Raw genomic sequence first — 72,089 nt, forward strand, 5'->3', positions numbered from 1 at the left:
TTGTTTTTGGCTCTTAATCAAAAAATAGTATTTAAAAGTGAATGCTAATGTTCAATGTTTTGTGCGGTTGTCAATGATATTAAATCTGCACCTCGCTGAATGAGATTTTAAATCGCACAATATGAACGCATGTCTCAGAAACGATTCATAATTACAACCGATATTTGTAGGGGTGCAAATCTGCATCTGACCATATTTATCAGCGTGGCACAGATAACCTGGCCAAAGGAACCAAGCAATGCTAGAAAATTGCAAATGGTCAAATATCCTCTCGACTCGGAAAGGTGATGGCCTTGACCATGGATGCTGAACACATGGAAATGCCATAATTTTGTACAGCAGCTGAAAAGAGCCTATAAGGATAACCAAATGTCCAACAATATGCCGAAATGATCAGTTAGGTTGTTGGTTATGACCAAGCACCGATGGTAGGGTAGGCCAAGCACAGTTTGAGTTGTCGACGTGGAGGGCAGGCTACCAGCACTGGCCTCGTCAGCAGGCTTAGAAGGCTTTTGCTTCTCTCCCATGCGGTAAGGGAGCCTTTGGTAGGTTAGCTTGTGTATCTACAACATCGTATTCAGGTTTTCTTTTCTTCTTGATCTCGCCAATATTTCTGTTGCCGTCATCAGGAATTCCACTGGAGCTCGTTTCACGAGCCCTGTCAAAAAATTTAAACCCCTGGTTCTGTCCATAATCTGGTATGTGATGTTGTTTGTTATGGGTGGTTGTGAAACTTGTGGGGCAACACCAGCTCGCATTACAACTGGGAAGCCATCTTCCAGCTTTGCTGCTGCAGCCAGCCTCTTCCTTTTCATTCTCTCTTCGCTGCGAACCTAGATTAATTATTATGGGCGAAATGAGCGAGAAAAATGATACAAAATATGACGTCAACCTTGCATTCTAATGCAACATCTGTTATTATGTTTCAACTTTTAACTCACACAATTAACAAAGAACAGGGAAGAGGGGAATATTTATAATGATGACCTTTTGCTGGCTGTAGTATAATCTTCTTCGCTCCTTTCATCTATAAATGGCATCTTTGATTCCAACACTATCCATGAAACCTTGAGGCCATAACTCTGCAAGCTGGTGTAAAAAATGACATTTCAATCATGATCACGTATTTGCATGATTTAGTAAGTATTCAGCAGAACATTTTTTGTGTTAAATGTTGTAAGAGATCACACCAAATTTGGAGAGAAATGGATCATTACGAACACCAGCAATGCACGTATGACATTTTACATCAACATCAACATAGTCTTTTAGTCCCAAACAAGTTGGGGTAGGCTAGAGTTTAAACCCAACAAGATGTCACCAAGGAGAGAGAGAGAGAAAGGGGAGGAAAAAGCTTTTGAGAGCACTAAAAGGAAAAAGACCTAATCACGGTTCAGGCACGTGGTTAGCTTCTTTCCAAGCACTTCTATCTAAACACAACTCCATTGAAATATTCCATTCCTTCAAATCCCTTTTGATTGCCTCCTCCCATGTCAAGTTTGGTCGACCTCTACCTTTCTTCACATTATTGTCCCGTCTTATGATGCCTCTATGCCCCGGACCCCGGTGCCTCTGGGGTCTTCGGTGGATGCCCGAACCATCTCAACCAGTGTTAAATAATCTTTTCTTCAATTGGCGCTACTGCTAGCCGATCACGTATGTTATTGTTTCTCACTCGGTCCAATCTTGTGTGCCCACTGCCCACGTATCCAACGCAACATACGCATCTCTACGACACTTAGTTGTTGAATATGTCGTCTCTTAGTAGGCCAACACTCAACCCCATATAACATAGCAGGCCTAATTGTTGTCCTGTAGAACTTGTCTTTCAACTTCTGTGGCACTCTCTTGTCGCATAGAACTCCCGATGCTTGACGCTATTTCATCCACCCTGCTTTGATTCTATGGCTAACATCTTCATTAATATCACCATGTATCTGTAGCATCGATCCTAAATAACAGATGGTGTCCTTTGGTACTACCTGGCCTCCCAAACTTATATCTCCATCCTCACTAATTGTAGTACCAGAGTCACATCTCATATATTCGGTTTTGGTCCTATTAATTCTAAATCCTTTTGATTCTAGGTCTGACGCCATAACTCTAGCTTTCTATTTATTTCTTTCCGGCTTTCATCTACTAGAACTACATCGTCAGCGAAAAGCATACACCAAGGGATATTTTAACTACATACTAAAAGCATCTCTTACTCTTTTATTCAAAACAAGTACTCTGTCGAGTCACAAAACTTGTCGTTTAGGGCAAGATTTGGTCAAACCTAAAAGAATTACTACTACAAGTTTGAAAATGTGTTAGTTATATGGATCGATTTGTATTCAAAATACTTTAAAAAATCTCTTGAATGACTTTAAGAATATATTCTAGAATAAGTTAGTGATCAAAGATGCGCATTGAAGCCATGCAGTCAAATGTGCCAAGTTTGTGTGACTGGGGGGAGGGGACATAACTACTCCAGCGACCAGCCCCAAGTTCACAAATTAAAATTTATAATCCACAAACATAACAAAATTTACATCCAATGAAGCTGGAGATAACACAAAATTTAAATCCAAAGATATACAATACAGCTCATGGTACAGCTGGGAGCATGAAGCATAACGTTTGGTTTTGACTAAGGGTATAAATACAAACCAAAGTGGCAAAGTGTATCCCTATTGAGTTCTCGCCTTATAGCACAACTAATTTGCCAAATCATATTTATTTGATAAATTAAGGAGGAAAAACACAAGTCAGATATCTTTCTGCAAAATAAGTACAAGAGAAAAACCACTGCTGGAAATAATATTGCTACAATTAATGATGATGATATTGCGGAGGCTCATGCTTTGGGATTGGGCTTGGATGTTGATGTGACAGCGGTTACTCCGTCTGACCCCCCCTCGGACGTGGAAGGCGCTGCTGATACTCCGTCTGAGACCATCTCAAGATTTCAGGGGCCATTATTATTAGAGTACAATGGAACAGCGAGGAGGGCTGACGCAGACTCAACTGTTCCACTCAGGCATGAGGTGGTAGCCTCTGATGACAGTTCCAGGCAGAATTTTGGGGATTCATGTGACTCCTCATTGGATCCATTATCTTCTATGGAATCTAGAAGAAGATCATTCATGGCTAAGATAACAATGGCACCTTCACAGCTCCTTGCTGCTCCTGTCCTCCCCAAGCGGTCAAGGGGTGCCACAAAACATGGTACTGCGCTACGACAGAGCCGACGGGTTGCAGGGGCAGGGGTGGAATTTAACATGCAGGATCTGGAGAACAGAGCCACAAAACAAGTAATGCGGACTCTGAGAGTCATCACAGAGAATGCAAGCATCAACCAGCAAGCTGTTAAGGATTATGAGAATCTTTTTCAGCATCCTTTAACTCAAAGTCATGTTGAAGCGTTAGCGGCTCTCTTTGGATGGGAGACTCCGGGGAATCTCTTCCCGTAATGTGTTTTTCTTTCTGGGTTGTAATTTATAATTGTTGTAATGGATCCTAGCAAAATTATATGTTGGAATGTGAGAGGTTTAAATTCAGCTGATCGTCAAAATTCAGTCCGGAATCTAGTTCTGTCCTCTAAAGCTGATGTGGTCTGTCTCCAGGAAACTAAAATGACTGTCATTTCTACAAGAACCATTCTTGCAGCCTTGGGTTCGGATTTTTGCCAGTTCTCCTTTCTACCATCTTGTGGTGCTAGTGGTGTTGTGCTGGTTGCTTGGAAGCGACATCTGGGAGTGACTGGGTTGTCTAGGATTGACAGATACAGCATTTCAATCCAATTCTGCAATGCGCATAATCGCTGTTGGTGGTTAACTTGTGTTTATGGTCCTCAAAGTAACAGTGATAAGATGTTGTTTCTTCAAGAACTGAGAGACGTCAGGGCTGCTTGCACTGGACCCTGGTTGATTGCTGGTGACTTCAATCTCATCTACAGGGCTTCAGATAAAAATAATTCAAATATTAACAGAGCTATGATGGGGAGATTTAGGAAGTTGGTTGAGGACTTGAGTCTCAATGAGGTTCCACTTTTTGGGCGCAAATACACGTGGTCAAATCAGCAAGACAGTCCTGTTCTTGTTAAGCTTGACAGGGTCCTCTGTTCAGTGGAGTGGGAAGACAATTTTCCAAATGTCCTTCAAAGTGCTGCCTCTGAAGGCTCCGACCATTGCCCCTTGCTGCTTGGCATTAGAGATAATAAAATGGGTAAAAGACGTTTCTGTTTTGAAGCTTTTTGGCCCAAATTAGAAGGATTCCAGGATGTCATCCAGGAGGTTTGGGATTCTGTGGCAGCTGTAAACTGCCCTTTCATGACTCTGAATTTGAAACTAAAAGCCACAGCTAGGAAGCTGCAATCTTGGAGTGGGAAGCATGTGGGACATGTGAGGACTCAGTTGGCTTTGGCAAAGGAAATTCTGCATAGACTAGAAATAGCGCAGGACTGCAGAGCTTTATCCTTGGCTGAAATCTGGTTAAGTAATTTGCTGAAAAAGCACTCCCTGTTTTTATCTTCACTTCAACGGACCATTGCTAGATCGAGATCGAGGATCTCTTGGCTTAAAGAGGGGGATGCTAATACCAAACTCTTTCATATGCACTCTCGACATCGAAAAAGGAGGAATTTTGTTGCACAACTGGTGAATGGAGACCAGATTCTCACTAGTCATGATGATAAAGCAGTTTTGGTGGACAATTTCTACGCCATACTTATTGGTGAATGTGGGGATAGGGAGCAGACTATTAATCTGGAGGCGTTGCACATGCCAACTTTCAATCTTGCACACCTTGATGAGCCTGTTACAGAGCTTGAACTTTGGAATACAATTAAGAGTTTACCTAATGACAAGGCCCCAGGTCCCGATGGTTTCACTGGGCGCTTCTATAAATCTTGTTGGAACATTATCAAGATGGATCTTATGGCTGTAGTTGCTGCGGTTTGGAACAGGAAGTTTGACAATTTTTGCTTGCTGAACTCGGCCTACATTACTTTAATCCCAAAGCATGATGGGGCTGTGCATGTCAAAGACTTTAGGCCAATCAGTTTGGTGCATAGTGCTGCAAAGTTGATCACAAAATTATTGGCCAATCGGTTAAGTCAAAAGCTGAATGATATGGTGTCTCCAATCCAGAGTGCCTTCATTAAGGGACGTTTCATTCAGGATAATTTTATGTTGGTCCAACAAACGGCTAGACTTTTCCATCAACAGAAAAGGCCACGTCTTCTCCTCAAGCTTGATATTACTAAAGCTTTTGATTCGGTTTCTTGGCCTTTCCTCATCGAAGTTATGAAGTATCTTGGCTTTGGACAAATTTGGAGGGACATCATTTGTGGGCTTCTTTCCTCCTCTAGCACTCAGGTGCTTTTGAATGGCATTCCAGGAGGACATATTGAATATAGAAGAGGTCTCCGACAAGGGGATCCTCTCTCCCCCATGCTCTTTATTCTAGTTATGGATGTTCTTGGTCTATTGTTTTCTAAAGCTGAACACGCTGGTCTGCTCTTGGATCTTTGCCCCAGAAGACCTCTGCATCGGGTTTCTATGTATGCAGATGATGTGGCACTCTTCTTACACCCTTCGGCAGCGGATATTGCTATAACTCTAGATATTTTACATCTATTTGGGGAAGCTTCAGGTCTCCGCAACAACGAACAAAAGTCTAATGTTTATCCCATTCAGTGTGGGGGTGTGGAGCTGGAAATGGTTCAGGATCTTCTCCCTTGTGGCATCTCGACCTTTCCGTGTAAATACCTGGGGCTGCCTCTGTCCTTGAAAAATCTCACCAAGGTTCAGGTGCAGCCTATTGTGGATAGAATTGCTGATCAGCTGCCAGGCTGGAAAGCAGATTTGATGACAAGAGCAGGCCGTAAAGTGCAAGTTCAGCATGTGCTTACCGGAATGCTTATTTATCTTGCTATGGCAGTAAATATTCCCTCTTGGGCTATTAATGCCATTGATAAAATTAGAAGAAGTTTCCTTTGGAGAGGGCGCAAGGAGGCCAGAGGTGGTCACTGCCTGGTGGCCTGGGGCAGAGTCTGTAGACCCCTACAGCTGGGCGGTCTTGGCATTTCTAGTCTTAAAGAACTTATCTGGGCCCTGCGCATGAGATGGCTTTGGCTCCAAAAGACTGAACCTAACCGACCTTGGTGCAGCCTTCCTATCCAGGTTCCTGATAAAGCAAGGGCTTTCTTCTCGATGGTGTTGACTTCAAAGGTTGGTAATGGGGCTAATACTTTGTTCTGGACTGATAAATGGATTCATGGGCAGAAAATTGCAGATTTGGTTCCTAGATTATTTGATATCATTCCGAAAAAAATCACTAACAGAAGGACGGTTCAGGAAGCATTGACAGATAGAAGATGGATTGCTGATATCACAGGATCACTCTCGGTGGGAGTATTATTGGATTATCTTCATCTTTGGAATTTAATTTCAGATTTTGAGCTGCTGCCAGATATAGAAGATAAACATACTTTTAGTATTGCTGCAAATGGGACTTATTCTGCTAAGGCTGCATATGATGCGTTGTTCATCGGGGCTGTGCATTTCGGTCACTATGAAAGAGTTTGGAAAACTTGGGCCCCCTCTAAATGCCACTTCTTCCTCTGGTTATCGGTGCTAAATAAATGCTGGACAGCAGATAGGTTGGCAAAGAGAGGACTTGATCATCCGGAGAAGTGTCCGCTTTGTGACCAAGAGTCTGAATCTTTGGATCATATTTTGGTTTCTTGTGTTTTTGCAAGAGAATTCTGGTTCCGGCTGATGTGCATTTTCAGACTACAAAATCTGGCTCCTACACCTAGTACGGTGTCTTTTACGGGTTGGTGGGAGATGATAGACAATGGCTCTGGAGATATGATTATGAAGGGTGTCAACTCCCTTATTGCCTTGGGAGCCTGGATTATTTGGAATCATCGGAACCAAATTGTCTTTGATGGAATCTCCCCTAGTGTTTCTGCAGCTCTTTGTCAGGCAAGGGAGGAACAACAGTTGTGGGAAATGGCAGGAGCTAAGGGTCTCTCCTTTCTTGCCGCAACCATCAGGGGCACCTAGCTGCCTGGTTTATCGCTGATGGGCTGGTTTTGTTTTCAGGATCTGTTTGCTCTTGTTTTTGTTTTTTCTCTTCTTTTTTCTTTGGTTTTTTTATCCCCTCCGGGGAGGTCTTTTGTACTATGGTCTATTTTGGACCCTCTTTTCCTCCTACTTAATATAATGATGCGCAGTTCTCCTGCGCTTTCGAGAAAAAAAAACAAAAAATGTTACTGACATTTTCATAAATAAAAATGCACAAGATTTCAACCACAGAAGGTATAGAAGATTAAGTCAACAAGTCAAGGGAAACTGACGGCCTGTTTGGCAGTGTTTCTGATCTTTTTTTTCGAACACGCAGGAGAGCTGCGTATCAATGAATTAAGAAGGGTCTAAAATTAGACCAAATACAAACACAACAGAAAAAAGAAATAAAGAAGAAAAAGGAGAAGAAAGAAAATAAACAAGGCCAACCTGCCCGCACAACCTAGACTCAAAAAACATCCTTCCCTTATGAACCAGTAATATGTATGCAACAATTGGAGGTGATCATTTCTTAAATGATACTGGTAGTTTAGACAAGAAAAAATGCTTCTAATGCAACACTATATATTGTATTTTTTGCTAACATAGATTAAGATGAACAAGTATGCAGACAACATAGAGAAGTACAGGATAGCGAAGAAGTCTGCAAAGCGAGCGGTTAGTAGAGCCCAGGGTCAAGCCTATGACGACCTTTATCAACGGTTGGACATAAAGCAGGGAGAAAAGGGTATCTATAGGATGGCCAAGATTCGTGAAAGGAAGACAACGGATGTCAACCAAGTCAAATACATCAAGGATGAAGCAAACCAACTATTAGTGAAGAATGAAGAGATCAAGAACAGATGGAAGGAGTACTTCAACAAATTATTCAATGGAGGGAATGAGAGTTCTACAATAGAATTGGACAAACCATTCGATGACAACAACAGGGGTTTTGTACGAAGGATACAAGAATATGAAGTTAAGGAGGCGCTAAAAAGGTTGAAGGTAGGAAAGGCGATGGGCCCTGATGGTATCCCTATCGAGGTATGGAGATGCCTTGGAGACATAGCGATAGTATGGCTGACTAAGCTTTTCAACACCATCTTTCGGACAAACAGAATGTCCGACGAGTGGCGGCGGAGTACGTTAGTACCAATCTTCAAGAACAAAGGAGATATTCAAAGTTGTACTAATTACCGTGGAATTAAGCTCATGAGCCATACAATGAAGCTATGGGAGAGAGTCATTGAACACTGGTTGCGGAAGATAACGAGCGTGACCCAAAATCAGTTTGGTTTCATGCCTGAGAGATCAACTAAGGAGGTCATTTTCTTACTAAGACAACTTATGGAGAGATTCAGAGAACAAAAGAAAGACCTCCATATAGTCTTCATAGACTTGGAGAAGGCTTATGACAAAGTACCTAGGAGTGTAATGTGGTGGGCCTTGGAAAAACACAAAGTATCAACAAAGTACATTAATCTTATTAAAGATATGTACACTAATGTTGTGACAAGTGTCCGAACAAGTGATGGAGACACCGATGACTTTCCAATTAATATAGGACTACATCAAGGGTCGGCTTTGAGCCCTTATCGCTTTGGTGATAGATGAGGTCACAAGGGACATACAAGGAGATATACCGTGGTGTATGCTTTTTGCCGATGATGTGGGTACTTATTGAGGAGAGGAGTGGTGTTTCGCAAAAGTTGGAATTGTGGAGGCAGACGCTGGAAGCTAAAGGTTTTAGGCTTAGTAGGTCTAAAATAGAGTATATAAAGTGTGATTTCAGTGCCATGGGGTATGAGGATGGCGATGTTAGTCTTGATGGGCAAGTGGTACCCAAGAAAGACACTTTTCGTTACTTAGGATCAATACTTCAGAACGAGGGAGACATCGATGAGGATGTCAGTCATAGAATTAAAGCTAGATGGTTGAAGTGGCGGCAAGCTGCGGGTGTCTTATGCGACCCCCGAGTGCCACACAAACTAAAAGGCAAATTCTACAGGACAACAATCCAGCCGGCTATGTTGTATGGAGCAGAATGTTGGCCCACTAAAAGACGACATGTCCAACAACTAAGTGTGGCAGAGATGCGTATGTTGCGCTGGATATGTGGCCACACAAGGAGAGATCGAGTCCGGAATGATGATATACGAGAGAGAGTAGGAGTGGCGCCATTTGAGGAGAAGCTTATGCAACTTCGTTTGAGATGGTTTGGACATATCCAACGAAGACCTGAAGAGGCACCAGTGCATATCGGAATAATTAGGCGTCCCGAGAATGTGAAGAGAGGTAGAAGTCGACCAACCTTGACGTGGACAGAGGCTGTGAAGAGGGACCTGAAGGAGTGGAATATTGATAAAGAGCTCGCCGTGGATAGGAAGGGGTGAAAGTGTACCATTCACGTGCCAGAACCCTGATTTGTAGTTTCGTTTTTCCTCCTTAATCGTTTGACCTTCTCTTGTGCCCCTTTAGATCTTGCTGGTTCTTGTGGGTTTTATCTCTTTTTATGTGTTTCCCCGTTTCATCGTTTTTCGGTTCTCCTTTGCTTTTGTCCCCCTTTTCTCTTCTTTGGGGGTTGAGCTCTGAGGCTTTTATAGAGGGTCTCATCTCTAGCCTACCCCAACGTGCTTGGGACAAAAAGGCTTTGTTGTTGTTGTTGTTGATGAACATAGGCCCACATTACAAGTATACCATGTCAGTATCTAAAAACAACTTTATGAATTCAATCAGTAACTTTACAGTAACAATACATTTCCAAGATAAGCTAATTAGCTTCCAGCACTAACCTATAGTGTCCTGCGCTGAACAAGGTGTCCAACTATGCTCATGAGGCGATTCATTAGCTCATGTTCTTGGATCTTTCCCTGATTTGCCTACACCACACGACAGTATTATGGACATTCAGAGTAAAAAACAGTATTATGGACAGGTAAAGTATATACAAAGTACTAGAAAGGATTCTGCATGGTGTGTGTTTGATTAAGAAATCGAAATACTAGCAATTAGTACAAGTGAAAGAAAATCACACTAAAAGAACAGACACTCTGTCAGGGCCTAAGGAGGCCCACGGAGGGGCTGCGACAGCAGCCACCATGGGCCCTCCAAGGGAGATTAGATAAGGATAGTTAGAGATAAGATTAGAAGATTAGTTGAGATTATTTAGGAGATTAGTTGAGATTATCTAGGAAGGTTATCAGTTAGTTTGTTGAGAGTTTTTAGGAGAGTTTTAAGAAGATAAGGATCTCTAGCTATATAGGGACGACCAAGTGGCCTATTTATGTAATCAATGGATGAGAAAATAAAGGAGGCAAGAATTAGAAGGGAGAAACCCTCCTCTTGCTCGGTCGTGGGCAGAGGCCCCCGGCCGGTGTTCCTGTCCATCGATACCCCTCTCCAATCCCTCACCGATCTAGCGACCATAACATCTGGTATCGGATAGCTTGGGTTTCGATCTGATCCTATGGTTTCTGATGCTAATTTCGCGGCGTCATCCTGGCAACCGGCGTCCCCATCTCCTTGGACTGTGCCGCATGTCACCTTTGTCACATCGTCCTGTCAATCGACGTCCCCATCTCCATGGGCTGCGCCGCATGCCACCTTCGTCACGCCATCCTGGCAACCGGCGTCCCTATCTCCATGGGCAACATCGCCTGCCACCACATCTTGGACGCCGGCGTCCCCATCCCTAGGGACAACGTCAAATTTCGTCACATCATCTTCGTTGACGGCGTCTCCGTCCCCATGGGCGACGCCACTAGGGGCAGCCACGGCTCAGCAATCACCAGCTCCATCGATGGGGGACTTCTGGACCAACATAAGGGCTGATCTCGCAAAGATGCAAGCCACGCTCCAGAAGGTTGAGCAAGGGCTGCTGCAAATCAAGGCAGCAGTGCAACATGAGCAGCACCAGCTGGCGTTGTCCGCACGGCTCCAGACGTTGGCGGTTGTGGGCATACAAGCTGCTGCTCGTGGCTTCCTTGCACGACGGAGAGTGCGGGAGATGCGCCGCCAGATGCTCGAGGCAGCCTTGGTGACGGTTGACCTCGGCACACAGAGGCGCGACCTCGCCCTATCGGACGACCATCAACAGCGGCACCGGGCCGCTCTCTCCAAGTGTGAGCATGGTACGTGTCCCGCTGGTGACGAACTTCAACTCTACGACAGCGGCGGTAGGGAAGGCACTCCCCTCGTCATCGGCAAGGGCGTACTATTTAGCGCCACCACATTCCGCTACCGGCCGCCACGAGGGCACCTCCGCTGGTTATTGTTGCGACCTACTCCAGGTGCCCCTTCATGTGCTCCCCTTTCGTCCAGATGGCATCCATGGGATCCAGGTGGCTGCACACGTGCAAGTCCAATGCGTGGAGGGTGTCCGCCTTATCTTATGGGATAAAAAAATCAGATTCAGAATAATAAGATAAGCCGAGATGTAAAAGGCTTATCTTCTAGGTGTCTGGTTTTGGGTCAAGTAGACTCGATTTTTGAGCACCCGTCATGCTACAGCTCGAGGACGAGCTGCTTGTCCAGGAGGGGTGTAGTGTCAGGGCCTAAGGAGGCCCACGGAGGGGCTGCGGCAGCAGCCACCATGGGCCCTCCAAGGGAGATTAGATAAGGATAGTTAGAAATAAGATTAGAAGATTAGTTGAGATTATTTAGGAGATTAGTTGAGATTATCTAGGAAGGTTATCAGTTAGTTTGTTGAGAGTTTTTAGGAGAGTTTTAAGAAGATAAGGATCTCTAGCTAGATAGGGACGACCAAGTGGCCTATTGTAACGCCCTGAATTTGGGGGTAGAATTTTTTCTTCTTTTCTCTCACCAAATTCGGGCGTTACTCTCTTTTCTCTTTCCCCGTTTGCTCCTTCTTCCCAATTTCAAACCAGTATAGCGGCATGTGTCCGTGTCATGTATAAACCAAAACCTAAGTGTCATGGGTGTTGCATCATGCCGAAGCACATTTCTTTGTCTGATGATGAGTGTTCGTCTCGTTCCGTTCTGGATTTCGGTTCGCGATTTAATTCCGTTTAGTGGTCGCGCTCGTCGTGGGTTTTCGATCCGCGAAGTGGCCCGGCCCAGCCCAATCTAGTCTAGCCCAGCCGGCCCGGCCCGCCCCGGCCTGCGCGCCCCTGGCGCCCAAACCCCCCCCCCCCTGCGCCCCATCCCCTCTCTCTCCCTCATTTGGATCTCCCGCGCAACAACCTCTCCTCTCCCTCTTCCACCTCTCTCTCCCCGTAGTGCCCTAGGATTTGGAGACGGCGATCACCGGATTTTGGACCCCGAGGTGAGCTCCCCTCCCCTCCCCTTCTCCTCTCTCTCTCTCTCTCTCTCTCTCCCTCCTCTTCTCCCCCGCGCGCGCACCCTCCCTCTTCCCCCTGCCCGCGCCCGACCCCGTCCCTGCCCGGCGCGGCGGCGCCCCTGCCCGCCCGCTCGGCCCCTCCCGCGGCGGCGCCCCTGCCCGCCCGCTCGGCCCCTCCCGCGGCGGCGCTCGGCTCCCCGCCCCCGGCTCGCCCGCCCGGCCTCCCTCCCGCGGCGGCGCTCGGCTCCCCGTCCCCGGCCTTCCCCCCCCCCCCCCCCCCCGCTCGACCCCTCCCCGGCGCGGCGGCGCCCGCCCCCTGCCCCTCCCCGCGGCGGCGATGCCGCCCGGCCCCGCGTGGCGGCGCCCGCCCTCCCCTGGCCCGCGGCGGCGCTCGCCCGCCCCTGCTCGCCCGCGGAGGCGCCCGCTCGCCCGTGCCCGCCCGGCGGCGCTCCCCGCCCCTCCCCCGCGCGCGGTGGCGATCCCGCCACCCAGCTCGGCCGCCATGGCCGGCTCGGCCGCCCCCGCACCCTGCCCCGTGCCCGCCCGGCCTCGGCCGCCCCTGGCCGGTTCAACCGCCCCCTGGCCGGTTCAACCGCCCTGGCCCCAGTTCGGCCGCCCGTTCCCCCGTCCCGGCCTCGCCCGACCGTATCTTCGCTCGCCCGCGCTCGCGGTGATTATTCGTTAATTAGCGTGTTGCGTCGCGCGCTTCGCCGCGCGACGGATTTGTCTAAATTCAGATTCTATCTTGTGTTGCGTCGTGCGCTTCGTCGCGCGACGATCCATTTTTGTTTCAGGTTGTTTAAGGTGTAACGCCGCGTGTGTATTCACGCGACGTTCCACTTTGGACTCAGTTTAGTCGACGTATGCCGTCGTGCGCTTCGTCGCGCGACGTTTAACGTCTCCTCATAACTAAGGCGAAGTGCCTCATTGCGTGCTCGGTCGCGCGACGAGTCGCTAGCTTTTTAATTTGTTTTAGAGTGCTTTGTCGCGCGTCTCGCCGCGCGACCATTCTTTTTATTTATCTCCACCTGCTTATAATGATTAGGCATGAAACATGACTTTACTTTACGCTAAACATAGTGTCTACATTAAATTTCCTTCCATTAAGCGAGTAGTTAATTTATAATCATGTAACGTGATCGTTTCTCGACTGTCTTGTTCTCCTTCTCTCTTAACTATAACTGCGAGCCCGCGTAGAACGTCTGTTTACTTATTGCATTCTATTGTATGGTGTACTGTTCTTTTGTATTAAATATGTGGATGTATGTATGTTTGCGCTCGCATAGAGAACGATCTGGTTGAAGAGCCCGAGGAACTCGCAGGAGAAGCCCCTGAGCAGCAGTCGGTTGGTGGAGGCAAGTGTCCCTTGACCTATCTATGTCCTATTCATTCTTTAATTCACCTCCCGCTTTACACATTTATGCCTAAGGATTGACTAGCTTTTGTTATCCCTGTCCTTGATTACCTACTTGGGTTGGATTATTACTGTTTAGCTTTATGCTATTGCTCAAACTCTAATCAATGAACATGATGAGATTATCTATGATACGCTGTTTTCCCTTCTCTTATTATGATGTTGTACTTGTGACCTTCAAGGGGGCTCGAGCGGTTTCTCGAGTGCCTCTCCGTAAGGACCTGTTCTATGGATGACCGCCCGGGAAAACAGTGCAACCATGAGGGTAGAATGGGGTGCCCTTAGCTGAATAATTAGAGGATCCGGGGTGTAGTTCACTTAGCCGTCGTGCCGTCAATGAGGCTCGGTGTATGCGGCTCGCTCTGCCAAGGTTGATTTGTCCCTTGGGGAGGAGTGCGGTACATTTAGGAAACCTAACGGGTGGCTACAGCCCCGGGGAATCTTTGTAAAGGCTACGTAGTGATGCCCTGCTGGGTCACCTTGGTAGTGATCAATGGAGAGTCATGATCTCCGGGCAGAATGGGAATCACGGCTTGTGGGTAAAGTGCACAACCTCTGCAGAGTGTTTGAAAACTGATATATCAGCCGTGCTCACGGTTATGAGCGGCCAAGGGAGCTCCAGTGATTAGTGGTACTTGATCAGAGATACTTTGGTACAGGTGGTTATGAGATTGATGGTTTTGGTTATGACTATGGTGCTGGTAAGTGGTATTCTTTCCGTTTGGAAAGGGTACATCGGGTTAATAACTTGGGTTAATGCTAAAACTTGGCTTTCTACTAGTAAATAATAATCTGACCAACTAAAAGCAACTGCTTGACTTATCCCCACATAAAGCTAGTCCACTACAGCCAAACAGGATACTTGCTGAGTATGTTGATGTGTACTCACCCTTGCTCTACACACCAAACCCCCCCCAGGTTGTCAGCATTGCAACCACTGCTCAGGCGAAGATGAAGCTGTGGAAGGAGACTTCCAGGAGTTCCAAGACTACGACGAGTTCTAGGTGTGGGTTAGCGGCAACCCCCAGTCGGCTGCCTGTGAAGGCCGCAGTTATCTACGTTTCTTTTCCGCACTTTGATTTATTGTAAGAACTATATGGACGTCTCAGACGTACAATGTAATCGACTATTATTCCCTTTTAATACTATTTTGAGCACTGTGTGATGATGTCCATATTATGTAACTGATGTGTACGTGAATAACTGATCCTGGCACGTACATGGTTCGCATTCGGTTTGCCTTCTGAAACCGGGTGTGACACCTATTTATGTAATCAATGGATGAGAAATAAAGGAGGCAAGAATTAGAAGGGAAAAACCCTCCTCTTGCTCGGCCGTGGGCAGAGGCCCCCGGCCGGTGTTCCTGTCCATCGATACCCCTCTCCAATCCCTCACCGATCTAGCGACCATAACACACTCATTCAAATAAATCAAGTATACTAAAACTTTAGGGGGGGGGATTGCATAAGCCAAGCATGCATATGTAGTCTGCAAACAAAATTTCCAAAGTTCAGACGAAGTAGTATCTGCACTTGAATCTGAAGTAAATTTGGATGTGGTGCTAGTGTACTACATAGTTCATACCGATAACCTTGCAACCTTTTGCTTTACTTCAGGAGGCAACCGTCTTTTAACTGCTGCCTGGCCATTTGGATCAACCTCATTAATATCAATTGTTGGTGGTCTGTCTGCAAGGAAGATTTCAAGCATTTAAAATTACTTCCACACTTTGTTTGCAAGTCGTCCGACTAATCGCGATTAATCGCGATTAGTCGGGCTGGTCGCCTGTAAGTGGCCGATTAGCCGGACGACGCGATCAGACGTTCTGGTCGTCCAGATCGTCGATTAAGCGTCCAGATCGTCCGATTAGGCGTCCGATTAGTTGATGATTAGTTGATATTTGGTCGTCCAGTGGCGGCTAGGGTTTACTATTGGGCTTCATCCTTTTTTGGCCCATCTACAGTAAGCAATATAAACCGCTTGCCTCCCCTGTCGAAACCCTAGCGCTGCCGTAACCCAAACCCTGCCTGCGCCCCTGCCCATTGTCTGCCCTCTACCGCCGTCATTTGTCCAGTGCATTCACCAGCGGCTGCTCCAGTACACCGGCGCAGGCTCTCCAGGACTCCACCAGCGTTGTCTCCAGACCAGCACCAGTGAGCAGTGACGAAGAGGAACTGATGACTGGTGCTGGTCCCTTCTCCCCCTTTTCTATCTTATTATCAGTATGTCTACACTCTGCGGTCAGTTGTTCTTGACTTCTTGGTTCTTACCATCACAGCACCAGTGCATTCTGCAGTCTCTAGTTACAATTTCAGACTTTCATTTCTACTGCTTCACTGCTTGTAATTTCAGACTCAGTTCAGAGTTTCAGACTTATATAATGCCTAGCCTATTGGCTATTGCAGTATTGCTTGTTATATATAGCTATATACATATATATGTCCAGAAATTGTATAGGACGATTAGGAGACGACCTGAGGTCGACCAGGACCGATTAGGCGTCCTAATCGTCGCCCTAATCGCGATTAGGCGTCTGGTCGGTCCTCTGGGACGACCAGCTGGTCGCCCGACTTGAAATCAGTGCTTCCACAGTAATTTGTCCACAGAAAGACTCTAGCACAGCAGGGGTATACCGAACAACACTCACATTCTGCAGCAATCTTCTGGAGGTCACGAATACCTCGCTCAAGCCTGGTGCCTTTGGGTTTAATACATGAACCTGCCCTACCAACAACTGGGTGCTGAAACAATGGAAAATGTTGAAATGTATTTAAGACTCTCTTGTGCCACAATGAAACCCTTACCATTGTTTGTGTAGAATAGGCCGCACTAGCCATAACCAAGCCAGGATATTCACTTGTTCAATGCTTCTCTTTGTGATATATTCTATTTGATGGATCTTGATTTTCTCCACTTACCTTTCTTTGTTGGAAACCAAGTTGTGCTGAAGTGCCTTTATCCCTGTCAGCTGGATAAGCATAATCAAATGCCTCACTGGTTTTTGACTTATGTGCATAGGAAACAGGTGGTGGTGCAGCCTTTTGCTTTTCCAAGTCTCTTAGCTCCAAAGGAGCATCTGAGACATCCTTAATAACCTTAGCGCGTGCTGCAGCATCACCAACCGAGAATTCAGAAGATTTTCTTCTAGGGGCTCCTCCAGGACCACTGGTTTTATTCTTCACCACTCTATTGTCTTCGTGGTATTGACCATAAGAACCTATGTTGCTACTAGCTAATTGTTTTCCCACCTTCGCAGTACCTCTTGCAGAGGATTTTCCAGGTACATAGCCAATATCAAAATAATCAACTGGAGCAAGATGATTAGTCTCCAGATAAGTACTTGATGCATCCTTTCTTCTCCTTTTCTTTGGAGCGACATTTGCCGATCCGCCAGGTTCATCAGTTCTGACATGATTATAGCAATGCAGGTGTGCAAGCAAGCATGTAATGATGCTATTTTGATCCGTTGCTTTGAATAAATTGATGTAGATGACAAATCCTAACATAAGCACAACAATTATCACTCTCATCTCGTTTTCAATGTTAATAGCTATTCACATGTGCCCATGACATTTTCTGTCAGCTGGCACAGCATGTACTTCCTCCATTCCAAATTATAGAGCATTTTGGCTTTTCAGGATACATCATTTTGTCTATGCACTTAGATATACAGTGTCTAGATGCATAATAAAAACAATGCATCTAGAAAAGTCATAAGATTTTATAATTTGGAATAGAGGGAGTATATATAATAGCTAAAAACAAATATCAATTGTGCTGTCCAGAAAGAAATTAAGAGGTGTTAACAGAAGAGTATGGAGCACAATTTTTGCTGCCGGCATCCCTATTGACTACAAAGTTAATTATTTCGAGAACCTTACATCTGATCCAACTTCCCTTGTTCACAAAATACCCATCGTGCTTAGTTTTCAAATTATCGACTTCAAAATATTCATCCTGCAAAGAGGCAGACATTAAATAAATCGGTAATAAGAAAATCCAATCTCAAATGATAGATTTTAGCATACCTCATGGCAGTCATATGTTTCTTTATAAATATACTCATATACAAGATGGCTAAACTATGCATTGGCATCATGTAGTTTAACATGGTGGAAATATTTACATGAACCTTTCCCAAACATATAGCTCAGGTTGTGAGATATACAGTCATATATTCTATTACAGCTCAAGTGACAATTTCATATCATAATACAAAACTCGACGGGGGTAAGACATCCTCGTGTATTGTATTAAGAAGAGCTCTCACACAGGTCAAGAAAACCCCCAAACCGCTGCCCCACCCATACATAGCGGCACTGTAGCTCATGTGAAAATGGACACGACCGAGCCCAGGCCTTAGACTTGTGCTTTGGCGTGAGACAAACGAGGAGATTTTTTAACGCCAACCTGAAATTCGCTCCACGGGGAGTCCAACTCAGGACATGATGAGTTCAATAGTTTTCAGATCGCCTGATCGGTTCCACTGGGCGATCAGGCGTGGTTAGGCGTCGATCAGGGCGATTAGTCGCCCCTTATCGATCCTAATCGCCCCCTGGTCGTCCTGTGTATTCCAGGACATATATATAGATATATGGTCATATATAACACTATATAAGTATATATAGATATATACTTATATAGTATAGAGACTTGCAGCAGTATAAAACCCTTAAATAGTCCATAACAGCACAACAATATCAATATTCAATTTCAATACTTGGAAGTCCAAAACAGCAGTACATCCAGCTTACTAGACCAGCACAGCAGCAACAAGTTTATATAAGACTATGAAACTGCAAGTTTACAACTTACTAGACCAGTATAGTAGAGAACAAAGAGGAGTGAAGAACAGACAAAAGCAGCACGACGCCCATACCTTCAGAAGAGCTGCTCATCTCCGGAGTGCTGCTGTTGCTGACAGATAGGCGACGGGAGAAGAGTGAAGAACAGGAGAAGAGAATGGAGAACTGGAGGTAGAAGATAGGCTGCTCAGCTGCTGTTAATGACAGTTGACAGATAAGCTGGCGTCCTTTGGACCGGGCGACCTTTGGTCTACCCAGGCCGCATCTGAAGGGACTGGCTGACTGGACATCCTTTGGACTCCCCAAACAGCATTTAAGCCTAAAATGGCTTTTGGACTGCCAGTCTGCCACAACGCTTATCGGCTGATCGCCCAACACGGCGATTAATCGCTATATATCGCGATTAGGCGGTCGATAAGAACGATCAGCTACCCTGATCGAATCGCTACCTCTTATCGAGCACTAACAATCGATCAGACCGACTAATCGCGACTAATCACGATTAGTCGGACAATATGTAATCACTGATGAGTTCTACTCAGACCACCTAACGAACTCAGCTGTAGGCCCTTTTCGCAATGTTGTATCAAAATAAAGAATAGAATTTCCCCTAACAAAAAGCAAAGAGTACAGAAAGGTACAATGAAAGTAAAACATTGGGAAAATATTAATATTATTTGATGTAACCTACATAAATAACTATATCACATATAAAATCAAGTCATTTTAAGGCGTCCAATTTAATAAGCCTAAATATGAGACCATAAAAGATCCAGAAGCAACAAAACCAAACTCGTCTAGAAAAAAATAAATAATAGTTTGAATACAACTAACCAATTCAGCATCATCAACGAAAGAATCCTCAGTGTCATACTGATCATCATCTGGTACATCATTAAGATCCTCTTCGTCACTGCTATGTTTTCCCTGGCATTTTGTACATGGAGTCAAAACATCATCCATGGTGAACATGGGATCAAATGCAACAAGGTGTTTACTACCATGTAAAGGCACTCAATTTTTTCAATGACTGCATTGGATCCTTTGGGTCATTTTCTGCAGGATGTGCCTGATTCAAATGATAAGACAAGCTAGACGTTAAATACAGCACACTTCTTGAATGCCAAGCAATTCAGTGGATTCCAAAATTTTAACATACTTTTCACACTGATGAAATGCTGAATGCTAAGAACATCATGTTCAAGAATGATAAGGTTTTGGCATGAACAGGTACAACAATCCATCACGATGAGGTGTCATTGATTTGGACCTATATGCTTTCAAGGTTTTGGCAGATTACAAGAGGAACTGATACTCGCTGTAGAACATCTCTGGAAGATAGAGCACAGGCACCTACAAAAAAAAGATCAACGTTGTCATCGCCATCCCTATGAACAGGTTCCCTAAAGGTGTAATTTTAGGAGGGATGGACATGTTGCTATTGCTACCTACCAAACACAAACGGCCCTCACGTTCCATCTTCCAGATCTTACCTTCAGTCAGCAGGGAATCCTTCTATTTTCATGAACTCAAAAGGCTAAGCTAGATAGCGCACAGATTACATCGATGCAGCAGGTAACCAAGTAACCAACCAACACGCAACAACCGCAAAATGACTGCTTACAGCACCAGATGGGCCCGCATGTGCAGCGAACTTTGGCTCCGGCGCCACTGGCGGTGCCGTGGCGGTGTGCCCGGCCTCCTTGAGAAGCTTCTTCCACGACACGATTGTGGACTCCCCTGGCCGCAGCTCCACCGTGAACAGCTGCCTCCGGCACGTCGACGCGGCTTCAGGGACCGCAGCGGCGGTGCCAGACGGCTGCAGCGGAGCGAGAGCGGGCGGCGCAGAGGTAACGGCAGATGTTACCGCCGCCGCCGCCGCCGCCGAAATCCTAGCCGCTGCGGAAGCAGCTGGGGCGGCGGAAGACGAAGAGGGCGCCGCCACGGGGTCTTCCATGGATAGTGTTAGAACCCCGTTGAGCGGATGAGTTGAGCGCCGCTCCCGGCGCTCGACTTCCTCTCACGAAGATTTCTGGAGTATAGGTATAGTTGGAGTTCGTACACGACGGCACCCAGCCACTCTCCCAGACGCAGCCGGTTCCAGGTTCTCTTAGGGGGCGTTTGGTTACTTGTATGGGTGAGCCTGGCTCGTATCTAGTGAGCCTGGCTCAGACTGGACTGGCTGAGTGCATGCAGTATAGCGTGTTTGGTTGTGTGTATGTGGCCAGTCTGGTTCACAAGAGATGTTGTTTGGTTGCTTGCATGAGTACATGGTGCATGAGTTAAAAAAATTTAAAAAATCTATTAATAGACACTAATTATATGGTAAATTGCTTAATAGATACTAATTACATGTTAATATACACTAATTATATATTAATCTTAATCACGTAATTTTTTTATTTGAAATATATATAGTATGAGTGGTCTAGTTTCGTTCGCAAAAATGTCAGGAACGCGGATATGAAATCGGTTCGGTGATTAAATCTTTTAATTAGACGATATAATGAAAAAACCAATTAAAAACGTGTCTCGATATGCGTGCACGAGTAAAGAGCTGGCTGAGCGGAGCCTGGCCGCGCGCGTGCGGCCGCGCGATGCGTTTCTGCCGGGCCTGGCTCGCGGCGCTTTAAGTTCCGTGCTAGCCTGTCTCGTGCGATACAACGAACCAAACAAACACTACTTTTTGCATGTGTAGATGTCCTTCTCCCTTCCCACGTCTCCCTTATTTCCATCCCTTTACAATACCTCATGGGCCTGAATCACTTAACTCACTCCTGCCCTATGAACTTGTTGTTGGGCCGTGGTGTTCGCTTGCTTCTTCTTAGCCCACTAGAAGTTTTCGCGTTCTTCCCCTTTTCTGCTACCGCTGTCTTCTCTTCCTCCTCCTCTTGATCAGTTGTTTCAGGGTTGCTTACATTTTCCCTCCCTTTAAAACCAGCTTGTCCCCAAGCTCGAGCAAAAGGAAAACGCTGTCTGATATCTCCTTCGTCCTCCCAAGTGGCCAACGACGGAGGCCAGTTGCTCCATTTGATCAACATCTGCGTTCTCACCTTGCCTGCCTGACGATTCAACCTGCTGTCCAGAATAGCCGTAGGGACCTGGAGATCATGAGTTAAGTCAGGTAGAACAGAACTGACCGGAGTATAGGGTTTCACCGCGCCTTCAGTTGCGACACATGGAAAATTGGATGTATAGAACTCCCAGTTGGTAATTGCAGTTCATATGTGACCGGGTTAATCTGTCTTGTAATGGTATAAGGACCGAAGAATCGAAATGACAATTTCTAGTTTAGTCTTTCAGTGACCGATGATTGACAGTAAGGCTGGAGCTTGAGGAACACGCTGTCACCTACAGCAAACTGACGTTCAGTGCGTCCTTGATCTGCTTGCCTTTTCATACGCTCCTGAGCGTGTTGCAGGTGCATGCGCACTTGTTGTAACATGAGTTGACGGTCCTTCAGATACTGTTGAAGATCCGGAATGGTACACTGAGCAGTCGATACCAGGCCCAATTGTGATGGTGAGTGACCATATAGTACCAGTGAAAGGGAAATAGGGTCAAACCTTTTCCAATATGAATTTCGGTGGTTGAATTGCCCAACACAAATTATTGGACTAACTAGTTTGCTCCAGATTATGAGTTCTACAGGTGCTAAAGGTTCAACACAAACCAATATAAAGTCCAAGAAAGGGTTAAAATAAAAGGAGCAAAGTTAAACCGAAGGCAGCCCTGGTCTGGCGCACCGGACTGTCCGGTGTGCCACCGGACAGTGTTCGGTGCACCAGAGAGGATTCACTTTGAACTTGCCAGCTTCGGGAATTTGGAAGGCCGCTCCGCTATAATTCACCGGACTGTCCGGTGTGACAGCGGAGCAACGGTTACTTCGCGCCAAGGGTCGTCTGCAGAGGACATTAAATGCGCTATAGTGCGCGCCTGCGCGCGCAGAAGTCAGAGCAGGCGCCAGAAGGCGCACCAGACAGTCTACAGGACCTGTCCGGTGCACCACCAGACTGTTCGGTGGCCCCACAAGTCAGAGCTCCAACGGTCGGAACCCATTGGCCTGGTGACGTGGCTGGCGCACCGAACTGTGTCTGGTGCGCCCTTCGACAGAAGCCTTCACCAACGGCCATTTTGGTGGTTGAGGCTATAAATACCCCCAACCACCCCACATTCAAGGCATCCAAGTTTTCAGCCTTCAAACCTCATACAAGAGCTATAACATTCAATACAAGACACAAACAAAGAGATCAAATCCTCTCCCAAGTCCGGAATCACTCCAAACAAATTAGTGACTAGAGAGAGAGACTTTTGTGTTCTTTTGAGCTCTTGTGCTTGGATTGCTTTTCTTCTTCCTCATTCTTGTTTCCATAACACTTGTAATCAAAACAAGGGACACCAATTGTGTGTTGATCCTTGTAGTGGACTTAGTGTCTCATTTGATTGAGAAGAGAAGCTCACTCGGTCTAGGTGACTGTTTGAGAGAGGGAAAGGGTTGAAAGAGACCCGGTCTTTGTGACCACCTCAACGGGGAGTAGGTTTGCAAGAACCGAACCTCGGTAAAACAAATCACCGCGTCTCACTCTTCATTTGCTTGTGATTTGTTTTCGCCCTCTCTTTCGGACTCGTTTATATTTCCAACGCTAACCCCGGCTTGTAGTTGTGCTTAAGCTTATAATTTTCAGATTCCGCCTATTCACCCCCCTTTAGGCGACTTTCAATTGGTATCAGAGCCCGGTGCTTCATTAGAGCTTAACCGCTCGAAGTGATGTCGGGAGAACACGCCAAGAAGGAGATGGTGACCGGCGAGAAGGCCACCACAAGCCACGGGAAGGCTCCATCGGGAGAGTCTCGCAACAAGAAGAAGGAGGAATCACCTTCTCACAAGTCGCATCGGAGTGGCGAAAAGGAAAAGAAGATGAGGAAGGTGGTCTACTACAAGACCGACTCTTCATCGCCATCCACCTCCGGCTCTGACGCGCCGTCCGTAACTTCTAAGCGCCATGAGCGCAAGAAGTTTAGTAAGATTCCCCTACGCTACCCTCGCATTTCTAAACGTACTCCATTACTTTCCGTTCCATTAGGCAAACCACCGGTTTTTGACGGTGAAGATTATAACATGTGGAGTGATAAAATGAGGCATCACCTAACCTCACTCCACACTAGTATTTGGAACGTTGTTGAGTTTGGTGTACAGGTACCATCCGTAGGGGATGAGGACTACGATTCGGACGATGTTACCCAAATCCGTCACTTCAACTCACAAGCCACCACAATGCTCCTTGCCTCTCTAAGTCGAGAGGAGTATAACAAGGTGCAAGGATTGAAGAGCGCCAAGGAGATTTGGGACGTGCTCAAAACGGCGCACGAAGGAGACGAGGTGACCAAGATCACCAAGAGGGAGACGATCGAGGGGGAGCTCGGTCGCTTCATGCTCAACCAAGGAGAAGACCCCCAAGCCATGTACAACCGGCTAAAAAACTTGGTAAATCAAGTGCACAACCTCGGGAGCACCAAATGGGATGACCATGAGATGGTCAAGGTTATTCTTAGATCACTCGTATTTCTTAACCCTACTCAAGTTCAATTGATTCGTGGTGATCCAAGATATAAACTAATGTCTTCCGAGGAAGTGATAGGCAAATTTGTAAGCTTTGAATTGATGATCAAAGGCTCCAAGAAGATCATCGAGCAAGGCGCCTCCTCCTCCGTACCTGAGGCATAACCCGTTGCATTCAAGGCAATAGAGGAGAAGAAAGAAGACTCTACACCGAGTAGGGTCCCCATCGGCGCCTCCAAACTCGACAATGAGGAGATGGCGCTCATCATCAAGAGCTTCCGCCAAATCCTCAAGCAAAGGAAGGGGAAAGATTACAAGCCCCGTTCCAAGAAGGTGTGCTACAAATGTGGTAAGCCCGGTCATTTCATTGCTAAATGTCCATTATCTAGTGATAGTGACAGGGGCGACGACAAGAAGGGAAAGATGAGAGAAAAGAAGAGGTACTACAAGGACGGCGATGCCCATGTTTGTCGGGAGTGGGACTCCGACGAGAGCTCCACCGACTCCTCCTCCGACGAGGACGCCGCCAACATCGCCGTCAACAAAGGGCTCCTCTTCTCCAACGTCGGCCACAGGTGTCTTATGGCGAAGGACGGCAAGAAGAAGAAGGTAAAATCAAAATCCTCCACTAAGTATGCCACTTCTAGTGATGAGGAAAATTCTAGTGATGATGAGAATGATTTGTTTACTCTTTTTTCCAATCTTAACATGCAACAAAAAGAGAAATTAAATGAGTTAATTAGTGCTATTCATGAGAAGGATGAACTCTTGGAGAGCCAAGAGGACTTTCTTATTAAGGAAAATAAGAAGCATGTTAAGACTAAAAATGCTTATGCTCAGGAGTAGAGAAGAATGAAAAATTAACTAGTGAGCTAAGTACTTGCCATGAGACTATTTCCAACCTTAGAATTGAGAATGCTAATTTGATTGCTAAGGTTGAGAAGTCAAACATTTGTGATGATTCAATTGTCAATCTTAGAAATGATAATACTAGTTTAATTGCTATGATTGACAAATTGAATGCCTCTCTTGCTAGCCTTAGGGATGAGAATGAAAAATTAATTGCTAAGGCTAAAGACTTAGATGTTTGCAATGTTTCCATTTCTAATCTTAGAGATGAGAATGATACTTTACATGCTAAGATTGTTGAATTAAATGATTGCAAACCCTCTACATCTACCGTTGAGCATGTTTCTATTTGCACTAGGTGTAGATATGTTAATGTAGATGCTATTCATGATCACCTTGCTTTAATTAAACAACAAAATGGTCATATAGCTACATTAACTACTAAAATCAATGAGCATGACTTGGAAAATGAGAAATTTAAATTTGCTAGAAGTATGCTCTATAGTGGGAGACGCCCTGGCATTAAGGATGGCATTGGCTTCCAACAGGGAGACAATGTCAAGCTTAATGCCCCTCCTAAAAGATTATCTAATTTTGTTAAGGGCAAGGCTCCCATGCCTCAGGATAACGAGTGTTACATTTTATATCCTGCTGGTTATCCTGAGGATAAGATTAGGAGAATTCATTCTAGGAAGTCTCACTCTGGCTCTCATCATGATTTTATGTATAAGAGTGAGGCATCTAGTTATAGGCAATAAAATCATGCTAAATTGCCTAAGAAGAAAACTCCTAAAGCATCAAATGATCATAATGTTTCATTCAAAACTTTTGATGCTTCTTATGTGCTTACTAACAGATCAGGCAAGGTAGTTGTCAAATATGTTGGGGGCAAACACAAGGGGTCAAAGACTTGTGTTTGGGTACCCAAAGTTCTTGTATCTAATGTCAAAGGACCCAAAACTGTTTGGGTACCTAAAATCAAGAACTAAATTTGTTTTGTAGGTTTATGCATCCGGGGGCTCAAGTTGGATCATCGACAGCGGGTGCACAAACCATATGACTGGGGAGAAAAAGATGTTCTCCTCCTACGAGAAAAACCAAGATCCCCAAAGAGCGATCACAATCGGGGATGGAAATCAAGGTTTGGTCAAAGGATTGGGTAAAATTGCTATATCACCTGACCATTCTATTTCCAATGTTTTTCTTGTAGATTCTTTAGATTACAACTTGCTTTCTGTTTCTCAATTATGCAAAATGGGTTACAGCTGTCTTTTTACGGATACAGGTGTTACTGTCTTTAGAAAAGTGATGATTCAGTAGCTTTTAAGGGAGTATTAGAGGGTCAGCTATACTTAGTTGATTTCAATAGAGCTGAACTCGATACTTGCTTAATTGCTAAGACTAACATGGGTTGGCTCTGGCATCGCCGACTAGCCCACGTTGGAATGAAGAATCTTCACAAGCTTCTAAAGGGAGAACACATTTTAGGACTAAAAAATGTTCATTTTGAGAAAGACAGGATTTGTAGCGCATGCCAAGCAGGGAAGCAAGTTGGTGTTCATCATCCACATAAGAACATCATGACTACTGACAGGCCACTCGAGCTACTCCACATGGATTTATTCGGCTCAATAGCTTACATAAGCATTGGCGGGAGTAAGTACTGTTTAGTTATTGTGGATGATTATTCTCGCTTCACTTGGATATTCTTTTTATAGGATAAATCTCAGACCCAAGAAACTTTGAAAGGATTTTTGAGACGGGCTCAAAATGAGTTCGGCTTAAGGATCAAGAAGATAAGAAGCGACAATGGGACGGAGTTCAAGAATTCACAAATTGAAGGCTTCCTTGAGGAGGAGGGCATCAAGCATGAGTTCTCTTCTCCCTACACGCCACAACAAAATGGTGTAGTGGAGAGGAAGAATATAACTCTATTGGACATGGCGAGGACCATGCTTGATGAGTACAAGACTTCGGATCGGTTCTGGGCCGAGGCGGTCAACACCGCTTGCTACGCCATCAACCGGTTGTATCTACACAGAATCCTCAAGAAGACATCTTATGAACTCCTCACCGGTAAAAAGCCCAATGTTTCATATTTTAGCGTCTTTGGTAGCAAATGTTTTATTCTTGTTAAAAGAGGTAGAAAATCGAAATTTGCTCCTAAGGCTGTAGAAGGCTTTTTACTAGGATATGATTCAAACACAAGGGCATATAGAGTCTTCAACAAGTCCACTGGACTAGTTGAAGTTTCTTGTGACATTGTGTTTGATGAGACTAATGGCTCTCAAGTAGAGCAAGTTGATCTTGATGAATTAGATGATGAAGAGGCTCCGTTCGTCGCGTTAAGGAACATGTCCATTGGGGATGTGTGTCCTAAGGAATCCGAAGAGCCTCCACAAGCACAAGATCAACCATCTTCCTCCATGCAAGCATCTCCACCAACTCAAGATGAGGATGAGGCTCAAGATGATGAAGAAGAAGATCAAGAAGATGAGCCACCTCAAGAGGAGGACAAGGATCAAGGGGGAGATGCGGATGATCAAGACAAGGAAGATGAGCAAAGTCAAAGGCCGCCACACCCAAGAGTCCACCAAGCAATACAACGAGATCACCCCGTGAACACCATTCTAGGAGACATTCATAAGGGGGTAACCACTCGATCTCGTGTTGCTCACTTTTGTGAACATTACTCTTTTGTTTCCTCTATTGAGCCACACAGGGTAGAGGAAGCACTTCAAGATTCGGATTGGGTGTTGGCGATGCAAGAGGAGCTCAACAATTTCACAAGGAACGAGGTATGGCACTTGGTTCCACGTCCTAACCAAAATGTTGTAGGAACCAAGTGGGTCTTCTGCAACAAGCAAGATGAGCTTGGTGTGGTGACAAGGAACAAGGCACGACTTGTGGCCAAAGGGTATTCACAAGTCGAAGGTTTGGATTTTGGAGAAACCTATGCACTCGTAGCTAGGCTTGAGTCAATTCGAATATTACTTGCATATGCTACTTACCATGGCTTTAAGCTTTACCGAATGGATGTGAAGAGTGCTTTCCTCAATGGACCAATCAAGGAAGAGGTCTATGTTGAGCAACCTCCCGGCTTTGAAGATAGTGAGTATCCTAACCATGTTTACAAACTCTCTAAGGCGCTTTACGGGCTCAAGCAAGCCCCAAGAGGATGGTATGAATGCCTAAGAGATTTCTTTATCACTAATGGCTTTAAAGTCGGAAAGGCTGATCCTACTTTATTCACTAAAACCATTGAAAATGATTTGTTTGTATGCCAAATTTATGTTGATGATATCATATTTGGGTCTACTAACAAATCTATTTGTGAAGAGTTTAGTAGGATCATGATTCAAAAATTCGAGATGTCTATGATGGGGGAGTTGAAGTATTTTCTAGGATTTCAAGTGAAGCAACTCCAAGAAGGCACCTTCATTAGCCAAACGAAGTACATTCAAGATATTCTCACCAAGTTTGGAATGAAGGATGCCAAGCCCATCAAGACACCCATGGGAACCAATGGGCATCTCGACCTCGACACGGGAGGTAAATCCATAGATCAAAAGGTATATCGGTCGATGATAGGATCCTTACTCTATTTATATGCATCTCGACCGGACATTATGCTTTCTGTATGCATGTGTGCAAGGTTCCAAGCCGACCCTAAGGAAGTTCACCTTAGGGCCGTGAAGCGAATCTTGAGATATTTAGTTCAAACACCTAAGTTTGGTCTTTGGTACCCCAAGGGATCCTCATTTGATTTATTAGGATATTCCGATGCTGATTGGGCAGGGTGTAAGATTGATAGAAAGAGCACATGAGGGACTTGTCAGTTTCTGGGAGATCTCTGGTGTCTTGGGCTTCAAAGAAACAAAACTCAGTAGCTCTTTCTACCGCCGAAGCCGAGTACATTGTCGCAGGCCATTGTTGCGCGCAATTGCTTTGGATGAGGCAAACCCTTAGGGACTATGGCTACAAATTTAGCAAAGTCCCTCTCCTATGTGACAATGAGAGTGCAATCTGCATGGCGGATAATCCCGTTGAACACAGCCGCACTAAGCACATAGCTATTCGGTATCACTTTCTGAGAGATCACCAACAAAAGGGGGATATCGAGATAGCCTACATTAACACCAAAGATCAATTGGTCGATATCTTTACCAAGCCTTTAGATGAGCAATCCTTTACCAAACCTAGGAATGAGCTAAATATTCTTGATTCTAGGAATTTTGATTGACTCTTTGCACACATAGCTCATTTATATACCTTTGATCATGTCTCTTTTATGTCTATGACTAATGTGTTTTCAAGTGTATCATTATGTTTAGTCATAGAATTGAAAGGGAAATGGAGTATTCGGCAAAGAAGGCACTTCCACTCAACTCCATTGATATTTGCCGGTATTCCGCATCGTTCTCCACTTTGGTATAATCTTCACTCATATTTTTGTGTTTGCCAAAGGGGGAGAAAGTTTGAAATAGGGCTTATATTTCACTCAAAGTATCCGTTTTTGGTGATTCATGCCAAAGGGGGAGAAAGTATGAGCCCAAAGCAAAAGGACCGCACCACCACCAAATTTTAAGTTTTTCAAATTGATATCTTATTAAGTTTAAAAGGGGGAGAAAGTAGTATCTTCAAAAATTGCAAAACCCTATTGAACACTAAGAGGAGAATTTTATTTAGGGGGAGTTTTGTTTAAGTCAAAGGAAAAGCATTTGAAACAGGGGGAGAAAATTTCAAATCTTGAAAATGCTTCTTTCAATCTTATTCATGTACCTTTGACTATTTGCAAAAGTTTTTGAAAAAGAATTTTACAAAGGATTTGCAAAAACAAAACTAGTGGTGCAAATGTGGTCCAAAATTTTAAATAAGAAGAAAACCATCCATGCACATCTATTGAAATAAGTATGTTGGTTTCAATTCCAAGTAACCTTTGCACTTACATTATGCAAACTAGTTCAATTCTGCACATTTATATTTGCTTTGGTTTGTGTTGGCATCAATCACCAAAAAGGGGGAGATTGAAAGGGAAATAGGGTCAAACCTTTTCCAATATGAATTTTGGTGGTTGAATTGCCCAACACAAATTATTGGACTAACTAGTTTGCTCCAGATTATGAGTTCTACAGGTGCCAAAGGTTCAACACAAACCAATATAAAGTCCAAGAAAGGGTTCAAATAAATGGAGCAAAGTTAAACCGAAGGCAGCCCTGGTCTGGCGCACCGGACTGTCCGGTGCACCACTGGACAGTGTTCGATGCACCAGGGAGGATTCACTCTGAACTTGCCAACTTCGGGAATTTGAAGGCCGCTCCGCTATAATTCACCGGACTGTCCGATGTAACACCGAACTGTCCGGTGTAACACCGGACTGTCCGGTGTGACAGCGGAGCAACAGCTACTTCGCGCCAACAGTCGTCTGCAGAGGACATTAATTGCGCTACAGTGCGTGCCTGCGCGCGCAGAAGTCAGAGCAGGCGCCAGAAGGCGCACCGGACAGTCTACAGGACCTGTCCAGTGCACCACCGGACTGTCTGGTGGCACCACAAGTCAGAGCTCCAATGGTCGGAACCCATCGGCCTGGTGACGTGGCTGGTGCACGCGGACAGTTCGGTGCGCCCTTCGACAGAAGCCTTCACCAACGGCCATTTTGGTGGTTGAGGCTATAAATACCCCCCAACCACCCCACATTCAAGACATCCAAGTTTTCAGCCTTCAAACCTCATACAAGAGCTATAGCATTCAATACAAGACACAAACAAAGAGATCAAATCCTCTCCCAAGTCCGAAATCACTCCAAACAAATTAGTGACTAGAGAGAGAGACTTTTGTGTTCTTTTGAGCTCTTGCGCTTGGATTGCTTTTCTTCTTCCTCATTCTTGTTTCCATAACACTTGTAATCAAAACAAGAGACACCAATTGTGTGGTGATCCTTGTAGTGGACTTAGTGTCCCATTTGATTGAGAAGAGAAGCTCACTCGGTCTAGGTGACCGTTTGAGAGAGGGAAAGGTTTGAAAGAGACCCGGTCTTTGTGACCACCTCAACGGGGAGTAGGTTTGCAAGAACCGAACCTCGGTAAAACAAATCACCGCGTCTCACTCTTCATTTGCTTGTGATTTGTTTTCGCCCTCTCTTTCGGACTCGTTTATATTTCCAACGCTAACCCCGGCTTATAGTTGTGCTTAAGCTTATAATTTTCAGATTCCGCCTATTCATCCCCCCTCTAGGCGACTTTCAACCAGAAAAGGAGATTTGCCCATTGAAGAATGATAGCAGGTGTTATACCAAAACTCCGCGAGAGGCAACCACATTGGCCATTGTCGTGGACATGACTGTACAAAGCAACGGAGATACGTTTCAAGACACTGATTCACCCTCCCCGTCTGTCCATTAGACTGGGGATGATAGGAACTGCTAAGGCATAACTGAGTACCTATCAACTTGAATAGTTCTTGCCAGAGCCGACTGGTGAAAACGGGATCACGATCAGATATAATGGTCGTAGGCAATCCATGCAATTTATATACTTCGGATAGGAAGACTTTTGCAACTGTCAGAGCAGTGAAAGGATGCTTCAACACTAGGAAATGAGCGTATTTGGAAAACTTGTCTACTACAACCAAAATACAGTTACCCTTGCTGGATGGAGGAAGCCCTGATATGAAATCCATGGTCACTGTTTGCCAAGCTTGTTCAGGAATAGGTAATGGCAAAAGCAGTCCTGGGTATTTGACCCTCTCTGGTTTTGCCTGTTGACAAATTTGACAACCACTCACAAATTCACGAATGTGTTGCTTCATGCCCGGCCATGCAAAGCTACTTTTGATCCTTCGATAAGTCACAGGAAAGCCAGAATGACCCCCAACAGCACTGTCATGTAGCGCTGACATAACCATCTGGTGTAATTCCTTGTTCGCTCCCAGCCAAATCCTACCCTTGAAACGGATGACTCCTTGAGTTAAAGTATAATGTTCCAGTTTTGCACCAGTGGTCAAACTCTCTATTAATTTATGGGCAGTTGAATCCTGCATATATCCATGGGTAACTTGTCGTAGCCAGCTAGGTGTTATAGAAGACACAAATAACCCATTCAGTTGCATGGTTACCGAATCTTGATTCATGTCTGGCCGTCAGGACAGAGCATCAGCTACCTTGTTGTCACTACCCTGTCGATATTGAATTTTAAACTGCAACCCAAGCAGCTTAGTCAACGCTTTTTGTTGCCAGGTGGTGGACAATCTCTGATCATCGAGATGGGTTAAGCTCTGATGATCGGTCTTGATGATGAATTCACCATGCTGTAAATAGGGACGCCATTGTTCTATCGCAAAGAGAATAGCTAAACACTCTTTTTCATAGGTAGATAAACCAAGATTCTTTGGAACCAGTGCTCGACTGATAAATGCCACTGGATGTCCTTCCTGCTGTAAGACAGCGCCAACTCCTCCCCCACTTGCATCTGTTTCAATGGTAAAAGGCTTGGCAAAATTAGGTATAGCTAATACTGGAGTCTGTGTTAAGGCTGTTTTCAGAGCTCTAAATGATTGGTCTGCCAATTCGGTCCAAACAAATATATTGTCTTTTTCAGCAAGCTGGTGAGAGGTTTGCTAATTATTCCAAAATGCGCCACGAACTTCCGATAATACCCAACCATGCCTAAGAAACTTCAAACTTCTTTAACTGTGGTAGGGGTAGGCCATTGTGAAATTACTGCCACCTTCTTAGGATCGGTTGATATGCCTTCAACACTAATCACATGTCCAAGAAATTCTAGCCTCTTCTGGGCAAACAAACATTTTGACTGTTTCAGATGTAATTGATGTTGTTGGAGCAGTTCCAAGACCTGTTTCAAATGCCTTACATGATCTTCCAGGGTAGCATTGTACACCAAGACGTCATCCAGAAATACGACAACACACGTCCATAATAATGGAGCAAGTAGCTGATTCATAAAATTTTGAAATGTGGCTGGGGCTCCTGTTAGTCCAAAGGGCATAACCTTATATTCAAAATGCCCGTGGTGCGTTTGAAACACAGTCTTGTATTCATCACCCTCCTTGATGCGTATCTGGTGATAACCCGAACGATGATCCAGTTTGGTGAAAATAGATGCTCCCGTCAGCTCGTCAATTATCTCATCAAAGATAGGCAGTGGGTACCTATTTTTGATAGTGTGGGCATTTAACTTCCTGTAATCAACACATAGACGCCACTCACCATCTTTTTTTAACTAACAGGATGGGTGATGCAAAAGGACTAGAGCTTTGTTGAATTACTCCACTGGATAACATTTCCCGAACTTGCTTTTCAATTTCATCTTTCTGTTGTGGAGTATATCTATAAGGTCTCAACCGAAATGGTTGGGCACCAGGTAGTAAATCAATGGCATGGTCCACTGGTCTTCGAGGAGGTAAACCTTCAGGTTTCAAGAAAAGGTGTTGATATTGATCGATCAACTGTTGTATTGGTTTTGGCACCAGTTTAGCAATAACTTCACCCTTTTCAACGTTCTTCAGTATCAACAACTGCTCTACTGCTTCCTGCTTGATCAGAGAGTCCAACTGACCACACTTGAGGCTGTAACATGTCTGAATTCTGGGCTGCACCCCTTGCAATTGGACCTTTCTCTGTCCATACTCAAATTCCAACCACTTCTTTGCCCAGTTGTCGGCGTTTCGAGACCGGGGGTCCCTCAGGCCGACGAGTGAGTGCCGCGTGCCCCAGCCCAGATGGGTCGAGCGCGTGGGCGAAGGGGGGAGAGAGTGAGGCGGCCGGAGTCCGGCGTGAGAGAGGTGGGAATCCCGCGGCCTTCGTGTTCGTCCCGCGCCCAGGTCGGGTGCGCTTGCAGTAGGGGGTTACAAGCGTCCACGCGGGAGAGGGAAGCGAGTGGCCCCAAGAGAGCGCCTGTCCCGTCCTCGTCCCCGCGCGGCCAACCCTCTCTAGGAGGACCCTGGTCCTTCCTTTTATAGGCGTAAGGAGAGGATCCAGGTGTACAACGGGGGTGTAGCAGAGTGCTACGTGTTTAGCGGGGGAGAGCTGACGCCCTAAGTACATGCCAATGTGGCAGCCGGAGAGATCTTGGCACCCTGCTGGTGTGATGTCGTGGCCGTCGGAGGAGCGACGGTGCCTGGCAGAGGGACAGCTGTTGGAGCGGTCGAGTCCTTGCTGACGTCCACCTGCTTCCGTAAGAGAGCTGAGAGCCGCCGTCGTCACGGAGCGTGCGGGGCGCCATCATTGCCTATCTGGCGGAGCTGGCCAGATGGGACACTGGTCTTGTTCCCTGCGGCCCGAGTCAGCTTGGGGTAGGGTGATGATGGCGCTTCCCGTTGACGTGGCTGGCCTGCGCCCTAGGCTGGGCGATGTGGAGGCTCCTCCGAAGCGAGGTCAAGTCTGTCTTCCATGGCCGAGGCCGAGTCCGAGCCCCTGGGTCGGGCGAGGCGGAGGTCGTCGGCAGAGGCCAGGGCGGAGTCCGAGCCCCGGGGTCGGGCGGAGCGAAGTTCGTCGTCTTCTGGGGCTTAGCCCGAGTCCGAGCCCTGGGTCGGGCGGAGCGGAGTTCGCCGTCTTCCGGGACTTAGCCCGAGTCCGAGCCCTGGGTCGGGCGGAGCGGAGTTTGCCGTCTTCCGGGACTTAGCCCGAGTCCGACCCTGGGTCGGGTGGAGCGGAGCTTCCTATGGTGCCTTTGGTAGGGCCTGACTGCCTGTCAGTCTCACTCTGTCGAGTGGCACTGTAGTCGGAGTGGCGCAGGCGGCGCTGTCCTTCTGTCAGACCGGTCAGTGGAGCGGCGAAGTGACGGCGGTCACTTCGGCTCTGCCGGAGGGCGCGCGTCAGGATAAAGATGTCAGGCCACCTTTGCATTAAATGCTCCTGCGACTTGGTCGGTCGGTGCGGCGATTTAGTCAGGGTTGCTTCTTAGCGAAGGCAGGGCCTCGGGCGAGCCGGAGATGTGTCTGCTGTTGGAGGGGGGCCTCGGGCGAGACGGAAACCCTCTGGGGTCGGCTGCCCTTGTCCGAGGCTAGGCTCGGGCGAGGCGTGATCGAGTCGCTCGAACGGACTGATCCCTGACTTAATCGCACCCATCAGGCCTTTGCAGCTTTATGCTGATGGGGGTTACCAGCTGAGAATTAGGAGTCTTGAGGGTACCCCTAATTATGGTCCCCGACAGTAGCCCCTGAGCCTCGAAGGGAGTGTTAACACTCGCTTGGAGGCTTTCGTCGCACTTTTTTGCAAGGGGACCAGCCTTTCTCGGTTGCATTTTGTTCCGGTGGGTGCGCGCGAGCGCACCCGCCGGGTGTAGCCCCCGAGGCCTCGGAGGAGTGGTTTCACTCCTTCGAGGTCTTAATGCCTTGCGTAACGCTTTGGCTGGTCTGGTTGTTCCCTCATGCGAACTGGCCGTAGCCCGGGTGTACGGTCGGGGCCCAAGTTCTCGGGCTGGTATGTTGACGCTGTCAACGGTTTGGCCGGAGCCGGGTTTGCGAGAGCAGCCCCCGAGCCTCTGCACAGGGCGAGAGGGCGATCAGGGACAGACTCGGCTTTTTTACATACGCCCCTACGTCGCCTTTCTACAAGGAGGAGGGGGGGAAAGCGCCATGTTACCCTCGATGGGCACCGAACATGGTGTCTCCGGTGAGCTGCAAGCGGGTAATCCGAGTGGACGTCCGTGCCCCGTTCGTTAGGGGTCGGCTAGGGGCCCAGAGGCACGCCCAAAAGTACCTGCGGGTGATCTGCCGGACCCGGTCCCCTGGCGACGGGGTCCGAGGGCTCGATGCCTCCCTCCGATGGGATTCCGTTACAAGATCGCTCCCGCTGGTCTCGGAAATGTCCTAGGGTACCTCGGGAGCGCAGCCCAGGCCTCGGTTATGTATCAAACGTACCCCTGGTCATCCCTCGCTCGGTGTCTGAGGCGACTGTGAACCCTTCGGGGGCCAGCCTTCGAACCCCTGATCAGTAATGGGCGCGGAGCCCGGGTAGCCTGAGGCGGCCGTGGAACCCTTCGGGGGGCCGGCCTTCGAACCTCTGACCAGTAGTGGGTGTAGGGCCCACGCGATCTGAGGCGGCTGTTGAACCCTTCGGGGGGCCAGCCTTTGAACCTCTGATCAGTAAGGAGGCTCAGAGCCTGGTTCCTTCACGGGGAAGGATCCTTTTCGGGGTATCCCCCTTTCCCGGTCCCTGTTGCAAGAGATAGAGAAAGAGGAAAAAACAAAAAGGATACGGAATCGAAACGACGCGGCGAACCTTTTTTGGCGCGGTTATTTCGGCGAAGGCGAAGCGTCGCCCGCTTCTCCTGCCAGAAGCGCCGCCTGTCCTGCCGCGGAGTTAATGCGACGGGGCGAGCGGTTGGCGGGGCGGCCGTTGCGCGTGCGCGAGCCGTTCGAGGAACGGCTGTTTCGCTTCGCATTTTTGAATCCTGCGTCCGGTCCGGGCGGAACGTTGGAACCGGCCTTGCCTCGGTCTTTATATACCCGAGAGAGGGTCTGTTGACGGTTCTTCGCTCCGCTTCCTGCCTTCCTCTTGGGTTTTTGCAACCCGAGAGACTTAGCCAGAGAAGAGGAAAAACCGCCCTTCCTGCCCCTCGCACCGCCATCCCTCCCGCTCGGTGATGGCTGACCGGGTGACCATCATCTCGCCGCGCGATCCATGGCCCTTTTCCACGGTCACGGCGAGTGACCTGGAGGATCTGGTCGGCGAGGGTCTGCTCCGTCCTCTCACCGACAAGCAGCGACCGGAGTGGATTCCTCCCATGGGCGGAGTCGCTCCATCCCCACCGCCGGGGTACATCGTGAGCTTCGTCTCCTTTCACGAGCGGGGATTCGGTGTGCCGGCGGGCCGCTTCATGCAGGCGATCCTGTACCACTATGGGGTGGAGTTGCACAACCTCACCCCTAACTCCATCTCGCAGGCCACCATCTTCGTAGCGGTGTGCGAGGGGTACTTGGGGATCGCCCCTCATTGGGATTTGTGGACCCATCTCTTTTGCGCGGAGCTTTTTGCCTCGCCGACGGGGGAGAGGAAGGTCCGCGCAGCGGTGCGGGCCGGCGGCTGCACCATCCTGCTGAGGCAGTCGCGGGCGTCGCTGTATATTCCTGCCATCCTCGCGTCCTCGAACAAGGGGTGGCAGCGCCGGTGGTTCTACCTTCGGAACGACGGCGAGTTGCTCCCGCCGTTCTCCCAGCGGGTTGTAACCGCTGCCACCGACGCATGGCGCCACGGGACCCCGCACGAAAGACAGAAGAACCTCGAGCCACTTCTCCAGGCCTTGGAGGCGTTGCGGGAGGGGGGACTCACCGCTAGGGCTGGAAAAAAAGCTCGAGCTCGACGAGCTGGCTCGGGCTCGCAGCAGCTCGGCTCGGCTCGGATCGGCTCGACGCTCAGAACGAGCCCGAGCCAAGCCTGTTTTTGTGGCTCGTGAAAAGAGCGAGCCAGCTCGGCTCGGCTCGGTGCAGCTCGCGAGCTGGCTCGTGGCTCGATCCAACAACAATTTGTTACATAAAATCTTATATAGCATATAGTATTAGTACAAAGTAGACAATAATTTATGTTATTTGAGATTACTACACAAAAATAATCTATTTTCTATATTATATTAGTGATATATCTATTTTACTAATTTAAAATATGTTATTTAAAATATTTTTAAGATTTTATATTATAATTTAGAGAGTAGATTTAAATTTATGGCTGGGCTCGTTGGCTCGGCGAGCCGGCTCGTGAGCCTGGAACGAGCCGAGCCGAGCCGCTTTTCCGAGCTCGCCAGATGAGCGAGCCGAGCCGAGCCGAGCTCGTTGCGTGAACGAGCCGCAGCGAGCCGAGCCGAGCCGAGCTCGGCTCGGCTCGTTTCCACCCCTACTCACCGCTGCGGGAGTGATTGCCGCCATCCACCATCGGAGGGTGCTTCCCTTGGCGGAGCGGCGGCTGTCGCTTTGGGAGATGACCCCGGAGGCCGACTGGGAGGGCTCGCGGATGTCCCCTGATCCTCTTCCCTTCGACGCCCTCCAATGGCCGGTGTCCGCTGCGTTGGGGAAGCAGGACTCCCACGCCTTCTCCCAGCTTTCGATGCGCCCCGACCGAGGATGCGTGACGCTGGTAAGTATCCGCTTCTTCCTTCTTCATACATCAGGTCGCTCCTGGTTCTTACGATTGGGGTCTTTCCCCTCCTCTTCAGGAGGTGGGGTGGCACAAGCCTTCCCTGCCACGGGTCCCGGGGGACGCGGTGGCCCGAGCGGCGCGGCGGGTTGCCGCGGAGGAAAGGAAGAAGAAGAAGGATGCGGAGAAGGCCCGGGCTCGCGAGCGGAGGCGGGCTCGAGACGCCTTGGAAAAGCGTTGTTGCCAGCAGGAGAGGGAGGGGCTCCCGAGGGAGTCGTCGCCGGAGACGCCCGTCGACGACGACGACGGTGAAGATGATGACGAGGAGGACGACATGGCCGCCCGTCTCGGCCTCAACCCCGGCTTGGGGTTTGGCCAGGAGCCATCAAGCCAGCCCCCGAGCGGGCTGACGCCGTCAGTCCCCGGAGTCGGGACGTCGGGGTCCTGGCCTGAGGGGCAAGAGCAACCCGAGAGGGCTCCTGGCCCCTCGGCTGGAGGAGCCGAGGTGACCCCGGAGGGCCAGGCCAGGGCGTCTGCTCCCCGGGAGCCGCCACTCGCGCCGGCAGCGCAGGGAGGCGACCCTCAGGCCACCGTTACAGTGCCTGGGCAGTCTGCCCACCGGGCGTCCAAAGCGAGGGCGGCGCCGAAGTTGCCAGCAAAGCGGGCCCCGGCGGCGGTTCCAGGGGCCGGGATCCAAGAGACTTTCCCCCAGGCATGGTGGATCATGGCCCGGAGCGGGTAAGTATCTTGGAATGTCTTCGTCCTGGCTTTCCATTCGTATGTCCCGACCATGATTTTTCTTTTCTTCTCAGCAAGCGAAGCCATGGCCTGACCGACCTGGCACCCCGGAAGGCACTTAAGACGACGCCGGCTTGTGCGGCCAGCGCCGCTCCGAGCCTTGCCGTTCGGCCGACCCTCTCGCATGGCGTTCCACCTCAGGGGGCTCGGGCGGCGCCGGTCGCCGTGGAGCAGGTTCCCGAGGCCGGCTCCTCTGCCGAGGCGGCCATTGTGATAGGGGAGGCGGCTGATGCCGACGTGGCCCCGAGCCCACCGGTCGTGCCGGCCATGCCGGCGCCTGCCGATACCGAAGTCGCCGCCGTCCCGGTCGAGGAGCGACCGGTTGCTGCCGACGCCGAGACGGCTGATGCGTCGGCGCCCGGTGCCTCGGAAGAGGCGGGCGGGGAGGCGCGATCCGTTCCGCCGGGCGGCGGCCTCGTCGCTGTGCGGCGGAGCCCCGAGGTTCGGCGCCAGCTGCTCCGGTTCCGAACCCGTGAGGCCTCGGACCCCGTCTTCGTTCTCGACGATGAACAGGAGGACCAGTCCTGGGATGAGCTCCGCGAGCGTGCCGAAGCAACGGTGGGGATGCTCCGGTCGTCGCTGGAGGTTTTCTGCAGGGACGTCCCCAAAATCCTCCAGGTAACGGTTTCAGGCATACCTTTTCTCTTCTGTGACCGAGGCGTTCTTCGTGACGCCTCGTTTCCTTCCCTCAGGATCTGTTGGGTCGGAGCGCCACCAAGTCGTCGTTCATCCGTCGCGAAGTCGATGTCTGGGGCTCGCTGCGGTCCCTGAGGACCTCGCTTGCCAGGGCTACTGCGCGCCTCTCTCAGTAGGGTGCCGAGGTAGCGGACCTTCAGTTGCTCTGCACTGACCTGAGAGCCGAGGCGGCAGCGGCGCACACGGAGGTGGCAGCGGCGCACGAGGAGGCGGCGGTGGCGCGCGCGGAGGTGCAACGGCAGCGATCGGAGCTTGTCCAGGTCGTCGAGGAGCGAGATCGATCTCGGGGCCGGGCTGCCGAGGCCGAAAGCTGGGCCGACACCCTCGCGGCTGACTTAGCTGCAGCCCAGGTCGCGACCTCGGAGCAGCGTGCCCGAGCCGAAGGTATGCCTTGGCCATCCTTGGTTCTTGTTCTTGTTTGTTTCCTCTGCTTGTGCTTGAAATCGTCCTTCTGGCTGTTCGCAGAGCTCGATTCCGCCCTCGATGAGTCCGCCAAGGCGCTTGCCGAGGCGCTTGCCGGGGCGGCCGAGCAGAGGGAGGCCGACCTCGCGGCCATGTCCGAAGCCGTCTCGGACGTCTATCGGATCCTTGGCTCCGGCGACGTCCCCTCAGGAAGCTCCCCTCAAAGCCGCCTTCAAGCCCTAGGTGATCACATGCGCGGCAGAGTCCGCGAGGCGCTACACCACGGCGTCAGGCGGGCCTTCGCCGTGCTCGCTTCCCACTATGTTGTGGATCTGGAGCGGGTTAGCGAGGGGTATTGCCTTCCTGACGAAGATGAAGCTGCCCTGGTGGAAGTCCAGCGGCTCGACGCGGTCGCCGCGGGTCCGAGCGCAGTGCTGGCGACCACCTTTGAGGCGGAAATCCTCCCCCCTGCACCGTCGCCGGATGCCGAGATGGACCTCACCGAAGGCGGAGACGGAGCTGAAGGCGCGGCTCCTTCCCAAGGCGACGCCTAGCTTTTGTTGGAACAGTTTCTGTTGGACGTGCGTGTGTCCCCCTGCGGCCGCCGAGGCCTGAACACTTTGTTTCCATTGCATGAAGTCGTACTCCTCCTTTTATTTTGCGTGTCCGACTTTGTTTGTCAATAACAGGGTGGCTTCCCGAGTAGGGGTCATTTTTCGTGGCGGGTGACGAGTGAAGGTGTCCTTAGCCCGGAGGCATAGGAATCCCTCAGCTCAGTCGGCCTTGCCACTTACATGCACCCACGTTTGTTCCTTGGGGCCCTGTTTCTGATATAGCCGGGAGAACGCAAAAGCCTTTTTGATCGAAAAATTTTTGGATGCGGAGAGGTACACCCGATCTTAACGCAGAGGGGTTCCCCCTTTTTAGCCCCCGAGGGAGGGTCGGGCTCTGCCGAGGCGAGGCCGACCCTTCCTTGATGACTGAGACTTGTGCGGGAGCGAGGTATACGAACAGCTTGAAAACATCTTAAGGGTAGAAGCGACGTAGCTGTCAGATGTTCCAAGCGTTGTTGTAGACCTTGCCTTGACCGCCGGCCAGCTTGTACGTTCCGGGCTCAGAGCGTCGTCGATGACAAGCGGCCTTCCCTGGGGGTGTGTGCCCCGGGTGCCATCAGCGCAGAGGCCATCTGACGGGTCGGGCCCCGGCCCGAATATCCGGCGAGTGCTCGGCGACATCCCTTGGTATGCCGGGCATGTCCGAGGGACTCCACGCGAAAACGTCGGCGTTCGCGCGGAGAAAGTCGACAAGCACTGCTTCTTATTTGGGGTCGAGCCCGGAACCGATCTGGATCTGCTTGGAGGTGTCGCCACCGGGGTCGAGGGGGACGGCCTTAACCATCTCCGCTGGCTCGAAGTTGCAGGCATGACGCTTCACGTCTGGCACCTCTTTGGAGAGGCTTTCCAGGTCGGCGATGAGGGCCTCGGACTCGGCGAGGGCCTCGGCGTACTCCACGCACTCCACGTCGCATTCGAACGCGTGTTTGTACATGGGGCCGACGGTGATGACCCCGTTGGGGCCCGACATCTTGAGCTTCAAGTAGGTGTAGTTGGGGACGGTCATGAACTTCGCGTAGCATGGCCTCCCCAGTACTGCATGGTAGGTTCGTCGGAACCCGACCACCTCGAACGTTAGGGTCTCCCTTCGGAAGTTGGAGGGAGTTCCGAAGCAGACAGGGAGGTCGAGTCGTCCGAGGGGCTGGACGCGCTTCCCGGGAATGATCCCGTGGAAGGGCGCAGCGCCTGCTCGGACGGAGGACAGATCGACGCGCAGGAGCCCGAGGGTCTCGGCGTAGATGATGTTGAGGCTGCTGCCCCCGTCCATAAGGACCTTGGTGAGCCTGACGTTGCCGACGACGGGGTCGACGACGAGCGGGTATTTCCCCGGGCTCGGCACGTGGTCGGGATGGTCGGCTTGGTCGAAGGTGATGGGCTTGTCGGACTAGTCTAGGTAGACTGGCGCCGCCACCTTCACCGAGCAGACCTCCCGGCGCTCCTGCTTGCGATGCCGAGCCGAGGCATTCGCCGCATGCCCGCCATAGATCATGAAGCAGTCGCGGACCTCGGGGAACTCTCCTGCTTGGTGATCTTCCTTCTTGTCGTCGTCGCGGGCCCTGCCACCCTCCGCGGGTGGCCCGGCCCTGTGGAAGTGGCGCCAAAGCATGACGCACTCCTCCAGGGTGTGCTTGACGGGCCCCTGATGAAAGGGGCACGGCTCTTTGAGCATTTTGTCGAAGAGGTTGGCACCTCTGGGGGGCTTCCGAGGGTTCTTGTACTCGGCGGCGGCGATAAGGTCCGCGTCGGCGGCGTCGCGTTTCGCTTGCGACTTCTTCTTGCCTTTCTTCTTGGCGCCGCGCGGAGTAGACGCCTCGGGAGCATCTTCCGATGGACGACCCTGGGGTTGCTTGTCCTTTCGGAAGATAGCCTCGACCGCCTCCTGGCCAGAGGCGAACTTGGTGGCGATGTCCATCAGCTCGCTCGCCCTAGTGGGGGTCTTGCGACCCAACTTGCTCACCAGGTCGCGGCAGGTGGTGCCGGCAAGGAACGCGCCGATGACATCTGAGTCGGTGATGTTGGGCAGCTCGGTGCGCTGCTTTGAGAATCGCCGGATGTAGTCCCGGAGAGACTCTCCCGGCTGCTGCCGGCAGCTTCGAAGGTCCCAGGAATTCCCGGGGCGCACGTACGTGCCCTAGAAATTTCCGGCGAAGGCTTGAACCAAGTCATCCCAGTTGGAGATCTGCCCCGGAGGCAGGTGCTCCAACCAGGCGCGAGCGGTGTCGGAGAGGAACAGGGGGAGGTTGCGGATGATGAGGTTGTCGTCGTCCGTTCCACCCAGTTGGCAGGCCAGGCGGTAGTCCGCGAGCCACAGTTCCGGTCTTGTCTCCCCCGAGTACTTTGTGATAGTAGTCGGGGGTCGGAACCGGGTCGGGAACGGCGCCCGTCGGATGGCCCGACTGAAGGCCTGCGGACCGGGTGGTTCGGGTGAGGGACTCCGATCCTCCCCGCTGTCGTAGCGTCCCCCACGCCTGGGGTGATAGCCTCGGCGCACCCTCTCGTCGAGGTGGGCCCGACAGTCGCGATGATGGTGCTCGTTGCCGAGGCGGCCCGGGGCCGCAGGCGCGGTGTTGCGCGTGCGCCCGGTATAGACCGAGGCTTCCCGCATGAATCAGGAAGTCGCGGCATGAGGTTCCGAGGGGTATCCTTGCCTTCGGGAGGAAGTGCTCTCGGCCCGTCGGACCGCGGCGCCTTCCAGGAGATTCTTGAGCTCCCCCTGGATTCGCCGACCCTCGGTGGTTGATGGCTCCGGCATCGCGCGGAGGAGCATCGCTGCTGCGGCCAGGTTCTGACCGACCCCACTGGATGCGGGCGGCGGCCTGACCCTGACGTCATCGGTGACGCGGTGCTGGAGACCCTGGGGCAGGTGACGTATTTCTCCGGCCGGGGGTTGGCCCGCCCATACCTGCCCGACGTCCCGGCGGATCGGCTCAAGCGCTCCTGCTCCCTCGTCGAGCCTGGCCTGCGCCCCGCGGACTTGCTCGAGCTGTGGGTCGTAACCCCCCGCCGGAACGGGGACCACAGCTAGCTCCCGCGGGATGTCAGCGCGAGGCACCGGCCTAGGGAGATCACCGTCCTCCGGCATGCCGAGATGATTGCCTTCGGAGGGACCCCCTAGCTCGACGTGGAAACATTCGCGGCTTGGGCCGCAGCCCTCGTCGTCGAGGCTGCGGCTACCGTCGGAACAGTCGGAGAGGCAGTAGTCGCATGCGGTCATGAAGTCCCGCATGGCACTGGGGTTGCCAAATCCAGAGAAATCCCAACAGATGTTGGGATCGTCATCTTCCTCGGACCCAGAGGGCCCGTAGGTCGAGACGTCCGTCAGCCGGTCCCAAGGCGACCGCATGCGGAACCCCAAAGGGTTTGAACTCGCCTCTACGAGAGCGTCCGCCAAAGCAAGGTCGCTAGGCGGGTTGAGGCTGAGTCCAAATGACGTAGGATGGGAATCGGTCGGTACCTTTTGATCGTCGAGCGGCGATGAAGTCACGTCGAGGACTGACTGCACCGTCGCCTCAGGTACGAGGGCGACGTCCTGCAACCTTTTCGCAAGCGCGCTGGCGTCGTCCACTTGCTCGGGTTTGGCGTGTCGCGGGGAGACGGCGCTCGTCTTCGTCTCAAACGCGAGGTTGACGCCCGACGCGCCCCCCGTTGGGGCGCTAGGGACGTCGACTCGCTCGACAGCCGACGAGGCGCGGCCTCCTGCTTGGCCTTGGTTGCCCCGCCTCCTCCTCCGTTGGCGGGGGAGAGGACGGGGCGAGCTCGAAAGTCGTTCTTCCACCACGCGGGGAAGACATCGTCGATTCCGCCACCGGAGGGCGGGCTGTCGGCCGCCATTGTCGTTGTCGCGCGGCGGTGGAAGGAGTATCATGTCGTAGCTGCCGTCGAAGGACATGAACTCAAGGCTCCCGAAACAGAGCACCGTCCCGGGTTGGAGAGGTTGCTGGAGACTGCCCATCTGGAGCTTGACGGGAAGCTGTTCGTCAACACGCAGCAGGCCCCTACCTGGCGCGCCAACTGTCGGCGTTTTGAGACCGGGGGTCCCTCAGGCCGACGAGTGAGTGCCGCGTGCCCCAGCCCAGATGGGTCGAGCGCGTGGGCGAGCACAAAGGGGGGGAGAGAGTGAGGCGGCCGGAGTCCGGCGTGAGAGAGGTGGGAATCCCGCGGCCTTCGTGTTCGTCCCGCGCCCAGGTCGGGTGCGCTTGCAGTAGGGGGTTACAAGCGTCCACGCGAGAGAGGGAAGCGAGCGGCCCCAAGAGAGCGCCTGTCTCGTCCTCGTCCCCGCGCGGCCAACCCTCTCTAGGAGGGCCCTGGTCCTTCCTTTTATAGGCGTAAGGAGAGGATCCAGGTGTACAACGGGGGTGTAGCAGAGTGCTACGTGTCTAGCGGGGGAGAGCTGACGCCCTAAGTACATGCCAATGTGGCAGCCGGAGAGATCTTGGCACCCTGCTGGTGTGATGTCGTGGCCGTCGGAGGAGCGACAGTGCCTGGCGGAGGGACAGCTGTTGGAGCGGTCGAGTCCTTGCTGACGTCCACCTGCTTCCGTAAGAGAGCTGAGAGCCGCCGTCGTCACGGAGCGTGCGGGGCGCCATCATTGCCTATCTGGCGGAGCTGGCCAGATGGGACACCGGTCTTGTTCCCAGCGGCCCGAGTCAGCTTGGGGTAGGGTGATGATGGCGCTTCCCGTTGACGTGGCTGGCCTGCGCCCTAGGCTGGGCGATGTGGAGGCTCCTCCGAAGCCGAGGTCGAGTCTGTCTTCCATGGCCGAGGCCGAGTCCGAGCCCCTGGGTCGGGCGAGGCAGAGGTCGTCGGCAGAGGCCAGGGCGGAGTCCGAGCCCCGGGGTCGGGCGGAGCGAAGTTCGTCGTCTTCTGGGGCTTAGCCCGAGTCCGAGCCCTGGATCGGGCGGAGTTCGCCGTCTTCCGGGTCTTAGCCCGAGTCCGAGCCCTAGGTCGGGCGGAGCGGAGTTCGCCGTCTTCCGGGACTTAGCCCGAGTCCGAGCCCTGGGTCGGGCGGAGCGGAGTTCGCCGTCTTCCGGGACTTAGCCCAAGTCCGAGCCCTGGGTCGGGCGGAGCGGAGCTTCCTATGGTGCCTTTGGCAGGGCCTGACTGCCTGTCAGTCTCACTCTGTCGAGTGGCACTGTAGTCGGAGTGGCGCAGGCGGCGCTGTCCTTCTGTCAGACCGGTCAGTGGAGCGGCAAAGTGACGGCGGTCACTTCGGCTCTACCGGAGGGCGCGCGTCAGGATAAAGATGTCAGGCCACCTTTGCATTAAATGCTCCTGCGACTTGGTCGGTCGGTGCGGCGATTTAGTCAGGGTTGCTTCTTAGCGAAGGCAGGGCCTCGGGCGAGCCGGAGATGTGTCTGCCGTTGGAGGGGGGCCTCGGGCGAGACGGAAACCCTCTGGGGTCGGCTGCCCTTGTCCGAGGCTAGGCTCGGGCGAGGCGTGATCGAGTCGCTCGAACGGACTGATCCCTGACTTAATCGCACCCATCAGGCCTTTGCAGCTTTATGCTGATGGGGGTTACCAGCTGAGAATTAGGAGTCTTGAGGGTACCCCTAATTATGGTCCCCGACACCAGTGTACAGACATTGGACTATGACGTTCCAACCAATCCATGCCCAATATGATATCATAACCTCCCAGAGGAATTATTTTAAAATGCGTAGAGAAAGTCAGACCTCCACAGAGCCATTTGCAATCTGGAACAAAGTATTTGCTTAATAGAACTCTTCCATCTGCCACCCTTATTTTCATTGGTTTGCTGAGCAATTGCACTTCTGGCATAATTCCCATGAGATGACTTCCAAGAAAACTGGCAGTGCTGCCCGAATCCACCAACACTAAAACTTGTTGACAATGCACTGAAGCCCACAATCGAATAGTCTAAATACCTTCACTGCCATCGATTGCAACCGTAGATATTGCATGGATGCTATCTAGACTCTGCTCAATACCACCTCCATTGTTTTCTTCAGTTCCTTTAGCAATATCTTCCTCTTTTGTGGCCAGCTACCACATCTCCTCCACCACATGTAATGGAACAGTGGTGGAACAACGGTGTGAATGACTCCAGCGCTCCCCACACTTGAAACATAGACCCTTAGCCCTTCGATATGCCCTCAGAGTTGATAGTTTGCTATCTTCTCCCTTGTTCTGATGTGTTGCTGACTTCTACGCTCTTCTGTTGCTCCACGGACTCGAGTCACAGGAAATGGGGGTAAAGGCAATGGCATTGGTGTAGACTTTGTTAGTGTTCGAGAAAAAATGCTGAAGTCTTATCACTTGATTTCCCGGTGTCTCGTGTGCTGCAGCATGTCCTCCTGCAACATTGCTAAAGAGCAAGCAGTATCCAAATCGGGTGGGAGTTGAATGATTACAACAGTTTTAATTTCGTCTTTCAACCCATCCACAAATCTCGTAGTTATCATGGTCGAAGTAAGGTTGTTTTCATGAGCTAACAACTGATGCATGAGTTGATCAAAATTCTCTACATATTCAGCTACTGAACCAGTCTGATGGATATGGTAGAATTGACGAATGAGCAGGTTATGCTGATCCCTACCAAATCTAGCACTAAGGGCTGCACACAATGTTTCCCACCCCATTTCTCTAATTCTACCTTCCATGGATTGAACCCAGAAAACAGTAGATCCCTCAAAATACATGGTAGCTAATTTCACCCATCTTTCCACAGGTACCGCGTAAAACTCAAAATAAGTTTCACATCTGTGCTTCCATAGTTTAGGGTTGGTTCCATCAAACACCGGAAAGTTCATGTTAGGCATAGGTGGTCTAGACATTTGAGACCATTCGGCCATCGAATTTCTCCCCATCAAACCCCAATCGAAGAAATTAGACATGTGTTCCGGGGGAATTTTCATACCTTCGACCGGAGCGGGTGTCCGAAAATTATCCGTAACAACACCCGGTCTCCGGTGATTTTCGACAAAGCGCTGGCGAGGTTGCCCGTGCGTCGCTTCAGTCGACGGGATCTCCCGTTGAGCGGAGATCGACGCACCATCAGTTGCTGGAACTCCTTCCCGAGGCGCTTCGGTTGCCACCCCCTTCCCAAATTGATCAATCTTAGCTTGGATTGTCTTCAGGGCTTCTGCAACTTCCGACACCTTCGTCTCGACCTCTGGCCGCCATCGATGAAGTTCACCTTGCTCCTTCATCAACCCTTTGACCGTTGCTTCAACCGTCACCATGGATGCTTGCATCACCTCCATGCGTCGGTGTGTTTCCTTGTTACCTTCCTCGATCTTAGCCAACAGTTGCGCCATCGAATCCTCCACCCGCGACGGCGCCATGGCTTGAGATCTGGTGAAGTAGCCGTGCAAGTGCTCCAGCCTCAGCTCCGAATACCAAATGTTAGAACCCCGTTGAGCAGATGAGTTGAGCACCGCTCCTGGCGCACGACTTCCTCTCACGAAGATTCCTGGAGTATAGGTATAGTTGGAGTTCGTACACGACAGCATGCCGCCACTCTCCCGGACGCAGCCGGTTGCAGGGTTCCTCTTCGATGTCCTTCTCCCTTCCCACGTCTCCCTTATTTACATCCCTTTACAAGACCTCATGGGCCTGAATCACTTAACCCACTCCTGCCCTATGAACTCGTTGTTGGGCCGTGGTGTTCGCTTGCTTCTTCTTAGCCCACCAGAAGTCTTCGCGCTCTTCCCCTTTTCTGCTACCGCTGTCTTCTCTTCCTCCTCCTCTTGATCAGCTGTTTCAGGGTTGCTAACTGATAGGCTGGGGCAATTGGGAATTCGAGAGGTCATAGCATTAGATCGAAGGACCTAGGGTATTGGGGAGCAGGGTGGGGGTGGTGCAGGTGAATGGAAAGTGGAGGAGGAGGTAGGCTCGGGAGTTTAGAGACACGAAACGCCCTCGGTTTTGGTCGAGGCGGAGGGAGGCGCGTGCGCCGGATGGAGTGAACTAAGCCGCCGTGGATTTCTCGTCGCCGTTGGGTGCTTGCTCCTCGTCTCGCCGCCGCGCACATGTTCTTGGATGAAATTGGATGAAAACGGTAGTTAAACATTAAAATCATTGCTATTTTTATATTTTTATCGGAAACAAAATCGAAAACGATAACTTCGAAAACGGAAACGATATCCGTATTTTGGAAACATCGAAAACGAAAGTTTGGCGCGGAAAATATACCGGTAACGGTCGAAATCTAAAATACGATCGGTAAACATATCAAACTTCCAATAAAACAAAATTGACAAAAGATCACAAAGACCACAAGTTCACAATTCATAATATAACAAGTTCACAATATAACAAGTGCACAAAGATCACAAATTTATAGTATAAAAAATTTACAAAGATCACAAGTTTATAATATAACAAGTTCACAGTATAACAAGTTCATAAAGATCACAAGTTCACAGACTCAAAGTTCACAATTCACAATATCCACTCGATTTAGTTGACATGATATGCTTACTTATAAAATATTTTTCCTCATATAAAGGGTTTTTTCATAGCCTCACACAAAAACCCTAAAATCTAATGTATGGAAAAGACAGATTGTCGGCTCTCTATCATTATATATTACTAATACATAACATGTGCATAGAAAATTATGGATTCGTTCGAGAGACCAAATCGTTAATCTCAACTGTCTTCCAACACCATCTAACCCAAAAAAATCTTAAAACGTTCAAAAAATACAAAAATAAGTAATCTTTATCCAGAGACGTACATGCGATGCGAAAAAATCACATGCTGGAAAATTCTAAAAAAAATCCGAGTCACAATTCCAGAAAATTCCAAGACACAAATCCGGTAATTTCCGACAAAAACCGGTAACCGAAGGAAACGGTCGGTAAAACACCACGCCGATTTCGATACCAATTCCGACAGAAAATTCCGAAAACTGATTCCATTTTCGAAAAATACTGCAACCGGTGAATCCAATTGAAAAATTTCAAAACTGATTTTCGGAATTCCGAAAAAAATCCAAAACCGTTTTTATCCTTACACGTCCTTGCCTTCAGAATAGGAGCGTGGACGGACCACGTGGACATGTGGGACCGGTGGTTATTTGTTCTCGGCTTACCATCAACTGCAATGTGCAATCGGACAGCAAGGTGCGGACAGCAAGGTGAGGTCAAGTTGCCGGACTCCTTAACCCTACTTTAGAAGGAATTCTATTTTTCAAAATAAAATTAGTTTTTTTAAATATAAATTCCTTAGAAAAATAGAGTTTCTAAACTAGCCATTACGAAGAAACTTGTTTTAAAATCATATCTCGCAAACATTTTGATTTATTTAATGTCCATTATTAAATTTTCTAAATGGGCTATTGATATGATCAATTTGCATATGGGCTACTTCTTTTAGAGAGACACTGAGGATAAGAAAAAAAAATTTATTTGGCTAACTGGCAATTGTTGACCTAGAAAAAGGAGTTTGGTGATATGGGTATTCCTGATCTTAGAAGTCTAAACTTATGCCATTTTGCAGCATGGATTTTTCAAATATCACTTGAATGAGCATGCTCTTTGGATTCATATTGTTAATTAATTAATTCAAAATATAAAATGACTAATCCAAATAATTTTTATTGCTCGAATAAGAAAATATCTCCTTTTATAAAAGGAGTCCTATGGGGTGTTAAGGCAGCTCATATGGGGGTTAAGTGGAAAATAGGCAATGGAAATAGAATCAGATTTAGGGAAGACATTTGGTTTGGTAATTCTAGCCTTGCTGCATAATTTTGGCCGCTATATATAATCAATAATGAGCATGGCTCTTCTATCAGTGATATTTGAGACAGAGTGGATTTAAAATTGTCTTTTAGAAGAAACATCTCTAAATACAATATGTTGTTATGGTATGAGTTGACTTCTATAATAGAGTCTGTGAATCTAGTAAAGGTTGGATAATGACCAAAATATTTGGTCTTTCTGCTCGAAGGGCAAGTTCTCAGTTCAGTCTTTGTATGTTGTCATAAACTTTAGAGGGATTCAACCGTTCTTCGTTCCTGTGGTGTGGAAATTAACAGTCCCCACTAGGATTCATGTGTTCTTGTGGATATTATCAAACAATAAACTGCTCACTAGAGATAACTTGAGTAAAAGGAAACATTTACTGGATATATGTTGTTTGTTCTGTACAGAAAAGGAATCAATTTGTCACTTAATGTTTGACTGGTGTGTAACTAAAATTTTTGGGGCATATCTGTCGGGGACCATAATTAGAGGTACCCTCAAGACTCCTAAATCTCAGCTGGTAACCCCCATCAGTACAAAGCTGCAAAGGCCTGATGGGTGCGATTAAGCCAAGGATCGGTCCATTCAAGGGACATGATCGTGTCTCGCCCGAGCCTAGCCTCGGGCAAGGGAAGCCGACCCCGAAGAACCTACGTCTCGCCCGAGGACCCCCCCCCCTCCAGCAACGGGCACACTATCGGCTCGCCCGAGGCCCAGTCTTCACTAAGAAGCAACCTTGGCCACGTCACCACGCCGACCGACCAAATCGTAGGGGCATTCAATGCAAAGGTGGCCTGACACCTTTATCCTGACGCACGCCCTCCAGTCGACAGAGCCGAAGTGACCGCAGTCACTTCGCCGCTCTACTGACCGGTCTGACAAAAGTACAGTGCCGCCTGCGCCGCTCCGACTGCTGAGCCACCCGACAGAGTGAGGCTGACAGCAGCCAAGGCCGACCTCGGGCGTCATAGGAAACTCCGCCTCGCCCGACCCCAGGGCTCGGACTCGGGCTCAGCCCCGGAAGACGGCGAACTCCGCTCCGCCCGACCCAGGGCTCGGACTCGGGCTCAGCCCCGGAAGACGGCGAACTCCGCTCCGCCCGACCCAGGGCTCGGATATGGGCTCAGCCCCGGAAGACGGCGAACTCCACTCCGCCCGACCCAGGGCTCGGACATGGGCTCAGCCCTGGAAGACGACGAACTCCGCTCCGCCCGACCCAGGGCTCGGACATGGGCTCAGCCCCGGAAGACGGCGAACTCCGCTCCGCCCGACCCAGGGCTCGGACATGGGCTCAACCCTAGAAGACGACGGACTCCGCTTCGTCCGACCCCAGGGCTCGGACTCAGCTCTGGCCTCAGCCGATGGTCTCCGCCTCGCCCGACCCAGGGGCTCGAACTCGACCACGGCCACGGAAGACAGACTCGACCTCGACCTCGGAGGAGCCTCCACATCGCCCAACCTAGGGCGCGGACCGACCACGTCGACAGGAGGCGCCATCATTACCCTACCCCGAGCTGACTCAGGCTACGGGGAACAAGACCGGCGTCCCATCTGACTCGCTCCACCAGATAGGCAATGATGGCGCCCCGCACACTCCGTGACGACGGCGGCTCTCGGCCCCCTTACGGAAGCAAGAGGACGTCAGCAAGGACTCGACAGCCCCGACAGCTACCCTTCCGCCAGGCTCCAGCGCTCCTCCGACGACCACGACACCACACGAACCGGGTGCTTAAACCTCTCCGGCTGCCACGACGGCATGTACTTAGGGCACTAGCTCTCCTCCGCTAGACACGTAGCACTCTGCTACACCCCCATTGTACACCTGGATCCTCTCCTTACGCCTATAAAAGGAAGGACCAGGGCCCTCTTACAGAAGGTTGGCCCGCGCGGAGAAGGACGAGACGGCGCTCGCGCAAGGCCACTCGCTCCCACTCCCGCGTGGACGCTTGTATCCCCCTACTGCAAGCACACCCGACTCAGGCGCGGGGCTAACACGAAGGCCGCGGGATCCACTCTCTCACGCCTGCCTCCCTCCGGCTGCTTCCTTTCCCCCCTTCGCGTTCCGCCTTGCGTCGACCCATCTGGGCTGGGGCACGTGGCGACATTTCACTCGTCGGTCCAGGGACCCCCCTGGGTTTCGAAACACCGACAGTTGGCGCGCCAGGTAGGGGCCTGCTGCGTGTTGACGAATAGCTTCCAGTCAAGCTCCAGATGGGCAGTCTCCAGCAACCTTTTCGGCCCGGGACGGTGCTCCGTTTCGGGAATCTTGAGTTCATGTCCCTCGACGGCAGCTACGACATGATACTCCTTCCCCCGCCGTGCGACAGCGACAATGGCGGTCGACAACCCGCTCGCTGGCGGGGAAATCGACGACCCCTTCCCCACGTGGTGGAAGGACGACATTCGGGCTTGTCCCGTCCCCTCCCCCGCCGACGGAGGAGGAGGCGGGGCAACCAAGGCCATGCGGGAAGTGGCACCTCGTTGGCTGTCGAGCGAGTCGACGGCGCCGGCGCCCCAACGGAGGGCGCGTCGGGCATCGATCTCGCGTCTGAGACGAAGACGAGCGCCACCTCCCCGCAACGCGCCAATCTCAAGCAAACGCACGACGCCAGCACGCTCGCGAAGGACTTGCTGGGCGTCACCCTCGTACCTGAGACGACGGTGCAGTCAGTCCCAGACACGACCTCGACACCGACCGTCAACCGAAAGGTACCGACCGATTCCCATCTCGTGACTTTTGGATTCGGCCTCGACCCACCAAGCGACTCCGCTTCGGTGAGCACTTTCATAGAGGCGAGTCCAAACCCCCGGGGGTATCGTGTGCGGTCGCCTTGGGACCGACTGACGGCTGACTCGACCTACGAGCCCTCGGGGTCCGAGGAAGATGGCGAGCCCGACATCTGTTGGGATTTCTCCAGACTTGGTAACCCCAGTGTCGTGCGGGACTTCATGACCGCATGTGACTACTGCCTTTCCGACTATTCCGACGGCAGCTGCGGCCTCGACGACGAGGACCGCGACCCAAGTCGTGAATATTTCCACGTCGATCTAGGGGGTCCCGACGAAGGCAACCATCTTGGTATGCCGGAAAACGATGATCCCCCTAGGCCCGCGCCTCACGTTGACATCCTTCAGGAGCTAGCTGTGGTCCCCGTCCCGGTGGGGGATCCTGGCCCACAGCTCGAGCAAATCCGCGAGAGGCAGGCCAGGCTCGACGAGGGAGCAGGAACGCTTGTGCCGATCCGCCGGGACGTCGGGCAGGAATGGGCGATCCAACCCCCGGCCGGAGAAGCGCGTCATCTCCCCCAGGACATCCAGCACCGCATCGCCGACAACGTCAGGGTGAGACCGCCGCCGGATTCCAGCAAAGTCGGCCAAAACCTGGCTGCAGCAGCAATGCTTCTCCGCACGATGCCGGAGCCATCAACCACCGAAGGGCGACGTATCCAAGGAGAGCTCAAGAACCTCCTGGAGGACGCCGCGGTCCGAAGGGCCGAAAGCTCTGCCTCCTGAAGGCAGGGGTTCCACCCGGAACATCGCGTCGCGACTTCCCGATTCATGCGGGAAGCCTCGGTCCACTCCGGGCGCACGCGCAACACGGCCCCTGCGGCCCCTGGTCGCCTCGGCAACGAGCGCCATCATCACGGCCGTCAGGCCCACCTCGACGACAGGACGCGCCGAGGCTACCACCCCAGGCGTGGGGGACGCTACGACAGCGGGGAGGATCGGAGTCCTTCGCCCGAACCACCCGGTCCGCAGGCTTTCAGCCGCGCCATACGACGGGCACCGTTCCCGACCCGGTTCCGAACCCCGACTACTATCACAAAGTACTCGGGGGAGACGAGACCAGAACTGTGGCTCGCGGACTATCGGCTGGCCTGCCAACTGGGTGGAACGGACGATGACAACCTCATCATCCGCAACCTCCCCCTGTTCCTCTCCGACACCGCTCGAGCCTGGCTGGAGCACCTGCCCCCGGGGCAGATCTCCAACTGGGACGACCTGGTCCAAGCTTTCGCCGACAATTTCCAGGGCACATACGTGCGCCCTGGGAACTCCTGGGATCTTCGGAGCTGCCGCCAGCAGTCGGGAGAGTCTCTCCGGGACTACATCCGGCGATTCTCGAAGCAGCGCACCGAGCTGCCCAACATCACCGACTCAGATGTCATCGGCGCGTTCCTCGCCGGCACCACCTGCCGCGACCTAGTGAGCAAGCTGGGTCGCAAGACCCCCACCAGGGCGAGCGAGCTGATGGACATCGCCACCAAGTTCGCCTCTGGCTAGGAGGCGGTTGAGGCCATTTTCCGGAAGGACAAGCAGCCCTAGGGCCGCCCACCGGAAGATGCTCCCGAGGCATCAACTCAGCGCGGCGCCAAGAAGAAGGGCAAGAAGAAGTCGCAAGCGAAGCGCGACGCAGCCGACGCGGACGTTATCGCCGCCGCCGAGCACAAGAACCCTCGGAAACCTCCCGGAGGTGCCAACCTCTTCGACAAGATGCTCAAGGAGCCGTGCCCCTATCATCAAGGGCCCGTCAAGCACACCCTCGAGGAGTGTGCCATGCTTCGACGACACTTCCACAAGGCCGGGCCACCCGCGGAGGGTGGCAAGGCCCTCGACGACGCAAAGGAGGAAGATCACAAGGCAGGAGGGTTCCTCGAGATCCGCGACTGCTTCATGATCTACGGCGGGCAAGTGGCGAACGCCTCGGCTCGGCACCGCAAGCAAGAGCGTCGGGAAGTCTGCTCAGTAAAGGTGGCGGCGCCAGTCTACCTAGACTGGTCTGACGAGCCCATCACCTTTGACCGGGCCGACCATCCAGACTACGTGCCGAGCCCGGGGAGATACCCACTCGTCGTCGACCCCATCATCGGCAACGTCAGGCTCACCAAGGTCCTCATGGACGGAGGCAGCAGCCTCAACATCATTTACGCCGAGACCCTCGGGCTCCTGCGGATTGATCTGTCCTCGGTCCGGGCAGGCGCTGCGCCTTTCCACGGGATCGTCCCCGGGAAGCGCGTTCATCCCCTCGGACGACTCGACCTACCCGTCTGCTTCGGGACGCCCTCCAACTTTCAAAAGGAGACCCTCACGTTTGAAGTGGTCGGGTTTCGAGGAACCTACCACGCAGTGCTGGGAAGGCCATGCTACGCCAAGTTCATGGTCGTCCCCAACTACACCTACCTCAAGCTCAAGATGTCGGGCCCCAACGGGGTCATCGCCGTCGGGCCCACGTACCGACATGCATACGAATGTGATGTGGAGTGCGTGGAGTACGCCGAGGCCCTCGCCGAATCCGAGGCCCTCATCGCTGGCCTAGAGAGCCTCTATAAGGAGGCGCCTGACGTGAAGCGCCACGCCGGCAACTTTGAACCAGCGGAGACGGTCAAGTCCGTCCCTCTCGACCCCAGCAATGACGCCTCCAAGCAGATCCGGGTCGGTTCCGAGCTCGACCCCAAATAGGAAGCAGTGCTCGTCGACTTTCTCCGCGCGAACGCCGACGTTTTCGCGTGGAGTCCCTCGGACATGCCCGGCATACTGAGGGAAGTCGCCGAGCACTCTCTGGATATTCGAGCTGGGGCCCGACCCATGAAGCAACCTCTGCGCCGATTCGACGAAGAAAAGCGCAGAGCCATAGGCGAGGAGATCCACAAGCTACTGGCGGCAGGGTTCATCAAAGAGGTATTCCATCCCGAATGGCTTGCCAACCCTGTGCTTGTGAGAAAGAAAGGGGGGAAATGGCGGATGTGTGTAGACTACAGTGGCCTAAACAAAGCATGTCCGAAGGTTCCCTACCCTCTGCCTCGCATCGATCAGATCGTGGATTCCACTGCTGGGTGCGAAACCCTGTCTTTCCTTGATGCCTACTCCGGGTATCACCAGATCAAGATGAAAGAGTCCGACCAGCTCGCGACTTCATTCATCACACCCTTCGGCATGTACTGCTATGTTATAATGCCGTTTGGTCTGAGGAATGCGGGGGCGACGTACCAGCGATGCATGAACCATGTGTTCGGCGAACACATCGGCCGAACGGTCGAGGCCTACGTCGATGACATCGTAGTCAAGACGAGGAAGGCCTCTGACCTCCTTTCCGACCTTGAAGCGACATTCTGATGTCTCAAGGCAAAAGGCGTGAAGCTTAATCCCGAAAAGTGTGTCTTCGGGGTCCCCCGAGGCATGCTCTTGGGGTTCATTGTCTCCGAGCGGGGCATCGAAGCCAACCCGGAGAAGATTGCAGCCATCACCAGCATGGGGCCAATCAAGGACTTGAAAGGCGTACAGAGGGTCATCGGATGTCTCGCGGCTCTAAGCCGCTTCATCTCCCGCCTCGGCGAAAGAGGTCTGCCTCTGTACCGCCTCTTAAGGAAAGCTGAGTGCTTCACTTGGACTCCCGAGGCCGAGGAAGCCCTCGGGAACCTGAAGGCGCTCCTCACGAATGCGCCCATCTTGGTGCCCCCCGCTGCCGGAGAAGCCCTCTTGCTCTACGTCGCCGCAACCACCCAGGTGGTTAGCGCCGTGATCGTGGTTGAGAGACGAGAAGAAGGGCATGCATTGCCCGTCCAGAGACCAGTCTACTTCATCAGTGAGGTACTGTCTAAGACCAAGATCCGCTACCCACAAATCCAGAAGCTGCTGTACGCGGTGATCCTGACACGACGGAAGTTGCGACACTACTTCAAGTCTCATCCTGTGACTGTGGTGTCATCCTTCCCCCTGGGAGAGATCATCCAGTCTCGTGAGGCCTCGGGTAGGATTGCGAAGTGGGCAGTGGAGATCATGGGCGAGACGATCTCTTTCGCCCCTCGGAAGGCCATCAAGTCCCAGGTCTTAGCGGACTTCGTGGCTGAATGGGCCGACACCCAGCTCCCGACGGCTCCGATCCAACCGGAGCTCTGGACCATGTTTTTCGATGGGTCGCTGATGAAGACGGGGGCCGGCGCAGGCCTCCTCTTCATCTCGCCCCTCGGAAAGCACCTACGCTACGTGCTACGCCTCCACTTCCCGACGTCCAACAATGTGGCGGAGTACGAGGCTCTGGTAAACGGGTTGCGAATCGCCATCGAGCTAGGGGTCCGACGCCTCGACGCTCGCGGTGACTCGCAGCTCGTCATCGACCAAGTCATCAAGAACTCCCGCTGCCGCGACCTGAAGATGGAAGCCTACTGCGATGAGGTTCGGCGCCTGGAAGACAAGTTCTACGGGCTCGAGCTCAACCACATCGCCCGACGCTATAACGAGACTGCGAACATGCTGGCTAAAATAGCCTCGGGACGAACAACAGTTCCCCCGGACGTATTCTCCCGAGACCTGCATCAACCCTCCGTCAAGACCGAGGACACGCCCGAGCCCGAGGCACCTTCGTCTCCTCCCGAGGCACCTTCGGCTCCACCCGAGGCACCCTCGGCCCAGTCCGAGGTACCCTCGGCACGGTCCGAGGTACCCTCGGCTCAGCCCGAGGTACCCTCGGCCCCCGAGGGTGAGGCACTGCGCGTCGAGGGGGAGCCGGGCGAGGTCACGCCTAATCAAAACTGGCAGACCCCGTACCTGCAATATCTCCACCGAGGAGAGCTGCCCCTCGACCAAGCCGAGGCTCGGCGGTTGGCGCGGCGCGCCAAGTCTTTCGTCTTGCTGGGAGATAGGAAGGAGCTCTACCACCGCAGCCCCTCAGGCATCCTCCAGCGATGCATTTCCATCACCGAAGGCCAGTAGCTCTTGCAAGAGATACACTCGGGGGCTTGCGGCCATCACGTAGCACCTCGAACCCTCGTTGGAAACGCCTTCCGATAAGGATTCTACTGGCCGACGGCGGTGGCCGACGCTACTAGAATTGTCCGCACCTGCGAAGGGTGTCAGTTCTACGCGAGGCAGACCCACCTGCCCGCTCAGGCTCTGCAGACCATACCCATCACCTGGCCGTTTGCTGTGTGGGGTCTGGACCTCGTTGGCCCCTTGCAGAAGGCACCCGGGGGCTACACGCACCTGTTGGTCGCCATCGACAAATTCTCCAAGTGGATCGAGGTCCGACCCCTAAACAACATCAGGTCCGAACAGGCGGTGGTGTTCTTCACCAACATCATCCATCATTTTGGGGTCCCGAACTCCATCATCACCGACAACGGCACCCAGTTCACCGGCAGAAAGTTCCTGGACTTCTGCGAGGATCACCACATCCGAGTGGACTAGGCTGCCGTGGCACACCCCATGACGAATGGGCAAGTGGAGCGGGCCAACGGCATGATCCTGCAAGGACTCAAGCCCCGGATCTACAACGACCTCAACAAGTTCGGCAAGCGGTGGACGAAGGAACTCCCCTCGGTGGTCTGGAGTCTGAGGACAACGCCGAGCCGAGCCACGGGCTTCACACCGTTCTTTCTAGTCTATGGGGCCGAGGCCATCTTACCCACAGACTTGGAATACGGTTCCCCGAGGGCGAGGGCCTACACCGACCAAGGCAATCGAGCTAACCGAGAAGACTCACTGGACCAGCTGGAGGAGGCTCGGGACATGGCCTTACTACACTCGACGCGGTACCAACAGTCCCTGCGACGCTACCACGCCCGAGGGGTTAGGTCCCGAGACCTCCAGGTGGGCGACCTGGTGCTTCGGCTGCAACAAGATGCCCGAGGGCGGCACAAACTCACGCCTCCCTGGGAAGGGCCGTTCGTCATCGCCAAGGTCCTGAAGCCCGGAACGTACAAGCTGGCCAACAGCCAAGGCGAGGTCTACAGCAACGCTTGGAACATCCAACAGCTACGTCGCTTCTACCCTTAAGATGTTTTCAAGTTGCTCGTATACTTCGTTCACACACCAAGTCTGGTCGTCAAGGAAGGGTCAGCCTTGCCTCGGCAAAGCCCGACCCTCCCTCGGGGGCTAGAAGGGGGCAACCCCCTCTGCATCAAAATTTTCCTCGAAAAAAGAAAAAAAATCTTTTCTGCCAGAATGCCTTTCGTGCTCTTCGACTATTTCAAAAGTGGATCCTAAAAACGACGGAGTACACGTAAGCAGCCAAGGCTGACCGAGCCGAGGGACTCCTACGCCTCCGGGATACGGATACCTCACTCATCACCTTCTGCGATAAGTAACTCGCGCTCGGATAAGTGACTCCGCGGACCGAACAAGTCTTCATGCTCGAGAAGCTCCTCTGCCGAAATGATTTTTCGGGCCTTCTCAACTGCGTCGGTAACAGAACCCTATGGACGAGTAAGAGCGCGCGTAAGCGGCAAGGCTGGCCGAGCCGAGGGACTCCTACGCCTCCGGGATACGGATACCTCACTCGTCACCTTTGCACGAAGCAACTCACGCTCGGTAAAGCAGTTCAGATAATCAACAAGGCAAGTCTTAGTGCTCGAAATGAAGAAAAAACACTGGCATCCAAGGTGCCATTACGAACGGAGCTCCGGTTCCGTCTCCGCGGGAACGAACAACCCCCCAAGACTGGGGGACCCGCGGAGCGATTGAGGGCCGACGGGTGGCTCGTCGCCGCCCGATCCGGCAACAGCGACAACGACCTCCGCCCCAGGCGACGAAGCAGCTTCAGCAACGACTTCGGGGCGGGGGCTACGGCAGGAGGGCTCTCGTTCACCGAGGACGAGAACCAGCCATTCAAGCCGGGAGACGGAGGTCCAGGGGTGCGGGCGGAGTTGCCAATCTCGTTGGCAGAGAAGCTCTCTCCGGCTGCCACCACCTCAACACCGCGTCAGCGGGCGCCGGACGCCTCAAAGCGCACCGGCAGGTCCTCGCCCTCACCGGAGCCGCCCAGAACATGAGCGCCGCCCTCGCGGCACACGACGTACTGGGCGACCCACTGACGCGGCTGTCGGCGCGAGGAAGGCCTGGACATGGCCGGCCCGCACGCGGCGCGACCATCGTCCGGACGAAGGACGGAATGCTGCACCCTGGCTGAGCAGCGGTGGTCCGCCTACCCCGGCGTGGCTAAGGGAAGCCTCCGCGGAGCTGGAAGGTGCTTTTCTCCCCCAGACGCCGGGTGAAGAAAAGGGTAACCGACCCACGCGGAGGCGGCCCCTCGACTCGCCTCACCCTCCGCCCCAGCAAGGATGACGAAGATCCTTGAAGCTGACGGCGGGGCGGAGGCCGCAGCCCGGTTCGCTTCTCCCTACCATCAAGCTGGTGGTCACCGTCTTGGGTGACCACCGGCGGAGGGGTGCAGCCGGGCTGCATGATGAAAATCCTTGAAGCCGAACGATGGCTGAAAGGTACCAACTTCCACGAAGTTGTGTTCCTCCGACGACAAGACCGAAGGATCCCGGGCGTCCCCCGCCCGGGGGCTCGGAAGGTGGGAAGACACGATGCATAAGGGGAGCGCGAAGATATGGTTGCCCTCCAAGGGGGTCGCCCCCCTTTTAAAGGCGGCTCTCCCTACCTGCGCCCTCAACCATTGCGGGTCGAGTCGTCTCCAACACGCTCCAAGATTCCCCCCACGGCGCGGGGGCTAGGTCCCACACGTCATGCAAGCCGGTCCAGGGGAGAAGAAGCCAAACCGCCACGCGCGCGCGGTGCATGCAACCACCCGGCGGTTACAAGCACTCCTCCGCTTTTGCCCAGACCAGCGGGCGAAAGGGCGGACAGCCATGCAGGCGGCATGCAACCGCGCCAAGTGGGCGCACCTCTCCGACTTCCAACGCACCCAGCATGGAGGTCCAGGCCCACGCGTCATGCAACCGGCGCGCCGGTTGCTACGTGTGAGCAACTGCACCGCCACTCGCGCCACTACCGCACCTCCTCGACTGCGGAGTCAATACCGCGACTCGAGGCAACCCTGCAGTGCCAAGCCAAGCGCGACGGTCAAATGCGGTCAAAATTGGGCCGGCAGTAATGGTGGTGGCAGGCGGGCAGAAGCAGCGGTCACGTCGTCAGCCAAGCTCACGTCCCATCCAGGGGCAGCGGGGGAGCCCTCTCTCACGGCGTGAAGACGACGCGCCCATGATCCGTTCCTCGAACGGCTCGCGCACGCGCAACGGCCGCCCCGCGAACCGCTCGCCCCGTCGCATTAACTCCGCGGTGGACAGGCGGCGCCTCAGGCGGGAGAAGCGAACGATGCTTCGCCTTCGCCATAATGACCGCGTCGAAAAAGGTACGCCACGTCATTCGATTTCGTGCCCTTTTCCTTTTCCTCTTTCTCTCTCTTACAACAGGGACCGAGAAAGGGGGATACCCCAAAAAGGACCCTTCTCCGTGAAGGAAACAGGCTCCGAGCCTCCCTACTGATCAGAGGTTCGAAGGCTGGCCCCTCGGAGGGGTTCAACAGCCGCCTCAGAGCACGTGGGCTCCACACCCACTACTGGTCAGAGGTTCGATGGCCGGCCCCTCGAAGGGTTCAATGGTCACCTCAGGCCACTCGGGCTCCGCGCCCACTACTGATCAGGGGTTCGTAGGCTGGCCCCCGAAGGGTTCACAGTCGCCTCAGACACAGAGCGGGGGATGACCATGGGTACGTTCGATACATAACCAAGGCCCGGGCTACGCTCCCGAGGTACCCTAGGACATTTCCGAGACCAGCGGGAACGATCTTGTAACGGAATCCCATCAGAGGGAGGCATCGAGCCCTCGGACCCCGTCGACAGGGACTGGGTCCGGCAGATCACCCGCAGGTACTTTTGGGCGCGCCTATGGGCCTCTAGCCGACCCCTATCAAATGGGGCACGGACGTCCGTTCGGATTACCCGCCAGCAGCTCACCAAAGACACCATGTTCGGCGCCACCTGAGGGCAACATGGCGCTTTCCCCCCCCCCTCCTCCTTGCGGAAAGGCGACGCAGGGGCGTATGTAGAAAAGTCGAGTCTGTCCCTGACCGTCCTCTCGCCCTGTGCAGAGGCTCGGGGGCTGCTCTCGCAAACCCGGCTCCGGCCAAACCGTTGACAGCGTCAACATACCAGCCCGAGAACTTGGGACCCGACCGTGCACTCGGGCTACGGCCAGCTCGCATGAGGGAACAACTAGACCAGCCGAAGTGTTGCGAAGCGCACTAAGACCTCGAAGGAGTAAAACTACTCCTCCGAGGCCTCGGGGGCTACACCCGGCGGGTGCGCTTGCGCGCACCCACCGGAACAGAATGCAACCGAAAAAGGCTGGTTCCCTTGCAAAAAAGTGCAGCAAAAGCCTCCAAGCGAGTATTAGTACTCCCTTGGAGGCTCGGGGGCTACTGTCGGGGACCATAATTAGGGGTACCCTAAGACTCCTAAATCTCAGCTGGTAATCCCCATCAGCACAAAGCTGCAAAGGCCTGATGGGTGCGATTAAGCCAAGGATCGGTCCATTCAAGAGACATGATCGTGCCTCGCCCGAGCCTAGCCTCGGGAAAGGGAAGCCAGCCCCGGAGAACCTACATCTCGCCCGTGGACCCCCCTCCAGCAACGGGCACACTATCGGCTCGCCCGTGGCCCAGTCTTCACCAAGAAGCAACCTTGGCCACGTCACCACGCTGACCGACCAAATCGCAGGGGCATTCAATGCAAAGGTGGCCTGACACCTTTATCTTGACGCACGCCCTCCAGTCGACAGAGCCGAAGTGACCGCAGTCACTTCGCCGCTCTACTGACCAGTCTGACAAAAGTACAGTGCCGCCTGCGCCGCTCCGACTGCTGAGCCACCCGACAGAGTGAGGCTGACAGCAGCCAAGGCCGACCTCGGGCGTCATAGGAAACTCCGCCTCGCCCGACCCTAGGGCTTGGACTCGGGCTCAGCCCCGGAAGACGGTGAACTCCGCTCCGCCCGACCCAGGGCTCGGACTCGGGCTCAGCCCCGGAAGACGGCGTGGAAGACGGCGAACTCCGCTCCGCCCGACCCAGGGCTCGGATATGGGCTTAGCCCCGGAAGACGGCGAACTCGGCTTCGCCCGACCCAGGGCTCGGACATGGGCTCAGCCCCGGAAGACGGCGAACTCCGCTCCGCCCGACCCAGGGCTCGGACATGGGCTCAGCCCCGGAAGACGGCGAACTCCGCTCCGTCCGACCCAGGGCTCGGACATGGGCTCAACCCTGGAAGACGACGGACTCCGCTTCGTCCGACCCCAGGGCTCGGACTCAGCTCTGGCCTCAGCCGATGGTCTCCGCCTCGCCCGACCCAGGGGCTCGGACTCGACCACGGCCACAGAAGATAGACTCGACCTCGACCTCGGAGGAGCCTCCACATCGCCCAACCTAGGGCGCGGACCGACCACGTCGACAGGAGGCGCCATCATTACCCTACCCCGAGCTGACTCAGGCTACGGGGAACAAGACCGGCGTCCCATCTGACTCGCTCCGCCAGATAGGCAATGATGGCGCCCCGCACACTCCGTGACGACGGCGGCTCTCGGCCCCCTTACGGAAGCAAGAGGACGTCAGCAAGGACTCGACAGCCCCGACAGCTGCCCTTCCGCCAGGCTCTAGCGCTCCTCCGACGGCCACGACACCACACGAACTGGGTGCTTAAACCTCTCTGGCTGCCACGACGGCATGTACTTAGGGCACTAGCTCTCCTCCGCTAGACACGTAGCACTCTGCTACACCCCCCATTGTACACCTAGATCCTCTCCTTACGCCTATAAAAGGAAGGACTAGGGCCCTCTTACAGAAGGTTGGCCCGCGCGGAGAAGGACGAGACGGCGCTCGCGCAAGGCCACTCGCTCCCACTCCCGCGTGGACGCTTGTATCCCCCTACTGCAAGCGCACTCGGCTCAGGCGCGGGGCTAACACGAAGGCCGCGGGATCCACTCTCTCACGCCTGCCTCCCTCCGGCTGCTTCCTTTCCCCCCTTCGCGTTCCGCCTTGCGTCGACCCATCTGGGCTGGGGCACGCGGCGACATTTCACTCGTCGGTCCAGGGACCCCCCGGGTTTCGAAACACCGACAATATCTAAATAATCTTTTTGGTTGGAACGTAGGCTATCATTTTGAGACAATTGTTTGTCCCTAAGTCCTAAGAAATATGAATTACAAAATACGGTGTGTGCGGCAATTATGTGGGTCATATGGAAAACATGAAATGAATTACATTTTTAGAGAAAAAGATGGATTGGTGCGAGCAAGCTGACAGGGGAGAGTGGCTCGGACTATGAACTACTGGAAGCTGATATTCAAGACAAGTGCCTAGAGGGGGGTCGATTCATACATTAGTATCTTGGAGAAAAAGGCGCAGGAACTGGAATACATCATGTGGAGAGAGGTGTCCAGTTTGGAAGATTCGACTCAGGAAGATGAGAGATCTGAGTCACCTTAGTTGTGTGGGTTGTGTGGAAAAACAACATTTGGCGAGCTGTTGAACCTTTTCGTGCCTTTTTGTGAGGTGTTGTTGTTTGTATCAGCGTGCACGCTTAGAATATGCTAGAACCCCAATTGTTGTAATAAGTGGTACGCTTTATTTGTGAAGAATAAAGCAGGGGCAACCTATCTTTCTAAAAAAAGTTGCCCCACGGACGCGAAGCATGCAAACCATTTGTTGTTTCCGGCGCGAAAAAATTGTTATTTTGTCACTCTCAGTTTAGTCTTTCTACTACTATGTCACCCCGTGTCTGCAAATTGTAGGACTACATATATCTATGATTTATGGGTCCGATGTTAAACTAGAGAAGCCACAACTGAGAGCGACAAAATAGCAAATGGTTCTCCGATGAGCGCCTCTGAAGTCTGAACAAACCCGAAAGTTTGTCTCATCACCATCCCTCTTCCTGCCATGGCGATCCCCTCTACTCCTTGAAAGTCGCCTAGAGGGGGGTGAATAGGCAAATCCTGAAATTTATAAACTTTAAACACACTAAAGGCTGGGGTTAGCGTTAGAATTAAATTCAAGTCCAAAAGATTGTTTCTCTTGCTAAGAGTTGCTCAAAGGATGTGGATGACATATGGGAGTAAACTCAACTAAATACTAGCAAGGAGACGTTAGAGAGAGGAAAGAGGGCAAAACAAATCAAGCGAGAATCAAAGCGAGTAGACATAGTAATTTGTTTTATCGAGGTTCGGTTCCAAAGAACCTAGTCCCTGTTGAGGAGGCCACAAAGGCCGGGTCTATTTCAACACTTTTCATCTCTCTCAAACGATCACTTAGACTGAGTGAGCCTTCCCTTAATCACACGGGTCACTTAGACCCCGCAAGGACCACCACACACTTGGTGTCTCTTGCTAAGCTTTACAAAGCACTTGAGAAATGGAGTGAGAAAGGAAGAAGGCAATCTAAGCGACAAGAGCGCAAATGAACACAAAAACTCTCTCTCTCTCAAGTCACTAAGTGGTTGAGATGAATTTGGGACTTTTGAGAGGATTTGATCTTTGGAATTGTGTCTTGGAGTGAATACTAGAGCTCTTGTATTGAATGTGAACTTCTGAAAACTTGGATGCCAATAAATGAGATGGTTGGGGGGTATTTATAGCCCCCAACCACTTCCTAGCCGCTGGCAAGGGTTGCTGGCGATGAGCGCACCGGACAGCCACTGTGCACTGTCCGATGTGCGCCATGTCAGCGCAACCGTTAGAGTTCGGAGCAGTTGACCGTTGGAGATGTTTGTCTTACCACACCGGATAGTCCGGTGCCCTCTGACTTCTGCGCTCTGACTTCTGTCGCAGCACTGTTCACCACTGTAGCTCTGCACAGTTGATCATTGGCGCGCAGGGAGCCGTTGCTCCGCTGGCTCACCGGATAGTCCGGTGAATTATAGTGGAGCACGTCTGCAGAATTCTCGAGAGTGGCTTGCTCATCTGCTAGCTGGCTTGGTGCACACCGGACACTGTCCGCTGCGTAAAAAATCAGCACACTCTATGTCTTGCTCCAATTCTTGATTGAGTCCCTAACTGAATCTCTTTCTTGGTTTGTGTTGAACCTTATGCACCTGAGACAAATGATATCTAGAGAAACTAGTTAGTCCACGTGGTTTGTGTTTGTACGTCAACCACCAAAATCGATTATAAGAAAATGGTTAATCCTATTTCCCTTTCAATCTCCCCCTTTTTGGTGATTGATGCCAACACAAACCAAAGCAAATATGAAGTGAAGAAGTGTAACTAGTTTGCAATTGAGATAGATGTGCATAGGTTACTTGGAGTTAAACCAATTGAAAGACTTTAAACATATGACTAAGAATGAATGGATTGCTTTTCTTATATTTAACATTTTGGACCACATTTGCACCACTTGTTTATTTTTGGAATTCCTTTTGGAAAAATCCTTTCAAAAACTTTTGCAAGTAGTCAAAGGTATGGGAATGCGATTTGCAAGAAGCATTTTTAAGATTTGAAATTCCTCCTCCTATTTCAAATGCTTTTTCTTTGACTAAATAAGAGCTCCCCCTGAATGAAATTCTCCCCTTAGCTTTCAAGAGGGTTTTGAGATAGATACCAAGTGAAATTGTACCAATTGAATTTTTTCTTATTAATGGGAAGTTTTTGACGATACCAATTTGAAAAACAATTTTGAAATACCAAATGAGATATCAATTAAAATTTTACTTTCACATATCAATTGAAAATTAGATACCATTTGAAAATTCATTTTGAGGCTGACTCAAATACCAATTGAGATAAACTTCAAATACTAGTTGAAATAAGCTTCTGTGAAAATTTTGAAATGGTGGTGCAGTCCATTTGCTTTGAGAAATTTTGAAATGGTGGTGCAGTCCTTTTGCTTTGGGCTTAATTCTTTCTCCCCTTTGGCATTAAGCGCCAAAAACGGAGAATTTGATAGCCCTTTTTCATTTTTCTCCCCCTTTAGGGCCTAATACCTTCTCCCAAATGGTAATATAAATACGAGTGAAGGGTCATACCATTGAGAGTTGTAGGAGTAACGACAAAGGGTAAATGATACCGTCAGAGTTGGAGTGGAAGCCTTGTCTTTGCCGAATACTCCATTTCCCTTTCAATCTAAGACTGAGTATAGAAATACACTTGAAAGCACATTAGTCTTAGCCTTGGCACAAGAAGAATAAGAAATATGTATTTGTACCAAATGAAAGAGACATGATCAAAGGTATATACATGAGCTATGTGTGCAATGTTTCAATCAAAGTTTCGAGAATCAAGTATATTTAGCTCATTCCTAAGCTTGCTAAAGGTTTTCTCATCTAGTGGCTTGGTAAAGATATCGACTAATTGGTTTAGGGTGCTTACATAAGCTATTTTGATATCCCCTTTTGTTGGTGATCTCTAAGAAAGTGATATCGGATGTCTATGTGCTTAGTGCGGCTATGTTCAATGGGATTATCCGCCATGCGGATTGCACTATCATTATCATATAGGAGAGGGACTTTGCTTAATTTGTAGCCATAGTCCCTAAGGGTTTGCCTCATCTAAAGTAATTGTGCACAACAATGTCCTGCAGCAATATACTCGGCTTCGGCGGTGGAACGAGCTACAGAGTTTTGTTTCTATGAAGCCCATGACACCAGGGATCTTCCCAGAAACTGACAAGTCCCTGATGTGCTCTTTCTATCTATTTCACATCCGGCATAATCGACATTGGAATACCTAATTAGATCAAAGGTAGATCCCTTGGGGTAGCAAAACCCAAACTTAGGAGTATAGACTAAATATCGCATGATTCTTTTCACGACCCTAAGGTGAACTTCCTTAGGATTTGCCTGGAACCTTGCACACATGCATACGAAAAGCATAATGTCTAGTCGGGATGCACATAAGTAGAGTAAAGAACCTATCATCGACCAGTATACCTTTTGATCCACGGACTTATCTCCCGTGTCGAGGTCAAGATGTCAATTGGTTCCCATGGGTGTCTTGATGGGTTTGCCATTCTTCATTCCAAACTTCTTAAGTATGTCTTGAATGTACTTAGTTTGGCTGATGAAGGTGCCCTCTTGGAGTTGATTGATTTGAAATCCAAGAAAATACTTCAACTCCCCCATCATAGACATCTCGAATTTCTGTATCATGATCCTACTAAACTCTTCACAAGTTGACTTGTTAGTAGACCCAAATATAATATCATCAACATAAAATTGGTATATAAACAAGTCTTTTGCAACAGTTTTAGTGAAGAGAGTAGGATCAGCCTTTCTGACTTTGAAGCCTCGCATGCATTCATACCATGCTCTTGGGACATGCTTGAGCCCATAAAGCGCCTTTGAGAGCTTATACACATGGTTAGGATATTCACTGTCTTCAAAGCCGGGAGGTTGCTCAACATAGACCTCTTCCTTGATAGGGCCTTTGAGGTAGGCACTTTTCACGTCCATTTGATAAAGTTTGAAGCCATGGTAAGTAGCATAGGCAAGTTATATACGAATTGACTCAAGCCTAGCTTGCATAAGTTCATCGAAATCCAAACCTTCGACTTGTGAATATCCCTTTGCCATAAATCGGGCTTTGTTCCTTGTCACCACACCATACTCATCTTGCTTATTGTGGAATACCCACTTGGTACCTACAACATTTTGATTAGGACGTGGAACTAAATGTCATACCTCATTCCTTGTGAAGTTGTTGAGCTCCTCTTGCATTGCCACCACCAATCCGGATCTCTTAATGCATCCTCTACCCTGTAAGGCTAAATAGAAGACACAAAAGAGTAATGTTCACAAAAATGAGCAACTCAAGATCTAGTGGTAACCCCCTTATGAATGTCACCGAGTATGAAATTGACGGGGTGATCTCTTTGAATTGCTTGGTGGACTCTTGGGTGTGGCGGTCTTTGATCCCTAATCTCTTGATCATCTTCTTTGTCTTCATTATCTTCATCCCCCCTTGATCAATGTCCTCCTCTTGAGGTGGCTCATTTTCTTGATCTTCATCTTCATCAACTTGAGCCTGATCCTCATCTTGGGTTGGTGGAGATGCTTGCATGGAAGATGATGGTTGTTCTTGTGCTTGTGTGGGCTCCTCGGATTCTTTGGGACACACATCACCAATGGACATGTTCCTTAGTGTGGTGCACGGAGCCTCTTAATCATCTAGTTCATCAAGATCAACTTGCTCCACTTGAGAGCCATTAGTCTCATCAAACACAATGTCACAAGAAACTTCAACTAATCCAGTGGATTTGTTGAAGACTCTATATGCCCTTGTGTTTGAGTCATAACCTAATAAAAAGCCTTCTACTGCTTTAGGAGCAAATTTAGAACTTCTACCTCTTTTAATAAGAATAAAGCATTTGCTCCCAAAGACTCTAAAATATGAAACATTGGGCTTTGTACCAGTGAGGAGTTCATATGATGTTTTCTTGAGGATTCGGTGAAGATATAACCAGTTGATGGAGTAGCAGGCGGTGTTAATCGCCTTCGCCCAAAACTGGTCCAATGTCTTGTACTCATGAAGCATAGTTCTTGCCATGTCTAGTAGAGTTTATTTTTCTTCTCCACTACACCATTTTGTTGACGTGTGTAGGGAGAAGAGAACTCATGCTTGATGCCCTCCTCCTCAAGAAATCCTTCGATTTGAGAGTTCTTAAACTCCATTCCATTGTCACTTCTAATATTTTTTATTCTTAATCCGAGCTCATTTTGAGCTCGTCTTAAGAATCTCTTTAAGGTCTCTTAGGTTTGAGATTTTTCTTGCAAAAAAACACCCAAGTGAAGCGAGAATAATCATCCACAATAACTAGACAGTACTTACTCCCGCCGATGCTTATGTAAGCGATCGGGCCGAATAAATCCATGTGAAGTAGCTCAAGTGGCCTGTTAGTCGTTATGATGTTCTTGTGTGGATGATGAGCTCCAACTTGCTTTCTTGCTTGACATGCGCTACAAATCCTGTCTTTCTCAAAATGAACATTTGTTAGTCCTAAAATGTGCTCTCCCTTAGAAGCTTATGAAGATTCTTCATTCCAACATGGGCAAGTCGGCGATGCCAGAGCCATCCCATGTTAGTCTTAGCAATTAAGCAAGTGTCAAGTTCAACTTTGTAATCATTAAAATCAACTAAATATAGCTGACCATCTAACACTCCCTTAAATGCTATTGAATCATCACTTTTTCTAAAGACAGTAACACCTATATCAGTAAATAAACAGTTGTAGCCCATTTTGCATAATTGAGAAATAGAAAGCAAGTTGAAATCTAAAGAATATACGAGAAAAACATTGAAAATACAATGGTTAGGAGATATAGCTATTTTACCCAAACTTTTGACCAAACCTTGATTTCCATCCCCGAATGTGATAGCTCTTTGGGGATCTTCATTTTTCTTATATGAGGAGAACATCCTTTTCTCACCTGTCATGTGGTTTGTGCACCCGCTATTGATTATCCAGCTTGATCCACTAGATGCATAAACCTACAAAACAAGTTTAGGCCTTATTCTTAGGTACACAAACGGTTTTGGGTCCTTTGACATTAGAAACAAGCACCTTGGATACCCAAACACAAGTCTTTGGACTCTTGTGTTCGTCCCCAACATATTTGGAAACTACCTTGCCTGATTTGTTAGTTAGCACATAGGAAGCATCAAAAGTCTTAAATGAAATGTTGTGCTCATTGGATTCATTAGGAATTTTCTTTTTTAGGCATTTTAACATGAGTGGAATGCCTAGAACTAGAAACCTCATTTTTATACATAAAAGCATGGTGAGAAATAGTATGAGATTTCCTAGCATGAATTTTCCTAATCTTATGCTTGGGATAGTTTGCAGGATATAAAATGTAGCCCTCACTATCCTGAACCATGGGAACTTTACCCTTAACAAAATTAGACAATCTTTTGGGGGCATTAAGCTTGACATTGCTTTGGCTCCCTTGTTGAAAGCCAATGCCATCTTTAATGCCAGGGTGTCTCCTATTATAGAGCATGCTTCTAGCAAATTTAAAATTTTCATTTTCAAGTTCATGCTCGGTTATTTTGGCATTTAATGTAGCTATGTGATCATTTTGTTGTTTAATCATAGCAATGTGATCATCAATAGCTTCAACATTAATATCTTTGCATCTAGTACAAATAGCAACATTTTCAACAGTAGATGTAGATGCTTTGCAAGTACTCAATTCCTCAATCTTAGCATTTAAATTATCATTCTCAATTCTAAGACTAGAAATTGAATCATTGCAAACATTCAATTTTTCAATCTTAGAAACTAAACTAACATTTTCATCTCTAAGACAGGAAATTGAATTATTGCAAATGCTAAGCTCCTTAGTCAAGTTTTCACATTTCTCTACTTCTATAGCATAAGCATTTTCAACTTAACAAAATTTTTATTTTCTGTAACAAGCAAGTCCTCTTGGCATTCCAAGAGATCATCTTTCTCGTTAATGGTTTCAATTAATTCATTTATTTTTTTTCTTTTGTTCCATGTTAAGGTTGGCAAAGAGAGAACTTAAATCATCTTCATTATTGCTAGAACTACCCTCATCACTAGATGTAGTATATTTGGGGGTACTTCTAGAATGTACCTTCTTCTTGCCGTCCATTACCATGAGACACTTGTGGCCGACATTGGGAAAGAGGAGACCCTTGTTGACGACGATGTTGGCGGCGTCCTCGTCGGAGGAGGAGTCGGTGGTGCTCTTGTCGGAGTCCCACTCGCGACCCATGTGCACCTCGCCGCCCTTCTTCTTGTAGTATCTTTTCTTCTCCTTCTTCCCTTTATTGTCTTCGTCCCTGTCATTTTCACTAGAATATGGACATTTAGCAATAAAGTGATCGAACTTACCACACCGGTAGCACACCCTTTTGGAGCGGGGCTTGTAGTCCTTCCCCCTCCTTTGCTTGAGGATTTGGTGGAAGCTCTTGATGATGAGCGCCATTTCCTCGTTGTCGAGCTTGGAGGTGTCGATTGGGAGCTTACTTGGTGTAGAATCCCCCTTCTTTTCTTCTGTTGCCTTAAATGCAACGGGTTGCACCTCGGGTGTGGAGGTGGCACCTT

At 50.8% G+C, this 72,089-nt stretch overlaps 1 pseudogene across 1 annotated transcript; it reads right to left on the minus strand.

The window, feature by feature from the left end:
- Positions 1-240: 240 nt before the first annotated feature.
- LOC100194075 (ubinuclein pseudogene) lies at positions 241-20,541 on the minus strand (annotated as a pseudogene). Its single transcript, NR_159687.1, has 8 exons — positions 20,201-20,541; positions 19,578-19,645; positions 19,411-19,503; positions 17,653-17,728; positions 16,576-17,270; positions 9,851-9,937; positions 988-1,089; positions 241-833 (listed from the first exon to the last, which is right to left on the minus strand). The product of NR_159687.1 is annotated as a ubinuclein pseudogene (transcript).
- Positions 20,542-72,089: the final 51,548 nt, after the last annotated feature.

The sequence above is a fragment of the Zea mays genome, chromosome 8 (assembly GCF_902167145.1).
Source record: "Zea mays cultivar B73 chromosome 8, Zm-B73-REFERENCE-NAM-5.0, whole genome shotgun sequence".
NCBI lineage: Eukaryota > Viridiplantae > Streptophyta > Magnoliopsida > Poales > Poaceae > Zea > Zea mays.